The 58,758-nt window shown below is 41.3% G+C and overlaps 8 protein-coding genes and 1 long non-coding RNA gene across 10 annotated transcripts in view; 4 read left to right on the forward strand and 5 right to left on the reverse strand.

Moving 5' to 3' along the window:
- Nucleotides 1-1,796, forward strand: part of LOC119491132 — an 8,047-nt gene extending 6,251 nt beyond the window's left edge. The window contains exons 2-3 of the long non-coding RNA XR_005207544.1: nt 473-1,082; nt 1,256-1,796. This is a non-coding gene — a long non-coding RNA (uncharacterized LOC119491132). The remainder of the gene's footprint in view (nt 1-472; nt 1,083-1,255) is intronic.
- Nucleotides 1-12,741, reverse strand: part of LOC119491115 (olfactory receptor 52E8-like) — a 21,330-nt gene extending 8,589 nt beyond the window's left edge. The window contains exons 1-2 of one of the 2 annotated variants that reach the window (XM_037774788.1): nt 12,603-12,741; nt 11,117-11,183 (exon numbers count right to left, since the gene is read on the reverse strand). The gene's annotated coding sequence lies outside the window, so the exon portion shown is untranslated. Of the gene's footprint in view, nt 1-11,111; nt 11,184-12,602 lie in introns of both variants that reach the window. The other variant, XM_037774789.1, reaches the window with a different exon arrangement.
- Nucleotides 12,742-15,483: 2,742 nt separating this feature from the next.
- On the reverse strand, nt 15,484-17,103 carry LOC119491116 (olfactory receptor 52E4-like). Its single transcript, XM_037774790.1, has 2 exons — nt 16,865-17,103; nt 15,484-16,783 (listed from the first exon to the last, which is right to left on the reverse strand). Exon 2 carries the CDS (start codon nt 16,734-16,736, stop codon nt 15,789-15,791), a length of 948 nt encoding a protein of 315 aa, XP_037630718.1. The 5' UTR covers nt 16,737-16,783; nt 16,865-17,103; the 3' UTR covers nt 15,484-15,788.
- A 12,607-nt stretch (nt 17,104-29,710) lies between these two features.
- LOC119490970 (olfactory receptor 11A1-like) lies at nt 29,711-30,646 on the reverse strand. The gene has a single exon (XM_037774522.1). The coding sequence runs from the start codon at nt 30,644-30,646 to the stop codon at nt 29,711-29,713; it is 936 nt and encodes a 311-aa protein (XP_037630450.1).
- Nucleotides 30,647-33,842: 3,196 nt separating this feature from the next.
- Nucleotides 33,843-34,775, forward strand: LOC119490971 (olfactory receptor 11A1-like). Its single transcript, XM_037774523.1, has one exon. It carries the CDS (start codon nt 33,843-33,845, stop codon nt 34,773-34,775), a length of 933 nt encoding a protein of 310 aa, XP_037630451.1.
- Nucleotides 34,776-40,552: 5,777 nt separating this feature from the next.
- Nucleotides 40,553-41,485, forward strand: LOC119490972 (olfactory receptor 6N1-like). Its single transcript, XM_037774524.1, has one exon. The coding sequence runs from the start codon at nt 40,553-40,555 to the stop codon at nt 41,483-41,485; it is 933 nt and encodes a 310-aa protein (XP_037630452.1).
- Nucleotides 41,486-49,043: 7,558 nt separating this feature from the next.
- LOC119490973 (olfactory receptor 6N1-like) lies at nt 49,044-50,123 on the reverse strand. Its single transcript, XM_037774526.1, has one exon. It carries the CDS (start codon nt 49,968-49,970, stop codon nt 49,044-49,046), a length of 927 nt encoding a protein of 308 aa, XP_037630454.1. The 5' UTR covers nt 49,971-50,123.
- Nucleotides 50,124-54,153: 4,030 nt separating this feature from the next.
- Nucleotides 54,154-55,080, forward strand: LOC119490974 (olfactory receptor 10A6-like). The gene has a single exon (XM_037774527.1). It carries the CDS (start codon nt 54,154-54,156, stop codon nt 55,078-55,080), a length of 927 nt encoding a protein of 308 aa, XP_037630455.1.
- Nucleotides 55,081-57,548: 2,468 nt separating this feature from the next.
- On the reverse strand, nt 57,549-58,478 carry LOC119490975 (olfactory receptor 10A6-like). Its single transcript, XM_037774528.1, has one exon. It carries the CDS (start codon nt 58,476-58,478, stop codon nt 57,549-57,551), a length of 930 nt encoding a protein of 309 aa, XP_037630456.1.
- Between the last annotated feature and the right edge of the window lie 280 nt (nt 58,479-58,758).

Raw genomic sequence — 58,758 nt, forward strand, 5'->3', positions numbered from 1 at the left:
TGGCAGCTTTCCATTTTCAATACCGACGTCATCCATTTTCACCGCGGATACAGCCAATTGGAGCTCTGGATTCCATTTTCAGGCAACGAATTGTGTGGCTGATCTCCGCCACGTCATCCATTTTTGAATAGCCAATCACAGCCGTCCCAGCGGACGCGATGCGGAGGAGGGACTTTTGAACTATTCACTGCCTATTCAGGTAAAGACAGGTAAATGTCATTATTAACATTATATTCAGGTAAAGACAGGTAAATGTCATTATTAACATTTCGTAACATTGATATTGGGTTCTCTTAGACAATACGGATTAAACGTGTTTTAGCTTTCTGGCGTTTTTTAATGTGGGCTGATTGATTCGCTGTGAAATCAATGAATAGGTTTGTAATGTTACTCTGTCTGAGCTAGCCTGGCTTTAATTATGTTAGCTCGATTTGGTGAATAAGTTACCAATCACTTTATCATCTGTTCAGAGCTCTAATTAGAGCTCTGATTATTATGCTGAGGCTACGTTACAGTTACAGTTACAGTTACATAGCGGTAACGTTACTCCTACTGTATGAGCTCCTCAGCGTTGTTAAACTAACACTACCACAGTCACTTCTTTTAGCTCAGACAGGTAACTGTAAGATAACTGTGGTGTTATATTAATGATTATATGATCATAAACGTTATGTTAATACTAAAGCTATATATACATATACAGTATGACTGCTACTGTTTAGCTTCTTAACGTTGTGAAACAAAGTTTACTATCACAGTCACTGTTTTTAGCTCAGGCAGGTAACTGTCAGATAACTGCTGTGTTATATTAATGTTCATGATTCATGATTATATGATCATAAACATTATGTTAAATGTTCATACTAAAGTTATATAAACATGACTGTAGTTTGCAAGGTTTTTCAAGGTAAAAGAAACATAATTATCATATGTGTGAAATTGTTTCTACATATAAGTTTTATTTCAATGTCTGTTTAGACTTCTCCAGGCTGTCAGTCATCCTGCATCCTCTGCCCCAGAAGCTCAGCCTGCAGTCCAGTCTGAATCCTCACCTGGTGTCTCAGGTGGCAGAAATACAGTTGGTAAGTAATGTTTACATAAACCTCACAATAAAGCAATAGTAACAGTTGGGTTGAATCTATTGAACATACAACAGACAGCATACGGACATTAAGACATTATATGTTACATGTAGTGTAATTTCACAGCAGTTTATCCTGTTTATTTGCTTACTGATGACAAATTGTATGTTTAGGGGACGGGCATGGTATGCCAGGTATGGATCGTGTTGACAGCCTTGCAGAGCACCTGGTAGAACTGAGGACACAGACCTCCATGACTCTCAGCAACCAGCAGGTTAGTAATATCTGTAATTTGGAATACCATGCTTAGTCCAAAAAGAATAAGACAATGTTGTTGTTTTCATTTCATTAATTACTCACATAAGCCTGTTGTGTGAATAAATATTCAGTCTCTGTTGTTCTTTTCATGTTTCTTTATAAGGGCAGCACAATTGTGGCCCTGTAGCAAAACCTGCTGGACGTTGACAGAGGGCCCAGCAATCTACAGTGGGCTGGTCACTGCCGGAGGCCCCGCTGGAGTCTGAGCTGAAGGAGTTTCTGGTGAATCTGTGTGCTGGAAATCATTCTGTCTGATGTTGCAGGGAATCAGACCCAATGACAAACATTAAGAATAGTATTATCTTCTTCAAATTATTTCTTCTTGTTGTTTCACGTGTTCCAGGCCCAAAGACAATAAAGTTAAAGCTTTAATATCATTACTGTCTCAATTCATGTGTATTCCTATGGTTATTTTTTTTATTAATTACACACAGCAAGTCCATCCCAATATTGCTCAACTATTCTCCAGTACATTATAATTTATTCTACTAACATTTTGACCTATCTTGCCTAACAGTTCATTAATCAGTCATAAGGAGGATGTATGCAATAATAATAATGCAAAACATCATCACAGATGATGATAATGTTTTGTATATTTCTTATCTGTAGTAATCTACCAGTTATATGACTGTATAAGGAAACCTGAACGATTTTCAATATTAATGTATTAGTTGCAGTGCACAAGTCTTGCATTAAAATTATATCTTGAGTCAATTCAAGTTTACACGAGCAACACAAACTGTTTTTTACTGCATATTAGAAACTTCGACCCTGCCGGAGACGAGATTCCAACTGCCTCTCAAGTGGACATGTATTGTTCCCCCCGAAAAGCACAAAAAATAATGTTTTTATTCTTTAACAAAAATACTATGGTGTATAAAGACTTCAAAACACCATGTGGGTGAAAATAAGAGAGTTGTGTTTTCTTCTCTTTTTCTCTCTTTTTCTTTCTTTTCCTCTCTTTTCCTCCTCTTTTCCTCTCCCCCCTTTCTCCCCCTTTTTCCACCTTCTTCCCCCGCCCATCCAGACTATCGTTCCCCAGCTTTTGCGGAGTGTGGTAGATACCTGTTTGGAATACTGGAGGTTGTGGGTTCGATCCTTATGTGACACAGTCTGTTTTCAGGTCTAACTCCTAATGATCAAGTCAAATATACCAAGAGAACAGTCCTCAGTGTGGCATTGTGTGGTTGCTAAGTTCCCGGTTCTGGCTGAAGCAGAGCGGGGTTCCATCCCCATCCTCACATCGATGCCCGGTGCCCGACAGTGGAGTGAGACGAGTGTCTCCACCCAGGGTTTACCAGAGATAACACTGGAGGGTTACGCAACAGAAAACACGAATTATAACAAATTTTACTTCGCGAAACGGGATGGTTTCCTTCCCGGTGAGTTATATTTTACATAGGGTTAGGGTTATGGTTATATTTTATAGAGGTTAGGGTTAGGGTTATATTTTATATAGGGTTATGGTTAGGGTTATATTTTATAAAGGGTTAGGGTTAGGGTTATATTTTATAGAGGTTAGGGTTAGGGTTATATTTTATATAGGGTTAGGGTTAGGGTTATATTTTATAAAGGGTTATGGTTAGGGTTATATTTTATAAAGGGTTAGGGTTAGGGTTATATTTTATATAGGGTTAGGGTTAGGGTTATATTTTATAGAGGTTAGGGTTAGGGTTATATTTTATATAGGGTTAGGGTTATATTTTATATAGGGTTAGGGTTATATTTTATATAGGGTTAGGGTTAGGGTTATATTTTATATAGGGTTAGGGTTATATTTTATAAAGGGTTAGGGTTAGGGTTATATTTTATATAGGGTTAGGGTTAGGGTTATATTTTATATAGGGTTAGGGTTATATTTTATATAGGGTTAGGGTTAGGGTTATATTTTATATAGGGTTAGGGTTAGGGTTATATTTTATAAAGGGTTAGGGTTAGGGTTATATTTTATATAGGGTTAGGGTTAGGGTTATATTTTATAAAGGGTTAGGGTTATATTTTATATAGGGTTAGGGTTAGGGTTAGGGTTATATTTTATAAAGGGTTAGGGTTAGGATTATATTTTATATAGGGTTAGGGTTATATTTTATATAGGGTTAGGGTTATATTTTATATAGGGTTAGGGTTAGGGTTAGGGTTATATTTTATATAGGGTTAGGGTTATATTTTACATAGGGTTAGGGTTAGAGTTAGGGTTATATTTTATAGAGGTTAGGGTTAGGGTTATATTTTATATAGGGTTAGGGTTAGGGTTATATTTTATAAAGGGTTAGGGTTAGGGTTATATTTTACATAGGGTTAGGGTTATATTTTATAAAGGGTTATGGTTAGGGTTATATTTTATAAAGGGTTAGGGTTAGGGTTATATTTTATAAAGGGTTAGGGTTATATTTTATATAGGGTTATGGTTAGGGTTATATTTTATAAAGGGTTAGGGTTATATTTTATATAGGGTTAGGGTTAGGGTTATATTTTATATAGGGTTAGGGTTATATTTTATAAAGGGTTATGGTTAGGGTTATATTTTATAAAGGGTTAGGGTTATATTTTATATAGGGTTATGGTTAGGGTTATATTTTATAAAGGGTTAGGGTTATATTTTATATAGGGTTAGGGTTATATTTTATAAAGGGTTATGGTTAGGGTTATATTTTACATAGGGTTAGGGTTATATTTTATAAAGGGTTATGGTTAGGGTTATATTTTATGTAGGGTTAGGGTTATATTTGATATAGGGTTAGGGTTAGGGTTATATTTTATATAGGGTTAGGGTTATATTTTATATAGGGTTAGGGTTAGAGTTATATTTTATATAGGGTTAGGGTTATATTTGATATAGGGTTAGGGTTAGGGTTATATTTTACATAGGGTTAGGGTTAGGGTTATATTTTATATAGGGTTAGGGTTAGGGTTATATTTTATATAGGGTTATAGGGTTATATTATATTATGGGTTAGGATTCTACCAGCAAACATTTTATTATATCTATTTTGTAAGTGTGGTAGATACCTGTTTGGAATACTGGAGGTTGTGGGTTCGATCCTTATGTGACACAGTCTGTTTTCAGGTCTAACTCCTAATGATCAAGTCAAATATACCAAGAGAACAGTCCTCAGTGTGGCATTGTGTGGTTGCTAAGTTCCCGGTTCTGGCTGAAGCAGAGCGGGGTTCCATCCCCACCTCACATCGATGCCCGGTGCCCGACAGTGGAGTGAGACCAGCGTCTCCTCCCAGGGTTTACCAGAGATAACACTGGAGGGTTACGCAACAGAAAACAGACATTTAACTGAATTGTTACAAAATAGATATAATAAAATGTTTGCTGGTAGAATCCTAACCCATAATATAATATAACCCTATAACCCTATATAAAATATAACCCTAACCCTATATAAAATATAACCCTAACCCTAACCCTATATAAAATATAACCCTAACCCTATATAAAATATAACCCTAACCCTAACCCTATATAAAATATAACCCTAACCCTTTATAAAATATAACCCTAACCATAACCCTATATAAAATATAACCCTAACCCTAACCCTATATAAAATATAACCCTAACCCTATATAAAATATAACCCTAACCCTAACCCTATATAAAATATAACCCTAACCCTTTATAAAATATAACCCTAACCATAACCCTATATAAAATATAACCCTAACCCTAACCCTATATAAAATATAACCCTAACCCTATATAAAATATAACCCTAACCCTAACCCTATATAAAATATAACCCTAACCCTAACCTCTATAAAATATAACCCTAACCCTAACCCTTTATAAAATATAACCCTAACCCTTTATAAAATATAACCCTAACCCTAACCCTAACCTATATAAAATATAACCCTAACCCTATATAAAATATAACCCTAACCCTAACCCTATATAAAATATAACCCTAACCCTAACCTCTATAAAATATAACCCTAACCCTAACCCTTTATAAAATATAACCCTAACCCTTTATAAAATATAACCCTAACCCTAACCCTAACCTATATAAAATATAACCCTAACCCTAACCCTAACCTATATAAAATATAACCCTAACCCTATATAAAATATAACCCTAACCCTATATAAAATATAACCCTAACCCTAACCTCTATAAAATATAACCATAACCCTAACCTCTATAAAATATAACCATAACCCTAACCCTATGTAAAATATAACTCACCGGGAAGGAAACCATCCCGTTTCGCGAAGTAAAATTTGTTATAATTCGTGTTTTCTGTTGCGTAACCCTCCAGTGTTATCTCTGGTAAACCCTGGGTGGAGACACTCGTCTCACTCCACTGTCGGGCACCGGGCATCGATGTGAGGGTGGGGATGGAACCCCGCTCTGCTTCAGCCAGAACCGGGAACTTAGCAACCACACAATGCCACACTGAGGACTGTTCTCTTGGTATATTTGACTTGATCATTAGGAGTTAGACCTGAAAACAGACTGTGTCACATAAGGATCGAACCCACAACCTCCAGTATTCCAACCAGGTATTCCAACCAGGTATTCCAACCAGGTATCTACACACTTAAGCTATACGACCAGATACACTGAGGACTGTTTCTTTTTCTATTTCATTTCTTGATTTGAAGTTATCCCTCAAAATCTCACTATGTCACATAAGGATTAAACTCCCAACCTCCACATATTCCAACCAGATATCTACCGCTTGGAGCTATTTCACAAGTCATACTATGGCATGTAAAAAAAAGTCTACAAAAAAGTATTTTTTTTTGTCATGAAATTTTTTGACATGCTACACTATGACTTTTTTTGTGAATTCTTTCGACATACGACGTTTATTTTCATGAAATCATTCGTCATACTATACTATGACTTTTTTTCGTGATTTTTTTTGACAAAGTATACTATTTTTTTTTTGTCATGAAACTTTTCGACATACTATACTATGATGTTTTTTTAAGAAATTTCTTGACATAGTATACTGTGATTTTTTTTCATGAAATTTTTCAAGATGCTATGCTGTGATTTTTTTTCATGAAATGATTCGACATACTATACTATGACGTTTCTTGTCATGAATTTTTTGACATACCATACTATGACTTTTTTTCATGAAATTTCTTGACATACTATACCATGACGTTTCTTTTAATGAAAGTTTTAGACATACTTTACTATGACGTTTTTTTCATAACATTTTTCAACATACTATACTATTACGTTTAAAAAAAAATAAAAAAATGTCGACATACTATACTATGATGTTTTTTTAATAAAATTTATAGACTTACTATACTATGACTTTCTTTTCATGAAATTTTTTCGACATACTATACTTTGATGTTTTTTTAATAAAATTTATAGACTTACTATACTATGACTTTTTTTCATAACATTTTTCAACATACTATACTGTGACATTTTTTTCATGAAGTTTTTCGACATACTATACTATGATTAAAACATTTTTTTTTCGATATACTATACAATGATTTTTTTGTCCTGAAATTTTTGCAACATAATATACTATTACGTTTAAAAAAAAAAAAAAAAAAATTCAACATACGACTGTTTTTTCATAAAATTTTTCGACATATTATACTATGACTTTTTTTCCACTAAATTTTTTGACATACTATACTATGATTTTTTTGTCATGAAATCTTTCGACATACTATACTTTGATGTTTTTTTAATAAAATGTATAGACATACTATGCTATGACTTTTTTTCAGAAAAGTTTTCAACATACTATACTGTGACATTTTTTCATGAAGCTTTTCGATATACTATACTATGATTTTTTTGTCCTGAAATTTTTCAACATAATATACTATTACGTTTTAAAAAAAGAAAAAAAAAAAGTCAAAATACTATACCATAGGTCACTAACAGGTGGACCGCGGTCCGGATCCGGACCCAGAAGCCGTCCCATATGGACCCGGACCTACAGCCAAAACAGAAGGTTATGATTTAAAACCTGACGGGGCGCGTTTATTTTAACCGGCGCAGCTTTTGTAGTCTTTACGGTAGTGGTTAAGTGGATGAGGAAACGCACAGACCAATTGCATGCGAGTTAAGCCATCCCACGTGATACCACTCAGCCAATCAAGTCTGTGCATTCCAGGCGGTAAACATTGCGACTCTACAGTGCAGACAGATGAGAGAGTTAGAGGCAAGTTACACATGAAAAGACGAAGAAAAAGAAAGATAGCGATACATGTAGAGAAAACAAAGGGAGAGAAACAGACGAGTGAGACGGAGAAAGGGAGAGAAAAAGACGAGTGAGACGGAGAAAGGGAGAGAAAAATAAGGAACAAATGGCGCTCTCCAAAAAAAGAAAAGTGGACAGCGAAAATAGAGCATTTAATCCGGAATGGACAGACTCATTTCTGTTCATACTTCCCACTGGGAGCACTAAACCAATGTGTCTCAGAAACCGTGGCACTTATTAAAAGTGCCAATGTGAAACGCCATTATGAGACAAAACAAACATACCCACTGAAATCTGAAGTGAGATCACAGAAAAGAAGTAGTCTCAGAGCCCAATATGACCAGTCCACCAGGATCCTCAGCCACACATTCACTGCCCAACAACGTGCTCATGAGTGTTCCCTCAGAGTTGCTTGGATTTTGGGTCAACACAAAAAGCCATTTACTGATGGAGGGGTTGTCAAAGAATGCATGAGTGCAGTAGCTGAAACACTACTTGAGGGAAAACAAAAACAAGAGCTTTGTGATCAAATAAAGCAAATACCCATGTCAGCATCATCTGCCACAAAGAAAAGTGAAATATGAACTCAGGACGTGCTAACCCAGCTAGATGAAGCCATGCATAAGGCACCATGTGTAGGCTTAGCTGTGGATGAGTCCACTGACATGTGTGACAATGCTCAGCTGTTACTGTGTGTCACGTTTTTCAACACAGACCAGAAAGCATTCTGTGAAGACCTGTTAGGTGTCATTCCCCTTCAGACCAGTACAAGAGGAGAAGACATCTACCTGGCTATTAAGGAGATGTTAACGAAGAGAGGAATAGAGCCAAAACAAGTGGTTTCAATAACCACAGATGGAGCCCCTGCTATGATAGGGAGAGAGAAAAGAGCTGTAGCAAGACTGAAAGAGGACAATCCTGAGCTCATAACTTACCATTGCATCATTCATCAATCTGTCCTCTGCGCCTCCCTGTCAGATGAGCATGCTGAGGTGATGAATACAATGATGAAAATGATCAATTTTCTCAGGGCATCCTCTTCCTACCAGCATCACATGCTTAAGGAATTCCTCAGAGAAGTTGATGCCAATGCTGATGATCTTTTGCTGCACAACAGTGTGAGAAGGCTCAGCAAAGGAAGGGTGTTAGCGTGCTTTTGGTCCATCAGGAGGGAAGTAGCATCTTTTTTTGGCAGAGCTAAGAAGTCAGAAGGCAACACAGTTTTCTCTCTTTTTAGAAAATGAGAACCAGATGGATAATGTGGCCTTTTTGGTTGATATCACTTCACATCTGAAGGAACTGAATTTGAGGCTACAGGGCAAGGACAATTCAATTTGTGAACTGATGACAGCTGTCCACTCCTTTCAGAGGAAACTCAAGGTGTTCAAGGGAGACCTGCAGGGAGACTGTGCACACTTCCAGCAGTGCAGGAACAGGAACAGGAACAGGGACAGGGACAGGGACAGGGACAGGGACAGGAACAGGGACAGGGACAGGGACAGGGACAGGGACAGGAACAGGAACAGGAACAGGGACAGGGACAGGAACAGGATCAGGGACAGGAACAGGGACAGGGACAGGGACAGGGACAGGAACAGGGACAGGGACAGGGACAGGGACAGGGACAGGAACAGGGACAGGAACAGGAACAGGGACAGGGACAGGGACAGGAACAGGGACAGGGACAGGGACAGGGACAGGGACAGGGACAGGGACAGGACAGGAACAGGGACAGGGACAGGGACAGGGACAGGAACAGGAACAGGGACAGGGACAGGGACAGGAACAGGAACAGGGACAGGAACAGGAACAGGAACAGGTTCAGGGACGGAGACATGTGTCTTCTTTTGTTGACTTTCTTGATAAGCTGATTTAAACTTCAGCAGCCGTTTTGACAGCTTCAGCTTTGGACAGCAGCTCACCATGTTCAGAACCCTTTTCTCATCACAGATGTCAGAGGGTTCTCAAAGGAAGTCACACAGCACTTGAAATGGGTAAATGCTGGGCCTCTCCAGATGCAATTGGTTGATCTCCAAGCAGATGTGGCCCTGAAAGAGCAGTTTGTAAGAACTGACCCTTCCACTTTCTGGCTCCAAATGGTCCCTGAGACAGCTTGCCCAGGTCTGAGGAAAGTAGCCCTGTACATCTTGACCATGTTTGGCTCCACATACAACTGCGAGGCAGCTTTCTCCACAATGAACATAATCAAAACTAAATACCATTCCAGGCTCACCAGTGAGCACCTCCACATGTGTATGAGAATGCCCTGACTCCATTCAAGCCCAGGTTTAAAATCCTGGCAGGACAAGCTAGAGCTCAATTCTCTCACTGAGCAAAACCGTGGGGGAGTGGGATATAAGAGGGGAGAAAGTCATACTCTAAAACTGTTCACTTGTTAAGATGTGTTGAGATTGTAAAGATTGTTGAGACTGTAAAATTGGTTGAGACTGTTGAGTCAAGATGTGAAACCGAAAAGGGGAAATTCAAGCTTTTCCTCCCTTTATTTTATTTTTCTGAAGTTAAGCACTTTATTTGAACATGCACAAGTTTCACATTTTATTTACTTTCTCTTATTTTGAAATGCAGCCCTACTTTTATTTAGTTAATGAGAGAACATTATACATATCTGCAGTCATACGTATATGCTCAGTTCTATGTTACGTGACAATAAATATTGTCAAAAAGGTTTTGAATCGTACTGAATTCATTTGATTTGACAGTCAGGTATTGATTACATGCAGATGTTGATACAACTACTAGGCTACTTAAATATATATCACACTAAATAGTTAACATTATGATCTTCCGGACCTTTGCTTCAAGACATTTTCTCTAACTGGACCTCTTTAAATTTTAGTTGAATACCCCTCTACTATACTATGACTGTTTTTTCATAACATTTTTCGAGATACTATACTATGATTTAAAAAAAAAAAAAAAATGTAGACATACTATACTCTGACGTTTTTTTTAAATAAATTTCGACATACTCTAATATGACTTTATTTCATGAAATTTTTCGACATATGATTTTTTAATAAAATTTATAGACATACTATACTTTGACTTTATTCACAACATTTTTCGACATACTGTACTATGACTTTTTTTCATAAAATTTTCATTATACTCCTCTATGAAATTGTTTTCACTAATTTTATACATTTATTCTACGATTTGTTCCAAAAAATAGTAAAAATAAACTTTTTTTTTTACCATCTTAAAACATTTCCTACCAAACGGCTGAACTGTCATTTACTGGTAAATGTAATGATGCTAAGTTAGTAAATTTACAATTTGTATGAAATAATTATACCTATAAACATTATTGTCATTAATATAATTAGTTAATATCATACATTTGATGTTATACCATTATATATTTGATGAAAAATTAAATCAGTATGTTTTTTTCAGATCTTTTCAAAGTATCCTCCTCAAACATATGGTAGATATGTAGAATAAATACATGGAAATAATACTAGTGCTGGTAATACTACTAACCTTACCTTGAGCGGCAGCTGGACTCTGGCGATGTCACGAGATCACACGAAAATCAATCTTGTCCTTAATAAACTGAAACAAACATTAACAGTTTGTGTTCGTGGTTTTCTTCACACATTAACATCATCAGCTCTTTTAGCTCGGTAGCATTTAGCACAAGTTTGGTAACGTTGGAAAGATATCGACAGATTCAAACTTCATAGTAAGGTAGACAACAAGCTACAACCTCATTTTAATCAAATATTATACATATAATATATATTAGACAAGTGGTCAGGGACCGTCTACAAATTAAATATTCAATAGTTTCACTGTTATTCAGTGTAGTACCTCCAAAATCACTTCACACATCAGTGGTCTCTTCCTGCTGATACTACAACATTTATTTGGGAAAAACATGCTTTTACATAATGTTGGTGATTTCTTTTAATGGGAAAAATATTCAATAACTTCACTGTTATACAGTAGTGCTTTCATAGAATTAGAATAGGAGTAGAACGGACATCCCCGTTCAGATCAACATGGCAGGACGGTCACAGCGGCGGCCATTTTTATGTGTACCGTTGCCATAGAGACCGTCGTAACGGGCGGACTTCCCTATAAATTAGACCGACTGTAATATAACCAGAAAGAGACCATTGATGTGTGAAGACATTTTGGGATCACTGCACTATAGAACTGTGAAGTTATTGAACATTTTTCCCAATAAAAATTCATCAGAAATTATTACAAAGTACATTTTTCGAAAATAAATGCTGTTGCATCACCAACAGGAGACCTCTGGTGGTTGAACTGAATTTAACGGTACTAATCTGCATGAGACTGAAATTATTGAATATCTGTCCCAATAAAAAAATAACTAAAATTATTCAAAATCACATTTTTCCAACATATGTGTTGTAGTACAACCAGGAAGTGATTTTAGTGGTACTATACTGTAAAAAACTGAAGTTATTGAACATTTTTCCCAATAAAAACACACCAAAAATGATGCAAAAGTACATTTTTCCAAACTATGTAGTACAACCAGGACGAGGCCATCGATGTGTAAAGTGATTTGGGAGGCAGTACACCGTCTACAAAGTTCAACGATGAAAAGTGATGCTACAAAAATATTCAATACCTTCAGTATTATGCAGTGTAGTAACAACAAAATGTCTTCACACATCAATGGTCTCTTCCTGATTAGACTTAGTAAACTGATTAAGACATTTTGGTGACACGAGACAGTTATAAAGGTGAAATTATTGAATATTTTTCTCTTTTCGGCATTGCACTGTAGACGGTCCCAAACCACTCGTCTCACCGCCGGCTGCAAACAGCTGGTTGTGATATAAATGAGTTTGTAGCTGGTAGTCTACCTCACTACGGTTAGAAAGAGCCCTCGTTGGTGTTCTAACAACGTTTCTCTGATCAGTTATTGATCCAGGAAGTTTACCAAACTTTATCAAACTTTTAGAGTTTGTGTGAACAAAACAAGTTAAAACTCACCAGAAAGCCGCCGTTCTTTATTTAGAAACGTTCTCCGTGAATCAGCAGCCAGGAAGGACTCATCTCCAGCTTCTAGAACAGCTCTGAATTAAAGTATTTCTACCTTCACACCTCAACTCTCTACATTACATCCACCTGCTTCTGTTCCTGCAGTCTGTAGCCCCTCCCACCTGGAGATCAGTCCCTCCCACCTGGAGATCAGTCCCTCCCACCTGGAGATCAGTCCCTCCCACCTGGAGACCAGCCCCTCCCACCTGGAAACCAGTCCCTCCCACCTGAAGACCAGTCCCTCCCACCTGAAGACCAGCCCCTCCCACCTGGAGACCAGTCCCTCCCAGCTGGAGACCAGTCCCTCCCACCTGAAGACCAGCCCCTCCCACCTGGAGACCAGTCCCTCCCAGCTGGAGATCAGTCCCTCCCAGCTGGGTGATTAACAAACAGTGAGGTTCCTTACGGAGGACTGAAGATGCAAAAAAAAAAAAATATGAAAGAATAAATAAATAAATAATTCGATGAATAAAAATGTCATTAAATGCAGCAACATAAATATTTAAAATAGATGTAGCAATTAATTAATTAATAAAATATGACATTAATTTATATTTCCGTTTTAATTTGCTTCATTATTTTTTTTAATCTTTGTATTATTTCTGTTTAATTTTCCCTTTTGTTTATTTATTTATGTTTTTCTTTATTAATTTTTAAATGTATTTATTTATTTATTTATATATTATTTTTTAATTTATTTAATATTTATTTTTAAAAGTGTGTATTTATTTATTAATGCACAATTTTCCCTTATTTATTTCCCCAAACTTATGTATTTCTGTATTAATTTCTTTACACATTTCTGCCATTTAAAAATATTTAAAATAACTGTAGCCATGAATTAATGATATTTCTGTTTTAATTTGCTTCTTCATTTATTTATCTTTGTATTAATTCCCTTATTTATTTACTCTTCTATTTAATTTTCCCCTTTGTTTATTTATGTATTTTTTTTTAATTAATTTTTAAATGTATTTATTTATGTTTGCATTTATCTTTTATTTATGTATTTATTTTTATTTATTTTATATGTATTTATAAATGTGTGTATTTATTTATTTATTCATTTAATTATTAATGCATGACATTCCCTTTGCATTTCAGCTCTTATTTATTTCTGTATTAATTTCTTTAAACATTTCAGCCTCATTATGCAAATGAGGGGTCTGTCACTCAACATGTGTCATCATGGGGTCTATTATGTCACATTTTAACAATTAATTAATAGCTACTAGTTTTGCTACATTTAATGACATATTTATTTATTTATTTATTGTGTAAAAATGCAATATGCAATATATATATATGTATACACCTGCTTCATCAGTTCCACCGTCAGCAGCAACGATGCAGCTCGACGTAAACGTCTTGTTTTCTAACGTTAGTCTTTTATACTGATGACTGTTGTAAGTCAGAGTAGCTGAAATCCACCAGCTGATGAGGTCTAATGGCTAATGTTAGTACGACCGCCGAGTCAGCGCGCCTCGGCAACGGATACCGACACGCGGAGGCGCCTTTTAGCGACAGTATGCGACGCACCGGGCTTTCAACTAACTCAACTAACTAACCGTTAAGGGAAGGGTGGACAGGTCAAACAAACAGAAGACTTTCAACCAGGAGACGGCTGTTCGTGTCCCGTGTGAAACTAAAAGTAACGTTGACTTTTCACGTTAGTTGGTCACTAGTAGTCAGTGACGTTAACGTCAACCACGACCGTTTCCTAACCCCTAACTAAGTGGTTGTGTTGTCTAAACCTGACTTCCTGTGAAAACTGAAGTTTATTTTGAAAGGACACTGAGCATGTAACTAGCGTATATTTACACGCTGTCTCTGGTCCGTCCAAAAATAACACAAGAGGGAAGGGGCTGAAATTAGCACACGCCACCCGCTAAATGCGGGTAAATTGTTGGCAGTGTCATCAGGACATAAGCCACTTTGGCAGGCAGGGAAAACGCTAGAGATGGAATAGAGAACCACCGCTTTCCTGGCATCCCATGCGTCCGTGACTATCGATTGCTATTATTGATGCTTACCGACAGTTACGCTGCACAATGATGCATATACACGCTGTATCATGTTTCAGTTTGTTTTGGATTGTGAACAACTAACCTGTGTTTGAAATCAGCAGGAGGAGAGTTAGTATCGTTAGCTGTTAGCAGCCGTTAGCAGCACAGTCCTGACTGGATAAATAACGGAGCTACTAACGTTAAAGGAGGTGCCATTGAGTTATTATTATGAGGCGTTCAAAGTCAGCTCAGAAAAAGGACTATTGGGTGATGGTAAATTACAACGTTATCATGATGTGTTCAAATGTAATCTCGTAAAATGTAGTTTTTGGAGAGAAACTTGAATAAATCCAGTTGTTCGAAGGAGATGTTTTCACATCAATATAAAATAGATATTAGAGAGAGAATTATGACCTGTTGAACTTCATAACAACTTTCCAAGTAATTTCAACACTGTAATTTATCGTGTATATAATGTTTTTTATGTTAAATATATTGAACACTGAATGACATCAGATCTAAAATGTTATTCCTTCAGGGGGTGCCGACCAAGCGGCGGTATGTGACGAGTAGGGAGTGAGAAAAGGTTGGCGTGGGAGGAAATCACTTCACACGACAAGGAATCTTCCAGTTCTGAATTTTACTTAACAAAATAAAAGGAACTAGGGATGCACCGATACCACTTTATTCAGACCGAGTACAAGTACTTACATTTGGGTACTCTCCGATACCGAGTACCGATACCAGTACTTCTCTGTGCCAAAAGACCCTCGTTAACAGCCAGCTGGAGGGTGCAAGCAAAACCCCGTGGTGCAATGAAAGTGAGGGTCGGTGCGCGCCGGCTGAGGTGGGATCCCGGCCCCGCGGGGTCGGCTGCACCATCAGCCCGTCTCGCCAGCCCCGTCGGGGAGGTGAAGCGTGAGCGCGTGCAATAGGACCTGAAAGATGCTGACAAGAGGCTAACGTCACATTGCTGTAAAGTGTTATCGTTGCCGTTTTGCAAGTACGAGTACATGAGCACAGTATCGAACCCGGGTATTGGTGCATCCCTAAAAGGAACACCTCTGACACACCATAGAAATGAGCTTCCATACAATGGAGACAGTTTATATCGGAGTTCTTTAATCGTTTTTTAAGAACGGGGCTCAGTCCGGACAAAGCGACCGCCCGTCAGTGTCTTCAGGATGTGCTGTCGGATCTCGGCGGTTCTGATGCCGTAGACGATCGGGTTGAAACAACTCGGGAACAGCAGGTACAGGGTGCTGATGAAAACCCGGACCGCGGCGGGAAGTCCGTTTCTGATCCGATACGAAAGGAAAGCGACGAGCGCGATGGTCAGGCTGACGGTGATGACCACGATGTGGGTGACGCAGGTGTGGAGCGCTTTGACGCCCGACTTGCCGGAACTCAGCACAGAGCTGAATATGACCACGTAGGAGGCGGCGATGAAGATGAAGTCGGCCACCGGGTTGAGGAATATGGTCAGTAACCCGACCACGTTGTTGACGGCGGTGCTTCCACAGGCCAGCTGCACCAACGCCATGTGCTCACAGAAACAGTGGTTCATCACGTTAGTGTTGCAGAAGGACAAAGATCCTGCAAGACCCACAAACAGCGTGATCAGGAGGAAGTTTCTGACCACGAGCGGGACGATGAACTTGAGGAAGCTCGGTAAAGACATGCGTTCGTGGTAGTAGAGAGGCGTGCAGATGGCGAAGTAGCGGTCCAGCGCCATCCACACCAGCAGCGTGGACTGAAAAGCCGCTACGAAATGAATGAAGTACATCTGAGTCAGGCAGCCGCTCAGAGAGATCCCCCTCCAGTCCAACAGGAAGCTCAGCAGCATGTGGGGAACGCAGAACAACGGGAGGCTCAGGTCCACGCACGCCATGCCGGCGATGAGGACGCACATCGGAGAGTGGAGGCTCCTCTGTGAGACGACGACGTACAGCAGCAGGGAGTTGGCCGACAGCGACACCACGAACATGATGGAGAACGGGAGGAAGAGGACGGGCCTCAGCGCTCCCAGTTCACTGAAGCCATCGAGGACGAAGTGTTTGTGCGAGGAGACGTTCTCCATCCTCTCTCCTTAGAAACCTCCTCGTTCAGGGCAGACGTTGGATCAGCCTGAAAACAGAGAAACATCTTTTAAAAGTCCGATCATATCTTCATAAAGACAATCTGTAACATACGACGGTTTCTTCATACGTTAGCTCCTCTTGATGGATGCAGCCGCCAGACACTTTTTCCTCAGCGATTCCTCAACAGGTGTAACGTTAATATAAAACTGGAGACTTTGATTTTGGTCTCAGTCGGAAACCTGACGCCAAAAGTCGATACGGTAATGCTGATATATCCGATTCAAATTTAAACAAACGTTAGCTAACATTAGCAGTTAGCCTTCAGTTGAAAACGAAACGCAAAAAGTCAATACAGTATTGCTGATATGTCCGATTCAAGCCGTTAGGATTTCTGTCCATTTGTGATGTCACAAATATACAATATATACTGTAGACCATTAAACACGGTTTTAAATGTAAACATACTAAATGGGTCCTAGTTTATATCCTGTTGCAGTGGATGTGAATCACATCAGCTGACAGGAAGTAAACATGGACCCAAACTGTTGCCCAGCAATGCAATTCCGCAGGTCAACAGTAGATGTCACATAGAAGTGGTGAACATCATCTGAAAGCTGGGAACCTGGAGATTAATTAGAGATGCTGCTCAGCACTCTGTGTCAAGTTGTTCTAGTCATAAATCAGAAATAAACATGAATTAATTATTTGAAATGAATCGTAGAAGTGTATAAGGGTTCAGAACATGATGATAGAAGTATATGATGGTCATCCTCATGCTCTATTATGTCTCATAAGTTGTTGCAGTAATTTTTGGGGTTGAACCATTTGTTCCACAGATTTGGTGCTAAATTTAACCATTTTTTTAACACTGGAGAATTGATAAAAATGATCAATAATCCCTCCAAAATACCACATTAAGACACCAAGATCTTGAGGAACACCATAGAAAAAGACATGCTGTGATTTGGGATCAAAAACTTTTGACATTTGGAGATTTCTGCATTTTTCGTTGATTGGATGGCGAGCAGAAACCCCCTTATTGTCAATCTAGCTAGGAAAGCCAATGGTCAATAAAATGTCTCCTATGGTGACTAACATCGTCACACATGAATCCAGTTGGGCTCATTGGATCCACCAGAGTCTCAGCTTTACAGTGAGACATAATTTATGGAATTCAATGGAGGTCAGAGGTCAAGGGACCCCTTTGAACATGGACCTGACAGTTTGGAGCGTTAGAGACTCTGAAGACAGTGAAGTCAGTCGGGATCGCCCGCTGACTTATCGCCCGTTAACAAGGAAAAGGGGGAGACTTTTTGTTAATCCAGGATCTAAGGTGAGACGATGCTGAATGTTAGACTCTGTGAGGACGTCTGAAGAAAACAACAGGTGAGCTGTAGAAACCAACCAGACACACAGCAACAGGTACCACATTGTTAAACATCCAACAGGTCCAGTAGATGTCCTCATATGTCCTCCAGCTGCAGAGGAACCATGAGAGGGCTCAACAGCAGATATAGAACACAGAAACAACATCCAGGAAACAATTCTGTCAAACAAATGTCACCAAAAGCAGCGCCGGCTCATCATCATCATCATCATCATCAATCATCGCTCACATTGAGGAGAGAACACACTGAAAACATCAACAGATTCAGCTGGTGGAGTCAGAGAGTTTAACTGGTTCCCAGTTCAGTGTAGAGGTCACTATAGATCAGTCAGTAGATGGTGATATAGAACATGAAGTAGATGGTGATATAGAACATGAAGTAGATGGTGATATAGAACATGAAGTAGATGGTGATATACAGTAGAACATGAAGTAGATGTGATATACAGTAGAACATGAAGTAGATGTGATATACAGTAGAACATGAAGTAGATGATGATATACAGTAGAACATGAAGTAGATGTGATATACAGTAGAACATGAAGTAGATGTGATATACAGTAGAACATGAAGTAGATGATGATATACAGTAGAACATGAAGTAGATGTGATATACAATAGAACATGAAGTAGATGTAGATATACAGTAGAACAAAGTAGATGGTGATATACAGTCAAACATGAAGTAGATGATGATATACAGTAGAACATGAAGTAGATGTGATATACAGTAGAACATGAAGTAGATGGTGATATACAGTCAAACATGAAGTAGATGATGATATACAGTAGAACATGAAGTAGATGTGATATACAGTAGAACATGAAGTAGATGTAGATATACAGTAGAACAAAGTAGATGGTGATAAACAGTAGAACATGAAGTAGATGTGGTATACAGTAGAACATGAAGTAGATGTGGTATACAGTAGAACATGAAGTAGATGTAGATATACAGTAGAACAAAGTAGATGGTGATATACAGTAGAACATGAAGTAGATGTGATATACAGTAGAACATGAAGTAGATGTGGTATACAGTAGAACATGAAGTGTCGTGACAGAAGAAGAGAAATGAGCAGGTTTTACTTGTTCTCGGTGTGTTCGGGAGTCCGTCTGCAGGTTGATGAAGTCAGCTGCTGACTGTCCTCCGTCCGTCCCTTCATCCACCTGTCCCCGCTGAACGCTGACTCAGCTCTTTAATACCCTACGTCTGACGAGATAAAGGTCCCAGAGAGCGTCAGCGTCACGCAAGCAAAACGATGTGAAACTAAATGTTGAAAACTCATTAAAGGTCCCGTATCAGCTCATTCTCAGGTTCATACTGACGTCTTTTATGTTTCTACTAGAACAAAAAAAAACTGTAATGTCCTCATCCTGTCTGCCTGCAGAGCCTCCTATGAAGCATCGCAGGTTCCCCCTCCCCGTCTGCAGTGTTGGACGACCTCGCGTCACCACTGAACACAACGCACATATCCCACGTCCTTGTAGGCCGTGAACGCACCCCCACACATCGCCCACTAAGCTATTAAATCCAGGCCAACACTGCAGGCTGGTTGGAGATGAGAAAGGCCTGCACAGAATCCATCACCGGCGATCGCCGCTCAATGCATGTCGGTTAGATTTGTGTCCGACTTGATGCCGACTCGCTCTGACGTCGTGACCACGTGGGCAACGATGACCTCACGAGATCGAGGCAGACGCAATTTTTAGAGCCAGGCGTAACTGTAATAAACTGGGAAAAGAAACTTCGTAAACTTGTGTTTGGTCGATTATTTCTCTGTTGTTCCAATGCTAATGGTCATTGTATTTGACATGGTTGGAAAGCCTGTTTATTGACCTTCATAATGAGGTCACACTTGTAAGGATCATGTATTTGTGGGATGAGCAGCACAGCTGATTATGTGGGTAGCCCCGGTGCCGATGGTAAACAGTGTATTGTCCTGTTGGTGTTGCCTCTTGTTTTGAGTTGTTTGGTGGATGATTGAACTCTCTATCAGTAACAAGGAACAAACAAGACATATTGATTGATTGAATCCACCGTCAGGAGCCTCAGTAGCGGTGGAAGATCCATACGCAGCCACAACAGCCTGGCACCTCCTCCTCATGCTGGTCACCAACCTGGTCACACGTTGCTGTGGGATGGCGTTCCATTCCTCAACCAGGATTGGTTGCAGGTCAGCCAGCGTGGTTGTGTTGGTCACTCTAACACGTACAGCACGCCCAAGCTGATCCTACAAGTGTTGAATTGGGTTGAGGTGTGGACTCTTGGCAGGCCGTTCCATTCTCTCTCCTCCCACATTGTGGAGGTAGTCTGTGATAACCCTGGCTCTGTGGGGGGGGGCGTTGTTTCTTGGAGGATGAAGTTAGGTGCCAGATTGTGGAGATATGGGATCACCACTGGCTGCAGAATCTCACCCTGATATCTCCCTGCATTGAGATGGCCTTCAATGATGACAAGCCTTGTTTTGCCAGTGAGGGAGATGCCCCCCCGCCCCACACCATGACACTGCCCCCACCAAAAGCTGTTACTCCATCGGTTCAACAGTCAGCATAGCGTTCTCCACGTCGTCTCCATACTTTGACCCTGCCATCCAACTTTGGCAGACAGAACCTGGACTCATCACTGAACATGACATTCCCCCACATGTTCAGGTTCCATTGTCTGTGTTGTCGATACCAGCGCCAACGGGCCTGACGGTGAAGGGTAGTCATTGCAGGCTTCCTGGTCGCCTTATAAGAATACACTGTTTACCATTGGAAGAGCATTTTGGAACATTGTTCTTGGGTGCTCCCCACATAATCAGCTGTGCTGCTCATCCCACAAATGCATGATCCTTACAAGTTGGACATCATTGTGAAGGTACATAAACAGGCTTTCAACCATGTAGAATACAATGACCATTAACATTGATACAATAGAGAAATAATCCACCAAACACAAGTTTACTAACTTTTTTCCCCAGTATATCTATAGCTATATCTATGTCTATATCTATATTTATATCTATAACTATATCTATATCTATATCTATATCTATATTTATGTCTATATCTATATTTATATCTAAAACTATACCTATATATATATCTATATCTATATTTATGTCTATATCTATATTTATATCTATATTTATATTTATGTCTATATCTATATCTATATTTATATCTATAACTATAACTATATATATATATATATTTATGTCTATATCTATATTTATATCTATATCTATATCTATATCTATATTTATATTTATGTCTATATCTATATCTATATCTATATTTATGTCTATATCTATATTTATATCTATAACTATATCTATATCTATATCTATATCTATATCTATATTTATGTCTATATCTATATTTATATCTAAAACTATATCTATATCTATATTTATGTCTATATCTATATTTATATCTATATCTATATCTATTTTCAATTCAATTCAATTCAATTTATTTTTGTATAGCGTCAAATCACAACAGAAGTTATCTCAAGACGCTTTATATATAGAGCAGGTCTATGACCGTACACCAGAGTTTAGAGACCCAACAAGATCCACCAAGCGCACTGTGGCCAGGAACAACTCCCCGATTACTGGGAAGAGACCTGGAGCAGAACCGGACGCAGGGCGGGAGGAGAGAGAGAGAGAGAGAGAGAGAGAGAGAGAGAGAGAGAGAGAGAGAGAGAGAGAAGCAGCCACAATAGTAGCCTAGCAGCTGTAATAGCTAATACAAGTAGGACTGATAACACAAAACCAATAGTAGTGGATGGAAAGAGTGATAATACAACTATCGGAGTTGATGTCATTGGGTCGTCCTCAGACGGGCTTTCAAGTGGAGCTTCCAGCTGTCTCAGTCCACCATACATCTGGCTAGCTCGCCAGCACTGTCCAGCATCTGTCCTCAGTACGTCCATGTGTGTTGGTGTGGGACGTCCCTGTGATCGATGCCCGTGCGTTGGTTACTGCAGCATCAGCATGCTTGCTGGGAGTTCTTGATGTCTTTGGCAGTGACCAAGAAGTCTCATTCTCCAGGCTGCCACTTTGTCACTATATCTATATCTATATCTATATTTATGTCTATATCTATATTTATATCTATATCTATATCTATATCTATATCTATGTCTATGTCTATATATATGTCTATGTCTACATCTACATCTATATCTATATTTATATCTATGTCTATGTCTAAGTCTACATCTACATCTATATCTATATCAATATCTATATCTATATCTATGTCTATGTCTATATCTATATCTATGTCTACGTCTACATCTATATCTATGTCTACGTCTATATCTATATCTATATATCTATATCTATATCTATATCTATATCTATATTTATATCTATATCTATATATCTATATCTATGTCTATATCTATATCTATGTCTATGTCTAAGTCTACATCTACATCTACATCTATATCTATATCTATGTCTATGTCTATATCTATGTCTACATCTACATCTATATCTATATCTATGTCTACGTCTACATCTATATCTATATATCTATATCTATATCTATATCTATATTTATATCTATATCTATATATCTATATCTATATCTTTATATCTATATCTATATCTATATCTATGTCTATGTCTCTGTCTATGTCTATATCTATATCTATGTCTATGTCTATGTCTATATCTATATCTATTCATAACATATAAAGCTCCATCTGGGACCAACGTGTTGCTTTTATCACTAAATACACATTTGTTGTGAATATTTCAGCTTCTCCGTGTCTCCGTGTCTCTGTGTCTCTGTGTCTCTGTCTCCGTGTCTCTGTGTCTCCGTGTCTCCGTGTCTCCGTGTCTCCGTGTCTCCGTGTCTCTGTGTCTCCGTGTCTCCGTGTCTCTGTGTCTCTGTCTCCGTGTCTCTGTGTCTCTGTGTCTCTGTGTCTCTGTCTCCGTGTCTCTGTGTCTCCGTGTCAAGAAACAAACTCAACACCAGCTGGACCTCAGCGGGACGACATTACATCAGCTCAGAGACGTGTTAGTGGTGGACAGAGAGGACAGAGAGGACAGAGAGGACAGAGAGAGGACAGAGAGAGGACAGAGAGAGAACAGAGAGAGGACAGAGAGAGGACAGTGGGGACTCTGAGGTGGGACTTCTGGATCATTAGCCGGTAACGAGTCCCGGCGGAGCTCCGGCAGCTATTTCCATCTAGAACAACACCAGGCCGGAGACCCCAGAGGGACACTGTGGACACTTGGACACTCTGGAGGATCTAACCAGCTACACTAACAGCCCAATTAGCGCTCACCCACTGCATGATGGGAGGATGCCGTGGGGCTGTTTGTGCTCCTGTGTAGTGACCACAGTAGTAGTGTTGTTTCTCCGGCGCCGCCGAGACGAAGCTGTCCCTCAGAGGTTAGAAAGTTCAGACGGTCACAGCAAACTAATGTGAGACATCTGCAGCTGTTACAGAGTTTATGTTTCATATCTAATAACTGGATTTGTTGAGTCCGGATATCTCAAGCCTTGGGCCTGGAATGGCTGAGACCTCAGTTCAATGTTCTTCAATGTTCAATTTTAACGGTGTCAGAAAGTCAACAGGTTACTCAGATGAATCTCTTGATGCTGTACAAGTATGATGCAAGAAGCAGAGTTTTATTGTGTTTCAAATCAGCAGACAAAAACACAACCAAACCCGAGCCGTTCCGGACGCGACTGTTCGCGGGCTCCACATCACAGCCCTATATACTAGATCAAAGAACTCATCCCACCTCTACGCCATCTTCGTATTCTCCTTTTTTACTTGTCTCTGTCAAAATATCCACTAATCAACATATACCATAGATCTGATCTAGGTGCCTCCCCGACATCCATTACGTCAGAGACAGATTCCCTGTTCTGGGCTCTTCAGTGGCAGCCTTGTCCACGCAGCTGAGAGGTGATCTGGAGTTTGTTTGCATTACATCACTTAGAGCTGTGAGTTACAGCACTGGGGGCCGCTGGTCTAAATAATCCATCACATTAAACATTTACTCTCCTTCATGTTTAGTCTACTGCTGCTTTCAACATCTACTAATCATCAATATGTACCGTATACTGCATATACCAGGGGTCAGGGGTCAGAGGTCAGCAACCTTCACTATCTAAAGAGCCATTTTAGGCCAAAAAAACACAAATAAATGTGTCTGGAGCCGCAAAACATGTTATCATGGTGATGAAGGTAACACAGTTCATAGTCTAACAATATAGTATATCAGTCTAATGCAGTGAGGGCCAAAGAGACAATGTACTACGGAGTATTAGGACCACATTGAGGGAGAAAACATCTGAGATTTACAGAATAAAGTCAGAATATTACGAGAATAAATCATAACTTTACGAGAAAGAAAGTCGTAATATTACGAGAATAAAAGAAAAAATAACGTAAAATTACTACTTTATAAACTGATGACTTTATTCTCTAAATCTCAGATTTATCTTTTGTCCTCAATGTGGCCCTAATACTCCGTACTACCGTCGTACCATAGACCTACAACAATGATCGAATGAATACAAATAAAAATGTAAACAAAGAACAGTTATTCATTTCCGTGTTTAAACCTCCACAGGGAGCCGCTGGAGAGGAGCTGAAGAGACGCAGGTTGCTGACCGCTGGTCTATACGTACACCGATCAGCCATACCATGATGACCAGCTGCCTAATATTGAGCAGGTCCTCCTGACCCGTGGAGGTCTGCTCCTCACTGTGTGTTCTGACACCGTTCTATCAGAACCAGCATTAACTTGACCATGGCGGATCTTGGAGGATCTTGGCGGATCATGGAGGATCTTGGCGGATCATGGCGGATCTTGGCGGATCATGGCGGATCATGGCGGATCATGGCGGACCTTGGCGGATCATGGAGGATCTTGGCGGATCATGGAGGATCTTGGCGGATCATGGCGGATCTTGGCGGATCATGGCGGATCATGGCGGACCTTGGCGGATCATGGCGGAATTTGGCGGATCATGGCGGATCATGGCGGATCATGGCGGACCTTGGCGGATCTTGGCGGATCATGGCGGAATTTGGCGGATCTTGGCGGATCATGGCGGATCATGGCGGACCTTGGCGGATCATGGCGGACCTTGGCGGACCTTGGAGGATCATGGTGGATCTTGGTGGATCATGGAGGATCATGGCGGATCATGGAGGATCATGGTGGATCTTGGAGGATCATGGCAGATCTTCGCGGATCATGGTGGATCTTAGCGGATCATGGTGGATCTTGGCGGATCATGGCGTATCTTGGCGGATCATGGCGGATCATGGTGGACCTTGGCGGATCATGGCGAGTCTTGGCGGATCATGGCGGACCATGGCGGATCATGGCGGACCTTGGCGGATCATGGCGGACCTTGGCGGACCTTGGCGGATCATGGCGGATCTTGGCGGACCTTGGCGGATCATGGCGAGTCTTGGCGGATCATGGCGGATCATGGCAGACCATGGCGGACCATGGTGGATCTTAGCGGATCATGGAGGATCATGGCGGATCATGGAGGATCATGGTGGATCTTGGAGGATCATGGCAGATCTTCGCGGATCATGGTGGATCATGGAGGATCATGGTGGATCTTGGCGGATCTTGGAGGATCATGGCGGATCATGGCAGATCTTCGCGGATCATGGCGGATCATGGAGGATCATGGTGGATCTTGGCGGATCATGGCGAGTCTTGGCGGATCATGGCGGATCATGGCGGACCTTGGCGGATCTTGGCGGATCATGGCGGAATTTGGCGGATCTTGGCGGATCATGGCGGATCATGGCGGACCTTGGCGGATCTTGGCGGATCATGGCGAGTCTTGGCGGATCATGGTGGATCATGGCGGACCATGGCGGATCATGGCGGACCTTGGCGGATCATGGCGGACCTTGGCGGACCTTGGAGGATCATGGTGGATCTTGGTGGATCATGGAGGATCATGGCGGATCATGGAGGATCATGGTGGATCTTGGAGGATCATGGCAGATCTTCGCGGATCATGGTGGATCTTGGCGGATCATGGTGGATCTTGGCGGATCATGGCGTATCTTGGCGGATCATGGCGGATCATGGTGGACCTTGGCGGATCATGGTGAGTCTTGGCGGATCATGGCGGACCATGGCGGATCATGGCGGACCTTGGCGGATCATGGCGGACCTTGGCGGACCTTGGCGGATCATGGCGGATCTTGGCGGACCTTGGCGGATCATGGCGAGTCTTGGCGGATCATGGCGGATCATGGCAGACCATGGCGGACCATGGTGGATCTTAGCGGATCATGGAGGATCATGGCGGATCATGGAGGATCATGGTGGATCTTGGAGGATCATGGCAGATCTTCGCGGATCATGGTGGATCATGGAGGATCATGGTGGATCTTGGCGGATCTTGGAGGATCATGGCGGATCATGGCAGATCTTCGCGGATCATGGCGGATCATGGAGGATCATGGTGGATCTTGGCGGATCATGGCGAGTCTTGGCGGATCATGGCGGATCATGGCGGACCATGGCGGATCATGGCGGACCTTGGCGGATCATGGCGGACCTTGGCGGACCTTGGCGGATCATGGCGGATCTTGGCGGACCTTGGCGGATCATGGCGAGTCTTGGCAGATCATGGCGGATCATGGTGAACCTTGGCGGATCATGGCGAGTCTTGGCGGATCATGGCGGATCATGGCGGACCATGGCGGATCATGGCGGACCTTGGCGGACCTTGGCGGATCATGGCGGATCTTGGCGGACCTTGGCGGATCATGGCGAGTCTTGGCGGATCATGGCGGATCATGGCAGACCATGGCGGACCATGGTGGATCATGGCGGATCTTGGAGGATCATGGCAGATCTTGGAGGATCATGGCAGATCTTCGCGGATCATGGCGGATCATGGAGGATCATGGTGGATCTTGGCGGATCATGGCGAGTCTTGGCGGATCATGGCGGATCATGGCGGACCATGGCGGATCATGGCGGACCTTGGCGGATCATGGCGAGTCTTGGCGGATCATGGCGAGTCTTGGCGGACCATGGCGGATCATGGCGGACCTTGGCGGATCATGGCGGATCTTGGCGGACCTTGGCGGATCATGGCGGATCTTGGCGGACCTTGGCGGATCATGGCGAGTCTTGGCGGATCATGGCGGATCATGGCGGACCATGGCGGATCATGGCGGACCTTGGCGGACCTTGGCGGATCATGGCGGATCTTGGCGGACCTTGGCGGATCATGGCGAGTCTTGGCGGATCATGGCGGATCATGGCAGACCATGGCGGACCATGGTGGATCATGGCGGATCTTGGAGGATCATGGCAGATCTTGGAGGATCATGGTGGATCTTGGCGGATCATGGAGGATCATGGCGGATCATGGAGGATCATGGCGGATCATGGAGGATCATGGTGGATCTTGGAGGATCATGGCAGATCTTCGCGGATCATGGCGGATCATGGAGGATCATGGCGGATCATGGAGGATCATGGTGGATCTTGGCGGATCATGGCGGATCATGGAGGATCATGGCAGATCATGGAGGATCATGGCGGATCTTGGAGGATCATGGCAGATCTTCGCGGATCATGGCGGATCATGGAGGATCATGGCGGATCTTGGAGGATCATGGCGGATCATGGCAGATCTTCGCGGATCATGGCGGATCATGGAGGATCATGGTGGATCTTGGAGGATCATGGCAGATCTTCGCGGATCATGGTGGCTCATGGTGGATCATGGAGGATCATGGTGGATCTTGGCGGATCATGGTGGATCATGGTGGATCATGGAGGATCATGGAGGATCATGGCGGATCATGGTGGATCATGGAGGATCATGGTGGATCTTGGCGGATCATGGTGGATCTTGGCGGATCATGGTGGATCTTGGCGGATCATGGCGTATCTTGGAGAATCATGGCGGATCTTGGCGGATCATGGAGGATCTTGGCGGATCGTGGTGGATCTTGGCGGATCATGGCGTATCTTGGAGAATCATGGCGGATCATACCCCGTACCCCAAGACCCATGTCCGCCCGTGACCCAGCCTCCTTTCCATAGGCCTTGCTGGTAGCTAGCAGTCCGGTAGACCGATACTGCTGTAGTAGCATAGCCTGCTAACTGCAGCAGCTAGTGTTTGTTTAGGAGACAGCGGCGCTGCGATGGTAATTTAATAATCAACCGTTAGCTTGTTTGTGAACGGAGATGTTAATTAACGTACGTTACATTAACTTTTTTTACCGTGCACTTTAACCTTTGGCTGCATTATTTGTTTTATGATATCGCACATGCGGACTGACTATATCTATTTATTATGCATTTACTTATTTTTATAATCATTGTCTTTTATATTGTTTTAGATTGTCTCCTTACTTTTACTGCCCTTTAAGAACAGTTTGCACATACGACACGACACTGGTCACTAACCTAATAGCTGTCGCTTGTATAGTACCCTATATATATATTTATAGACCGTCTTTTAAAGCATCGGGGATGTGACGGGGAGTTGCAAACTCAAATTTGTTGTACCTGTACAATGACAATAAAGGAAATCTTATCTAATCTAATCTAAATAGAATGCATGAATACATTCACGGTAGGGGCCTACCGCATACAGCCCATGGGCGTATTATAAGACAATGAAAGGGATGAATTACAGCAATATCTCCATTATTACAGCCGCATACAGCTAGCAGGAAGCTGGCTGAACCAGAGATGTCACATGAGCGTGCAGGGCGGTGCGGTACCGTGGGTCTGATGATGGAAAATTCAGCTATTAGTGCGTTTTACTACTTTAAAAACGTAATGATTTAAATCAGGACTATCAGAGTGTTCGTACTGGGGAGTTGATTCACCTCAGAATAAATGATCCTCTGAGTTACAGACGTCTCTTTCCCAATGGAAGTCTATGGGAAAAGTCTTGTTGGGCCCAAGTGCATCACGTGACGGACATGGAGGTTGTAGTACCGTCGTTTGGCCACTACGGAAGTCGGGATCAACGACCGGCGCTCTTCCTGGAGGCTTGGGCCAAACTTACAGCGTCCTGACATCTATATCTATATCTATATATTTATATCTATATCTATATATCTATATTTATATCTATATCTATATCTATTCATAACATATAAACCTACAACTTTGACTAATGTGTTGCTTTTATCACTAAATGCACAGTTGTTATGCTGAACTGCGGCGCTTCTGATGGACATCATGTCCTTGTATACTGATGGACGGCATGTCCCTGTATTCTAATGGACATCATGTCCCTGTATTCTAATGGACATCATGTCCATGTATTCTGATGGACAACATGTCCCTGTATTCTGATGGACATCATGTCCCTGTATTCTGATGGAGAGCATGTCCCTGTATTCTGATGGACAGCATGTCCCTGTATTCTGATGGACATCGTGTCCCTGTATTCTGATGGACATCATGTCCCTGTATTCTGATGGACATCATGTCCCTGTATTCACACAAAGCAAAGCAGGTTGTAAATAGAGTAAATGTGTTTTATTTCTTCCCATTGAATCTATATCAGAAACCACAGAGGTATGATTACATTAAATGTAATTTGTGTCAGAGACGTATTAACGTGATTAATTTCACACGTTTACATGCGACACGTATTTTGGCCAGTTTGAGGCCGTACATTACAGGGTTGAACAGCGGCGGGCATGTTAGAAAGTATAAAGATAAAAACATCCTCAACATGTTGGGGAGATTGTTCATATTAAATCTGCTCTGTAATATCTCAAAAGAAGCTCCAAAGGAGAAGTTGAGCAGAGAAGCCAGGTGAGGTGTGCAGGTACTGACAGCTTTCTGTCTGGTCTGTTTACTACCAGAATAACACACTTTAAGGATCTTTATATACGAGTACAAGATCAGAATCAGAGGACAAAAGATGGCGAGTGAAGAAACAATGAGTCCATAAATGTTATTAACTGTAGTGTCATAACAGGCCAGTTTAACTATGGAGTGGTTATCACAGTAGACTTTGTTAATGACGTTCCCACACAGCTGTAAAGGGACTATCAAAGTCAGTGTAACAAAATTCACAAGAAATGTGAGCAACCATATTACAGCAATAAGCACAACCACCTTGTTCCAGGTCATACATGTGTTATACTGTAGAGGATAACAGATGGCCAGATATCGGTCATAAGACATGATGATCAAGTTTAAAAACTCTATATTTCCATAAGAATATACGAAGAAGATCTGTGTGAAGCAGAGCGGAGCAGCAACAGTGTGAATGTCAGAGAGGATCTGAACCAGAAGGAATGGAAACAACCCTGTACTACCATACAGTTCATTTACAAACAGGCTGCACAGGAAAAGGTACATAGGTTCATGTAAGCTTCTGTTACTACCGATAACCACGATGAGCAACACATTAGCACTAACTATGAAAACATATAAAGACATAACAACCATGAAATATAAGTATTTAAACCCCCCCGTATCGAAATAGGCAGCCAGTGTGAAATGCGAAACCTGTGTAGAGTTTAACATGAGTCTCCTTTTTGTTCATAAAAACCACCAAAGATTACATTTTGTTATAGCTATCTATATCTAGATATTTAGCACACACAAACAGAAGTCAAGGTGATGGTAACGTAATAATCAGTGTTAAATTAATTATCCTGTAAACTGTCTAACACATATCCCGACTGTACTGTTTCCTAGCTGATGACATCGGCTGAGTCGCTCTCAATGGAGATAAAACTCTGCTACTTCCTCTTTTAAGCCTTTCATGGTGGACGCCCTCACCTCCTTATCTGAGGTCACTGATTCATACTGATGTTGAACTAATGTCAGGAAAAAGGAAAACTTTGTAGACCACCTATTGTTTCAGGATTTACAAACATCCCGACCGACTTTACTGTCTTTCTAGAGTCTCTAGTAGGTTCAGTTTTAGGGCTAGAGACACAGATATGATGTTGAACTAGAAAAGCGAAGGAATCCATCGGTACCAACCTGGTCATGCTAGCGTGGGTTTGCTCCAGGTGCTCCGGTTTCCTCCCACAGTTAGCGTGGGTTTGCTCCAGTAAACCCACGTTGTCTTTGGACTGTCAGAGGAAACCGGAGCCCCCGGAGTAAACCCACGCTAACCTGCATGTCTTTGGACTGTCGGAGGAAACCGGAGCACCCGGAGAAAACCCCCACGCTGACACAGGGAGAAGATGCAACCTCCTCACAGAAGGAACTTGCGACCCACTTGCTGTGAGGTGACCGATCTAACCACTGCACCACGTGCCGCCCCCTAAAAGAATGTGTTTCATTGAATTGCGTTAGTTTCTTTAAGCCATCTATACCCGTTTAGACCAGACTAATCCATCACAGAGCTGACATATCACCAGACCAAAACCATTCACACTCATATTCACACCTATGGGCTATTAGAGTAATCAATTTACCAAACCTGCTTGTCTTTGATTCATAGGAGGAGACACATGCAGACACTGACACTGCTCTCTGCTGGTTTAGATCATACTTATCTGACAGATCCCACTTTGTTTCACACAATAACTATTTCCTTGAACCACAAGAAGGTCCGTAATGGTGTGCATCAGGGATCTGTGCTCGGTCCTATTCTTTTCTCAATTTACATGTAGCCCTCTTGGCACATTAATCAATAGTTACAAACTAGGTTCCCCGTTTCTATGCAGATGATACTCGACTTTACATCTCCATTAAGCCTGACGCCAGTCATCAGCTGTCATCAAACTTTCTTCTTTTAAATGCTGGAAAAAATTAAATTGGTCAAAAGCGGATTAGAAATAAATTCTGTGATATCACTCTAAAAAAGCGTTATTCAATCTCCTTCCCTACAAAAGAAGAGGAAACATTTATTTGCCATATACATACAGGTACATACATGAAAGTGGACATCTGCTTTTAACCAGCATTTAGGAGCAGTGGGCACCCGTGGAGCAACTTTGGGTTTAGTGTCTCGCTCAAGGACACTTCGACATGCAGTCTGTAGGAGCCGGGGATCGAACCGCCAACCTTGTGATTAAAGGACGGCCCGTTCTACAAACTGAGCTACAGCCGCCCGGCTAACTGTGGGAGGAAACCGGAGCACCTGGAGTAAACCCACGCTAACTGTGGGAGGAAACCAGAGCACCCGGAGCAAACCCACGCTAACTGTGGTAGGAAACCGTAGCACCCGGAGTAAAGCCACGCCAACCTGCATGTCTTTGGACAGTGGGAAGAAACCGGAACAGCCGGAGCAAACCCACGCTAACTGTGGGAGGAAACCGGAGCACCTGGAGTAAACCCTTGCTAAACTGCATATCTTTGGACAGTGGGAGGAAACCGGAGCACTCGGAGCAAACCCACGCTAACTGTGGGAGGAAACCAGAGCACCCGGAGCAAACCCACACTAACTGTGGTAGGAAACCGTAGCACCCGGAGTAAAGCCACGCCAACCTGCATGTCTTTGGACAGTGGGAAGAAACCGGAACACCCGGAGCAAACCCACGCTAACTGTGGGAGGAAACCGGAGCACCCGGAGCAAATCCACGCTAACTGTGGTAGGAAACCGTAACACCCGGAGCGAACCCACTCTAACTGTGGGAGGAAACCGGAGCACCCGGAGCAAACCCACGCTAACTGTGGTAGGAAACCGGAGCACCCAGAGTAAACCCACGCTAACCTGCAAGTCTTTGGACTGTGGGAGGAAACCGGAGCATCCCGAGCAAACCCACGCTAACTGTGGGAGCAAACCGGTGCACCTGGAGCAAACCCACACTAGCATGACCTGGTTGGTACCGATGGATTCCTTCGTTTTTCTAGTTTAACATCATATCTGTGTCTCTAGCCCTAAAACTGAACCTACTAGAGACTCTAAAAAGACAGTAAAGTTGGTCGGGATGTTTGTAAATCCTGAAACAATAGGTGGTCTACAAAGTTTTCCTTTTTCTTGCCATTAGTTCAACATCAGTATGAATCAGTGACCTCAGATAAGGAGGTGAGGGCGTCCACCATGAAAGGCTTAAAAGACGAGGTAGCAGAGTTTTATCTCCGTTGAGAGCGACTCAGCCGATGTCATCAGCTATGTGTCGTTATAACTAACTAACCATCATACAAGCAAACGGTACAGTCGGGATATGTGTTAGACAGTTTACAGGATAATGAATTTAACACTGATTATTACGTTACCATCACCTTGACTTCTGTTTGAGTGTGCTAAATATCTAGATATCTATACCAAAATGTAATCTTTGGTGCTTTTTATGAACAAAAAGGAGACTCATGTTAAACTCTACTCAGGTTTCATATTTCTGCCTACGTTGACACAGAGCGCTTTAAATACTTATACTTCATTATTGTTATGTCTTTATATATGTTAATCATTAGTGCCAATGTGTTGCTGGTTGTGGTTATCTGTATGAGCAGAGTTTCAGTTCAGTTAGGAGGACTCACAGTATGACTGTAGCAGGATAACAGGTGAATGCTTAATAACGCCACACAATGTCACATATGTTTTATTAGTAATATGTAACGTGCATTATATTGAACATAATGGTACATTTGGGGCGGTTTGTTAAAACATTTTCCATGACAATGAATCAGTTCAGTATTACTACACTGACTTATAGTCCAGTTGAATAACCCATTCCTAGTTTAACTATTATGCAAATGCATAACAAAAGTGAATTATTTGTTGGTGTGCACAATGAAATAGTTATAAACCAAAGTCAGGATGAATTCTACTCAGGTTTCATATTTCACACTGGCTGCCTATTTTGATACGGGGGGGTTTAAATACTTATATTTCATGGTTGTTATGTCTTTATATGTTTTCATAGTTAGTGCTAATGTGTTGCTCATCGTGGTTATCTGTAGTAACAGAAGCTTACATGAACCTATGTACCTTTTCCTGTGCAGCCTGTTTGTAAATGAACTGTATGGTAGTACAGGGTTGTTTCCATTCCTTCTGGTTCAGATCCTCTCTGACATTCACACTGTTGCTGCTCCGCTCTGCTTCACACAGATCTTCTTTGTGTATTCTTATGGAAGTATAGAGTTTTTAAACTTGACCATCATGTCTTATGACCGATATCTGGCCATCTGTTATCCTCTACAGTATAACACACGTATGACCTGGAACAAGGTGGTTGTGCTTATTGCTGTAATATGGTTGCTCATATTTCTTGTGAATTTTGCTACGCTGCCTCTGATAGTCCCTTTACAGCTGTGTGGGAATGTCATTAACAAAGTCTACTGTGATAACCACTCCATAGTTAAACTGGCCTGTTATGACACTACAGTTAATAACATTTATGGACTCATTGTTTCTTCACTCGCCATCTTTTGTCCTCTGATTCTGATCTTGTACTCGTATATAAAGATCCTTAAAGTGTGTTATTCTGGTAGTAAACAGACCAGACAGAAAGCTGTCAGTACCTGCACACCTCACCTGGCTTCTCTGCTCAACTTCTCCTTCGGAGCTTCTTTTGAGATATTACAGAGCAGATTTAATATGAACAATCTCCCCAACATGTTGAGGATGTTTTTATCTTTATACTTTCTAACATGCCCGCCGCTGTTCAACCCTGTAATGTACGGCCTCAAACTGGCCAAAATACGTGTCGCATGTAAACGTGTGAAATTAATCACGTTAATACGTCTCTGACATAAATTACATTTAATGTAATCATACCTCTGTGGTTTCTGATATAGATTCAATGGGAAGAAATAAAACACATTTACTCTATTTACAACCTGCTTTGCTTTGTGTGAATACAGGGACATGATGTCCATCAGAATACAGGGACATGATGTCCATCAGAATACAGGGACACGATGTCCATCAGAATACAGGGACATGATGTCCATCAGAATACAGGGACATGCTGTCCATCAGAATACAGGGACATGATGTAGCGCCGCAGTTCAGCATAACAACTGTTCATTTAGTGCTAAAAGCAACACATTATTCAAAGTTGTAGGTTTATATGTTATGAATAGATATAGATATAGATATAAATATCAGGACGCTGTAAGTTAGGCCCAAGCCTCCAGGAAGAGTGCCCGTCGTTGATCCCGACTTTCGTAGTGGCCAAACGGCGTTACTACAATCTCCGTGTCCGTCACGTGATGCCATTTGGCCCAACAAGACTTTTCCCATAGAGAGGGTCTGTAACTCAGAGGATCATTTATTTTGAGGTGAATCAACTCCCCAGTATGAACACTCTGATAGTCCTGATTTAAACAAGACTCGGTCCAAACCCAGTATATGTCTGGACCGTTTCTGGTCACTATGTTATTTTGTGGTCATGTCTGTTATGTTTTGTGAAAAGTTTTTTTCCACTTATATTTTAATATTTTATTGAAAGACAACTTATAATGAAGCAAATGACATTCAGTAATAGTAAATGGTAACATTTACTAGTCAGTATATTATACATTTTATACAGGTGAAAATGTATTAGAATGACATACAGTATGCAGGTTAAAAGTATTTCATTTTTTTATTAAAGCATGTGTATTATTTATTTCCTTTATTGTCATTGTACAGGTACAACGAATTTGAGTTTGCAACTCCCCGTCACATCCCCGATGCTTTAAAAGACGGTCTATAAATATATATATAGGGTATTATACAAGCGACAGCTATAAGGTTAGTGACCAGTGTCGTGTCGTATGTGCAAACTGTTCTTAAAGGGCAGTAAAAGTAAGGAGACAATCTAAAACAATATAAAAGACAATGATTATAAAAATAAGTAAATGCATAATAAATAGATATAGTCAGTCCACATGTGCGATATCATAAAACAAATAATGCAGCCAAAGGTTAAAGTGCACGGTAAAAAAAGTTAATGTAATGTACGTTAATTAACATCTCCGTTCACAAACAAGCTAACGGTTGATTATTAAATTACCATCGCAGCGCCGCTGTCTCCTGAACAAACACTAGCTGCTGCAGTTAGCAGGCTAGGCTACTAAAGCAGTATCGGTCTACAGGACTGCTAGCTACCAGTTAGCTACCAGCTGGCTACCAGCTGGCTACCAGCTGGCTACGAGCAAGCAAGCTCATGAACGCGCGGTAAACTCCATCCATCCATCTTCATCCATCCATCTTCAACCGCTTATCCGGGATCGGGTCGCGGGGGCAACAGCTCCAGCAGGGGACCCCAAACTTCTCTTTCCTGGTCCACGTTAACCAGCTCTGACTGGGGGATCCCGAGGCGTTCCCAGGCCAGAGTAGAGATATAATCTCTCCACCTAGTCCTGGGTCTTCCCCGTGGTCTCCTCCCAGCTGGTCGTGCCTGGAACACCTCCCAAGGGAGGCGCCCAGGAGGCATCCGTACTAGATGCCCGAACCACCTCAACTAGCTCCTTTCGACGCAAAGGAGCAAGGACTCTACTCCGAGTCCCTCACGGATGACTGAGCTTCTTACCCTATCTCTAAGGGAGACGCCAGCCACCCTCCTGAGGAAACACATTTCGGCCGCTTGCACCCGCGACCTCGTTCTTTCGGTCATGACCTAACCCTCATGACCACAGGTGAGAGTAGGAACGAAGATTGAACGGTAGATCGAGAGCTTTGCCTTCCGGCTCAGCTCTCTTTTCGTCACAACGGTGCGGTAAAGCAAATGCAAGACCCCGAGATACTTGAACTCCTTCACTTGGGGTAAGGACTCATTCCCTACCCGGAGTAGGCAATCCATCGGTTTCCTGCTGAGAACCATGGCCTCAGATTTAGAGGTGCTGATTCTCATCCCGACTGCATCACACTCGGCTGCGAACCGATCCAGTGAGTGCTGGAGGTCGCAGACCGATGATGCCAACAGGACCACATCATCTGCAAAAAGCAGCGATGAGATCCTCAGCCCACCGAACTGCAAACCCTCCTCCCCCCCCGACTACGCCTCGATATCCTGTCCATGAATATCACGAACAGGATTGGTGACAAAGCGCAGCCCTGGTGGAGGCCAACCCCCACCGGAAATGAGTCCGACTTGTTGCCGAGGATCCAAACACAGCTCTCGCTTTGGGCGTACAGGGATTGGATGGCCCTGAGAAGTGCCCCCCTCACCCTATACTCCCGCAACACCCCCCACAATATCTCCCGGGGGACCCGGTCATACGCCTTCTCCAAGTCCACAAAACACATGTAGACTGGATGGGCATACTCCCAGGCCCCCTCCAGGATCCTTGCGAGAGTGAAGAGCTGGTCCGTTGTTCTACGGCCAAGACGGAATCCGCATTGTCCCTCTTCGATCTGAGGTTCGACTATCGGCCGAACCCTCCTTTCCAGCACCTTGGAGTAGACTTTACCAGGGAGGCTGAGCAGTGTGATACCCCTGTAATTGGCACACACTCTCTGGTCCCCCTTTTTGAAAAGGGGAACCACCACCCCGGTCTGCCACTCCTTAGGCACTGTCACCGACTTCCACGCAGTGTTGAAGAGACATGTCATCCAAGACAGCCCCTCCCCACCCAGAGCCTTCAGCATTTCTGGGCGGATCTCATCAACCCCCGGGGCTTTGCCACTGTGGAGTTGTTTGACTACCTTCGAGGGTTGCCGCCCCTTGAGGCACCTAAGACCTTAAAACCACAGCTCACCGCTGCAGCTTCAGCAATGGAAGCTTTGAACATCGCCCACTCAGGTTCAATGCCCCCAACCTCCACAGGGATGCCAGAAAAGCTCCGCCGGAGGTGGGAGTTGAAGATCTCTTGGACAGGGGCCTCCTCCAGACGTTCCCAGTTCACCCTCACTACGCGTTTGGGCTTACCAGGTCTGTCCAGAGTCTTCCCCCACCCTCTGACCCAACTCATCACCAGATGGTGATCAGTTGACAGCTCCGCCCCTCTCTTCACCCGAGTGTCCAAAACATGCGGCCTCAGATCAGACGATACGATTACAAAATCGATCATCGACCTTCGGCCTAGGGTGCTCTGGTACCACGTACACTTATGAGCATCCTTATGTTGGAACATGGTGTTCGTTATGGACAGTCCATGACTAGCACAGAAGTCCAATAACAAACGACCACTCGGGTTTAGATCAGGGAGGCCATTCCTCCCAATCACGCCACTCCCAGTGTCTCCATCGTTGCCCACGTGCACGTTGAAGTCTCCCAGCAGAACTATGGAGTCCCCTACTGGAGCCCCATACAGGACTCCATTCAGGGTCTCCAAGAAGGCCGAATACTCCGAACTGCTGTTTGGTGCATACGCACAAACAACAGTCAGAGTTTTCCCCCCCATAACCCGAAGGCGTAGGGAGGCGACCCTCTCGTCCACCGGGGTAAACTCCAACATAGCGGCACTCAGCCGGGGATTTGTGAGTATCCCCACACCCGCCCAGCGCCTCACACCATGGGCAACTCCAGAAAAGAATAGAGTCCAACCCCTATCCAAGAGTACGGTTCCAGAACTGAGGCTGTGCGTAGAGGTAAGCCCTACCAGATCCAACTGATAACGCTCCACCTCCCGCACAAGCTCCGGCTCCTTCCCCCACAGAGAGGTGACGTTCCACGTCCCCAGAGCCAGCCTCTGCCGCCCGGGTCCAGTCCGTCGAGGTCCCTGGCCTTCACTGCCACCCGCGTGGCAGCGCACCCGACCCAAGCGGTTCTTCCCGCAGGTGGTGAGCCCACAGGATGGAGAGGAGGGGGGTGCCACGTTGCTTCTTCGGGGTATCCCCGGCCGGGCTCCGTGGCAAGCCCGGCCAGCAGGCGCTCGCTGACGGGCCCTCCGTCTGGACCTGGCTCCAGACGTGGGCCCCGGGCTTCCTCCGGGCCGGGTAACTCCTCCTCTGCCTCGTGTCGTCATTGGGTTTTTTTGTGAACCATTCTTAGTCCGGCCCCTCACCTAAGTCCAATTTGCCATGGGAGACCCGACCAGGAGCACGAGGCTCCAGACAACACAGCCCTCAGGGTCATAGGGACACACAAACCTCTCCACCACGTTAAGGTGATGGTTCCCGGAGAGGAAAACTCGTGTACGCTACATTAATGTGAACAAGCCGTGACGACAGCATGATGCAGCCTGACCCCGTGACCGAGTCATGTGACCGAGCAGACACTACTGCGCATGACAACACAGTCCAAAGACATGCAAGTTAGTGTGGGTTTGCTCCGGGTTCTCAGGTTTCCTCCCACAGTCCAAAGACATGCAGGTTAGTGTGGGTTTGCTCCAGGTTCTCAGGTTTCCTCCCACAGTCCAAAGACATGCAGGTTAGCGTGGGTTTACTCCGGGTTCTCAGGTTTCCTCCCACAGTCCAAAGACATGCAGGTTAGCGTGGGTTTACTCCAGGTACTCCAGTTTCCTCCCACTGTCCAAAGACATGCAGGTTAGCGTGGGTTTACTCCGGGTGCTCTGGTTTCCTCCCACTGTCCAAAGACATGCAGGTTAGCGTGGGTTTATTCCGGGTGCTCTGGTTTCCTCCCACAGTCCAAAGAAATGCAGGCTAGTATGGGTTTGCTCCGGGTGCTCCGGTTTCCTCCCACTGTCCAAAGACATGCAGGTTAGCGTGGGTTTACTCCAGGTGCTCCGGTTTCCTCCGACAGTCCAAACACATGCAGGTTAGCGTGGGTTTATTTCGGGTGCTCTGGTTTCCTCCCACTGTCCAAAGACCTGAAGGTTAGAGTGGGTTTACTCCGTGTGTTCCGGTTTCCTCCCACAGTCCAAAGACATGCAGGTTAGAGTGGGTTTACTCCGGGTGCTCCAGTTTCCTCCCACAGTCCAAAGACATGCAGGTTATAGTGGGTTTACTCCGGGTGCTCCAGGTCCTTCCACAGTCCAAAGACATGCAGGTTAGCGTGGGTTTACTCCGTGTGCTCCGGTTTCCTCCCGCTGTCCAAAGACATGCAGGTTAGCGTGGGTTTACCCCGGGTGCTCAGGTTTCCTCCCACAGTACAAAGAAATGCAGGTTCATTGTTGACTCTGAATGTCCCGTAGGTGTGAATGTGAGTGTGAATGGTTTGTCTGTCTCTATGTGTCAGTCCTGTGATAGTCTGGAGACCTGTCAAGGGTGTACCCCCCCCCGCCTCAATTAAATTTTGGTATTGAGTTCACATAGCTGCTGTGGGTGTTCTCTGTCTTTAAACGTTTTATAAGAGGTGGAAGCAGGGCTTCAGCTCAGTACGGAGGGACTCTGTATGAATACAACGGGGCAGCAGGTGAATGCTCAAATTCACACAATGTCACCGACTTTGTTTTGTAGATTAATAACATTACTCTGACTTTGAAAAGAAAATGTAGGAATGTTTTTGACAATTGTTTCCATTATAATGAATCTGTTTAGCATAACTACACTGACTTCTATTCACGTGTGCTTTGAGTTTAAGTTGCAAATTGTGCCAAACGAGTCCAAGTTGAAGCCACTTAAATTTGTACAGATCTATAACAAAAGTTAGTTATAGCTTGACGTGCGCAGTAGAATAGTTGTGAACCTAAAGAAGGATGATGATAAACTCTACTCAGGTTTCATATTTCACTCTTGATGCTTACTTTCACACCGGAACTTTTAAGTACTTTTACTTCATGATTGTCGTGTGTTTGTATGTTTTTATTGTCTGTGCCAATGTGTTGCTCATCGTGGTTATCTGTAGTAACAGAAGCTTACATGAACCTATGTACCTTTTCCTGTGCAGCCTGTTTGTAAATGAACTGTATGGTAGTACAGGGTTGTTTCCATTCCTTCTGGTTCAGATCCTCTCTGACATTCACACTGTTGCTGCTCCGCTCTGCTTCCTGCAGATGTATTCTTTACACACTTACGGAGCTGTTGAGTATCTAAACTTAGCGGTCATGTCTTATGACCGATATCTGGCTATCTGTTGTCCTCTACAGTATAACACACGTATGACTCATAACAAGATTGCCACTTTTATTGCTCTAACATGGCTGTACCCTTTGCTTGCATGTATTTTCATCATATATTTGAATTCCCATTCGCAGCTGTGCGGGAACATCATTTACAAAGTTTACTGTGATAGTCACTCTGTTGTGAAGCTGGCCTGCTCAGAGGCCCACGTAGTTAATGCATACGGGCTCATTGCATCTTTCGGCACAATCTTCGGAGCTTTAATGTTTATTATTTATACGTATATAAAGATCCTGATCGTGTGTTTCTCTGGCTGTAAACAGACCAGACAGAAAGCTGTCAGTACCTGCACACCTCACCTCGCTTCCCTCTTCAACTTTTCTGTCGGAGCTAGCTTTGAATTGTTACAGAGCAGGTTCGATATGAATAATGTACCCAACATGGTGCGAATATTTCTATCGTTATACTTTCTTACATGCCCGCCTCTTTTCAACCCTGTACTCTACGGCCTGAAAATGTCCAAAATCCGTGTAGTAGGTAAAAGTCTGATGTCAAATGTAGGCTATTAACCCTCTGAGAGCCACAACAGAGCCGTTTTAGTGTTTTTTAGGGGGGTCCAGGGGGTCTTTAGGGGGAGATAGCAGGTTAACAGTAGATGTCACATAGAAATAGTGTACATCATCTGAAAGCTGTGAACCTGAAGATTAATTTGAGATGCAGTTCAAATCGGTACCAGCTGAGGGAAGGAGGTGATTTATTTAGACTCTAATAGTTAGGATTTTATCATTAACCCTCGGGGGTCAACACTGTCGTACACATCAGAAAAGTACTTTAGTTACTCTTTTTAGAGTATCTCTGGAACGCTGCGGTGTAGAGACTAACTTTAACTTGCAGCTGCTTCGTCAACACCGTAACTTTCTAATGAGGTTTCGGGGTCGATCGAATTATTTTCAGACAGTTTGTAATCAAGCTTGGAACAACAGTGTTTTTTTCAGAGACTTAATAAAAGTTATAAATCCAACTATGAAAGTCTTCTGTGAGCTAACTTTTAGTAGAGAAATGGACAGAAAAACGCCAGGACTTCTCTGTAAAAGAATTTAAATATCTTTTGATGTGTGTTGGTTAGAATGATGAAATGAAAAAATGGCGTAGACCCCTTAAAGAAGCTCATGAAGTCTCTATTACTGAGGGTTGTAGGAATACATGACTCCATAGAGCTGTGGCTCTCTGCTACACTGCTGAAAGCAAACCTGGGATTGTTCTGATGTTTCTCTATTAATGATGAGTAATAAGCTGCTGTGGCATCACGGAGAGCCTTCCGTTATGTTTTAAGACTATCTTGCCAGACTAAACGAGATTCTTCCTGTTTGGTGGAACGCCATATCCTTAAAAGTTCTGCTTTAATTTGCAGGTTTGTGTGTTTTACCACGGAGCTGACTTCCTTTTTTTTATATATCTAATGATCATTGTTGGAGGGAGTCTGAGATCTCAGATTTTCATTGTCAATGACTGCTTCTCTGTAATTAGGGTTCAAGCCCCGATATAATCCTCATGAATTAAATAAAACCATTCTGAGTCAGAAAAAAACTTTCAGTCACCAGGTAGGAGCTGCAATCAGTTTTTGGCAGGTGAAAACTGTATTTTATGGGTTGTAATGGTCCTTTAAAGGAATTTCAGCAGGTAAAAAGGACTGAGTGGGCTATAATCTGTCAGATATAATCCTCGTGAATTAAATCGAACCTTTCTGAGTCAGAAACAAAACTTCCAGTCACAAGGTAGGAGCTGCAATCAGTTTTTGGCAGGTGAAAACTGTATTTAGGGTTCAAGCCCCGACCCCCCAGAACCCTACAAGTAAGACTAAACTTCATAAATTATTTGTCCAATCAATACCAAACCCACAGGATGTTTCATAACAATTTTGAACCACGTGTGTAAAACTATTTAGAAATTACTCCATAGGGGGCGCCACCAGTTCCAAAGATTTGCATGGGCCTGGCGCAAATTTCGCCACAAATCAATGTGAGTTCGTCCCAGCATCACCAAACTTGATGGATATTTTTAATTAACCTGATGAAACGTCCCCAAAATGCCAAGAAATATGACTGGTGGGACGTTGAGTGTACCAGTACAGAAAGGCTGCATACACTGTAATGATGAAACAAGGTAGTGATTGGTCTCACTCCTTCTTTATACAGAATTAAACCAGGTGAAATGACTTTGCTTTGCTTTGTGAAGCCCAGAACCCGATCACTGCTGCTCGCGGCTTGGATTTTGGCAATTCAGCTGCTTCCCTCTGTTGAGCGAAAAAAGGCTTGAACACACGAACTGCCGCTTGCAGCTGTAATCTTTTCTTGTTATTATAATTCTGTGACTAGTAGTTTAGTTCCTTGTCTGAGGTGGTGGAATCAGCTGATCAGCACCCTTTTTATTACGAACCTAAACAACCTCGAATCTGCCGGCTACTAATTTTCGTTTTTAGTTAGTGGTGAAGTGGAGAGACGAAAACACGCAGAGGTTAATGAGGCTTTTCTTCATACAGTAGTAGTATACTAGTATACTAGTATAGTATAGTAGTATTAGTATAGTAGTATAGTATAGTAGTATTAGTATAGTAGTATAGTATAGTAGTATAGTATAGTAGGATAGTATAGTAGTATTAGTATGGTAATATAGTATAGTAGTATTAGTATGGTAGTATAGTATAGTAGTATAGTATAGTAGTATTAATATAGTAGTATAGTATAGTAGTATTAGTATAGTAGTATAAGTATAGTAGTATAGTATAGTAATATTAGTATAGTAGTATAGTATAGTAATATTAGTATAGTAGTATTGAAGAGCCTACAATGACTATGTCTCAGGCTAATGCTCATGTTGTGTTATAATTGAAGTGACCAGCTAATTAGCAGTTTACCTTTAGGTGATGTTAGGTGATGTTAGGTTATGTTAGGTGATGCTAGGTGATGTTAGGTTATGTTAGATGATGTTAGGTGATGTTAGGTGATGTTAGGTGATGCTAGGTGATGCTAGGTGATGTTAGGTGATGCTAGGTGATGCTAGGTGATGTTAGGTTATGTTAGGTGATGTTAGGTGATGTTAGGTGATGTTAGATGATGTTAGGTGATGTTAGGTTATGTTAGATGATGTTAGGTGATGTTAGGTGATGTTAGGTGATGCTAGGTGATGCTAGGTGATGTTAGGTGATGTTAGGTTATGTTAGTGATGTTAGGTGATGTTAGGTTATGTTAGTGATGTTAGGTGATGTTAGGTGATGTTAGGTGATGTTAGTGATGTTAGGTGATGTTAGGTTATGTTAGGTGATGTTAGGTGATGTTAGGTTATGTTAGGTGATGTTAGATGATGTTAGGTGATGTTAGGTGACGTTAGGTGATGCTAGGTGATGTTGGGTGATGTTGGGTGATGTTAGGTGATGCTAGGTGACGCTAGGTGATGTTAGGTAATGTTAGTTTATGTTAGGTGATGTTAGGTGATGTTAGTGATGTTAGGTGATGTTAGGTTATGTTAGGTGATGTTAGGTGGTGTTAGGTGGTGTTAGGTGATGTTAGTGATGTTAGGTGATGTTAGGTTATGTTAGGTTATGTTAGGTGATGTTAAGTGATGCTAGGTGATGTTAGATGATTTTAGGTGATGTTGGGTGATGTTGGGTGATGTTAGGTGATGTAAGGTGATTTTAGGTGATGTTGGGTGATGTTGGGTGATGTAAGGTGATGTTAGATGATGTTAGGTTATGTTAAGTGATGTTAGGTGATGTTAGGTGATGTTAAGTGATGTTAGGTGATGCTAGGTGACGCTAGGTGATGTTAGGTAATGTTAGTTTATGTTAGGTGATGTTAGGTGATGTTAGTGATGTTAGGTGATGTTAGGTTATGTTAGGTGATGTTAGGTGGTGTTAGGTGGTGTTAGGTGATGTTAGTGATGTTAGGTGATGTTAGGTTATGTTAGGTTATGTTAGGTGATGTTAAGTGATGCTAGGTGATGTTAGATGATTTTAGGTGATGTTGGGTGATGTTGGGTGATGTTAGGTGATGTTAGGTGATGTTGGGTGATGTTAGGTGATGTTAGGTGATGTTAAGTGATTTTAGGTGATGCTAGGTGATGTTAGGTTATGTTAGGTGATGTTAGGTGATGTTAGGTGATGTTAGGTGATGTTAGGTGATGTTAGGTTACGTTAGGTGATGTTAGGTGATGTTAGATGATTTTAGGTAATGTTGGGTGATGTTAGGTGATGTTAGGTGATGTTAGGTGATGTTAGGTGATGTTGGGTGATGTTAGGTGATGTTAGGTGATGTTAGGTGATGTTAAGTGATGTTAGGTGATGTTAGGTGATGTTAGGTGATGTTGGGTGATGTTGGGTGATGTTAGGTGATGTTAGGTGATGTTAGGGTGACCATATTTACAAACCCTCAAACCAGGACCCTTAAGTGTAGCGCACGTTTACACACAGCCACGTTCATGCACGCGTGGTAGTTTGAAATCAGATGGTAACTAACAGACCGGTGTAAACAGAACCTAAGCAACACATCCAACCTGGTGGATTGTCAGTACTAAACTATCTCTAAACTAGAAAAAGGGACAAATTAAAGGGGCAGTGAGCTCAACTTACTGTATTGACGATTGCGACCAAATTTTCTGTGGATCATTATTGGACCAAGCTCATCAAAAGTTGCATAAAGCTTGTTGATATCTTATTGCGTTTTGAAGCTGTTGACCAACAAACTTTGCAATGGGCGGAGCTTAGCAAGAAATTGGCCTTAATTCATTGACCATTAGTCCAATCATCATGAATCTTGGTAGATATCTTCAGTACGTGTTTGGGAATAGGCGTACCAAAGCTGTTTTAGCTCAACCCATATAGGGGGCGCCACAAATACCAAAACCTGGTCAACAGAATTTCACCAAATTTGGTGCACATGCTCTGGGGGCAAGTATTCATCAAGATCTGAAGAGTCATTTTGATCGGTGCACGTGGGCGTGGCCTATTTAGCATTTTATGCTATATTATGACTTTGCTCTATTTGCTTTGTGCTGTAACAAGCTAGAGTCATGAAACTTGGTACCATAAATGGCCATGATGTCCTAATGCTTCACATAAAATATGATATCAATTGGCCACATGGTGGCGCTATAACTGACAGCCAAAGGAGTGAAAAGTTTAAAGGCCGGCCCCTCAATCCTAAAGTCTGATTGATTTGAAATTTGATACACTTGTCCAGCTGAATGTGCTCTACAAAAAAGCCCTGTGGACCGCTGACGTCTGCCAACTACATTTTCCACCATTTCGAATTTTTTGAATTACACATTTTTGATTTCTCCTCCTAAACCATGAATCCAATTTCTACCAAATTTTCTGTGGATCATTATTGGACCAAGCTTTTTAAAAGTTGCAGAAAGCTTGTTGCAAGCCTGAACCAGCGAACTGCCGCTTGCGGCTGTAATTATTATTTTGCATGTGACAATAAAGAACTTGAACGTGTTGCACATGTTGTCCGGTCATCATATTTATAAGTAAATTGGTAAATTCGAATGTTACACCAGCAAAAGAAACAGGCTGAAGAGGTAGGAAACATCAAAAAAGGTTTAAAATTAAATAACAACAGAATACTTTTTTCTTTTAAATGACATTCAACAGCTATATACACTGTATACATTATATGAGCTTAGGTCACATGGTTGTGATTTGTGCAAACATTGGAGCAAATTAGGCCTGCAAATCGATTAAAATATTTAATCGCGAATAATTCGCAAATTAATCGCACATTTTTATCAGTTCTAAATGAACCTCAAAGGGAGATTTTTCAAGTATTTAATCCTCTTATCAACATGGGAGTGGACGTATGCTGCTTTATGCAAATTAATGTATATATTTATTATTGTATATCAATTAACAACACAAAACAATGACAACTATTGTATGACTCGCCCCAAACTGCACCAGTTTGCACAACCCATTTCCATTCACATATCTAGAGGTCAGAGGTCAAGGGGACCCCTTTGAAAATGGACATGACCGTTTTTCCTCACCAAAATTTAGTGTAAGTTTGGGGCGTTATTTAACCTCCTCATGACCAGCTAGTCTGACATGGTTGGTACCGATGGATTCATCAGGTTTTATAGTTTACTGTGATACCAGTATCTTCACTCTAGCTTTAAAACTGAGGCCACTAATATGTTACTACTATTTTACAAATTTTTTGGGGATATTTTAACTGTTTTTTCGGAAATATTTCACTAACTTTTTTTAAATTATTATTTACTTATATTTTTTGGGATATTTTACAAATATTTGATACTCATATGATACCAGTATCTTCACTATAGCTTTAAAACTGAGCCCGCTACAACCTAAATCACAAGTTGCGTTAAAGAAATTAGTGACGTTAAAACTGGACGCAGTGACACTTCTCAGTCACTGCCAAAGACATCAAGAGCTCCCAGCAAGCATGCTAATGCTGCGGGAACCAACGCACGGGCATCGATCGCAGGGACGTCCCACACCAACACACATGGACGTACTGAGGAGAGATGCTGGACAGTGCTGGCGAGCTAGCCAGATGTATGGTGGACTGAGACAGCTGGAAGCTCCACTTGAAAGCCCGTCTGGGGACGACCCAATGACATCAATTCTGATAGTTGTATTATCACTCTTTCCATCCACCACTATTGGTTTTGTGTTATCAGTCCTACTTGTTATCTATTACAGCTGCTAGGCTACTATTGTGGCTGCTTCTCTATCTCTCTCTCTCTCTCTCTCTCTCTCTCTCTCTCTCTATCTATCCCCCCAGCCGGTCTCGGCAGATAGCCGCCCGCCCTGCGCCCGGTTCTGCTCCAGGTTTCTTCCCAGTAATCGGGGAGTTGTTCCTGGCCTCAGTGCGCTTGGTGGATCCTGTTGGGTCTCTAAACTCTGGTGTACGGTCATAGACCTGCTCTATATATAAAGCGTCTTGAGATAACTTCTGTTGTGATTTGACGCTATACAAAAATAAATTGATTTGATTTGATTTGAAAACAAATTTGCCTTTTTTTTACAATTTACGTTTGGAGCTTTATTTCACCTCCTTCACTACGAGCTAGTGTGACATGGTTGGTACCAACGGATTGGACTATGGATGAGCTCGCTACAACCTCTTGAACAACACAACATGTAATGTGTGAAAGAAATTAGTTGCGTCAAAATGAATTTGCATTAATGCGATATTATCACCTTAACTTTGTCATCCCTAGTGCAAATATATATGTGTGTGCAGACAAACGAGTCTAGTCGTGCAAAACCAAAGGCCTTAGTATCGTACTGGATTGTTAACTGCCTAAAACACTTAAGTTTTGTTTTTGTTTTTAAGTTTCTGACAGATTTGTATCTGTCGTTTATGTAATATACATAATGTAGTATGATATGGGTATAATTGTAAATTTAATTTGACGTCTGAATTTCTCAATCTGACATGACATGGTGCACATACTGGTTTCAAAAAACGTTGTAAGACTTCATCAACAGATTTGTGGATGTTACGTTCCTGTATTCAAGGAGGAAGAACAGGTTGAAAAGTTGAGTTAATGTACTTTATTTGTCACATTATACAAAAGTGGGTAACACTTCATTTTACAGGTCCGCAAATTTCATGGTAATTAGGTGATAATTAGCAAGTAACCTCTTTGAAATTTCTTTGGAATTACTGCTAAATTACACCAGTATTTACCTCAACATTTATCAAACATTACTTTATTATAAACATGATTTAATAATAAAATTCCACTATTTCCCAATACTTGGTCATTTATTTAATACCTTTTCAGGAAAAGAATACAAAGTTAATTGATCTGCTTTATTTCCATGTCTGCTGATAAATAGATGATGATTAATGTCTTAATAAACTCCCTGAATCATGACATCAGCTACCAGGTTACATTTGATAGATGTTGAGGTAAATATTGGTGTAATTTGGCAGTAATTCCAAAAAAAATTCAAATAGGTTACTTGCTAATTATCACCTGATTACCATGACAGTTGCGGACCTGTAAAATGGAGTGTTACCAAAAAGTGCACAGTTCTACAATAAAATAAACTGATTAAATTGATTCAAATAAGAAACCCGGTTAGACAACTTAATATTAATAGTCTGCATTTGATATCAGACTTTTACATATGGCACGGATTTTGGACATTTTCAGGCCGTAGAGTACAGGGTTAAAGAGAGGCTGGCAGGTAAAAAAGTACAATGATAGAAAAATTCGCAATACATTGGGTACACTGCTCATATTGAACCTGCTCTGTATTATTTCAAAGCTAACTCCAATAGAAAAGTTCAAGAGGGAAGCGAGGTGAGGTGTGCAGGTACTGACAGCTTTCTGTCTGGTCTGTTTACAACCAGAAAAACACACTTTAAGGATCTTTATATACGTGTAAAGGATTACAAGTAAAGAAACAGAGATTGTGCTAAAAGTGGCAATGAGTCCATAGATGTTGATTACATTGGTATCAGAACAGGCCAGCTTCAAAACAGAGTGGGTATCACAGTAAACTTTGTGGATGATGTTCCCACAGAGCTGCAAAGGAGAACTCAAAGACAGCGAAACCACCATCGCACAACAAGGATATAACCACGTTACGGCAATAAGAGCTGCAATCTTGTCCCGTGTCATACGGGTGTTATATTGTAGAGGATAACAGATAGCCAGATATCGGTCATAAGACATGACGGCTAAGTTTAAATATTCAACAGCTCCGTAAGAATGCACACAATAAACCTGCAGGAAGCAGAGCGGAGCAGCAACAGTGTGAATGTCAGAGAGGATCTGAGCCAGAAGGAATGGAAACAACCCTGTACTACCATACAGTTCATTTACAAACAGGCTGCACAGGAAAAGGTACATAGGTTCATGTAAGCTTCTGTTACTACAGATAACCACAATGAGCAACACATTAGCACTAACTATTAACAAATATAAAGACATAAGAACTATGAAATATAAGTATTTAAACCCCCCCGTATCAAAATAGGCAGCAAGTGTGAAATATGAAACCTGAGTAGAATTCATCCTCTCTTTGGTTTATAATTATTTCATTGTGCACACCAACAAATAATTATGTTAACTTTTGTTATACATTTATAAAAAATAATAGTTAAACTAGGACTGGGTTGTTCAACTGGACTATAAGTCAGTGTAGTAATACTGAACAGATTCATTGTCATGGAAAACGTTTTAACAAACCGCCCCAAATGCACCATTATGTTCAATATAATGCACGTTACATATTACTAATAAAACATATGTGACATTGTGTGGCGTTATTAAGCATTCACCTGTTGTCCTGCTGTAGTCATACTGTGAGTCCTCCTAACTGAACTGAAACTCTGCTTCCATTATTTTATAGTTTCAAGACAGAGGAGGGCCGCAGCAGCAGAACACCCGATTCGACTGTCATCAGGCTATTAAGTAGGCGTTATCAGTCGCTAGAAGCACCATAATCGCTATAAGACCTCTTGAGTCCTTAAACAAACAAACTCTAAAAACTCTGGACAAAAAACAACTGCATTTTCATCACTGTACAAAACTGGAGAAATATAATTTACTGAGCTTTGAGAATTTTAGATTATTTTCAAATTTGTGCCTCGTTTATAAAATGCTAAATGGTTTGGCCCCTCCTCCACTGTGTGATTTTGTGCATTCTCGCTCAGTAGATTCTATTAGATCAATAAGAAGATCTTCTATGCAAGATTGTAATGTACCATTTCGCCGCACTGCATTTGGGCAATCAGCTTTTTCTGTTAAGGCCACAAATCAGAGGAACACCAGTGGAGAAACACCAGTGGAGGAACGCCAGTGGAGGAACGCCAGTGGAGGAACACCAGTGGAGGAACACCCTGCCTGACGATGTGAGGAGCTGCAGCTCTATCAGCATTTTCAAAACCAACTTAAAACGTCTGTTGAAAGCTGCTCAGCTCTGTACTCACTGATCTTTATTCCATGGTCTTCATGACTCGCTTTTACTTGACAAGCATACTTTGTGATGTGCTATCTTGTGTAGCTGTGTATTGTGCGTTTTGTATGTTCTTTCTTGTATGACTGTAGTATGTTCCTTTGTTTTGACCTGCCAAGGGACAACAGATGTGAATTAGCTTAAAGCTATAATCTGGTACGGTGCATCAAATGGTGACATTTATGTTTTAAACTGTACATGGTCCCTTTTAAATAAAATAAAATAAAAAAATAAAAAAGATGTGGGTGATTAGGTGCCTATCTGCACCTACCTGCGCCTCCAGACACCAATCTGTCAAGCTCCTTAAGTTTGAAGACGACACCACCCTCATCGGCCTCATCTCTGAGGGTGATGAGTCTGCCTACAGATGGGAGGTTGACCATCTGGCATCCTGGTGCAGCCAGAACCACATGGAGCTGAACGCTCTGAAGACAGTGGAGATGGCAGTGGACTTCAGGAGGAACTCAGCCCCGCTCCCCCCCCTCATCCTGCGCGGCTCCCCAGTTAACACGGTGGAGTCGTTCCGTTTCCTGGGCACGACCATCGCCCGGGACCTCAAGTGGGAGCTAAACATTAGCTCCCTCACCAGTAAGGCCCAGCAGAGGATGTACTTCCTGAGGCAGTTGAAGAAATTCAACCTGCCACAGACCATGATGGTGCACCTTTACTCGGCCATCATCGAGTCCATCCTCACCTCGTCCATCACCGTCTGGTTCGTCGCTGCCACCGCCAGGGACAAGGCCAGGCTGCAGCGGGTCATCCGTGCTGCAGAGAATGCGATCGGCTGCAACCTTCCCTCCCTCCAGGAGCTGTACACCTCCAGGACCTTAAGGAGGGCAGGAAAGATTGTGGCCGACCCCTCCCATCCTGGACACCATCTCTTTCAGACTCTGCCATCTGGCAGGAGGTTAAGGTCTATCAGGACCAAAACCTCACGCCATAAAAACAGTTTTTTCCCCATGGCAGTGGGGCTCTCCAACAGCCCCTTCGTCCCCCTGTGACTGTCTCTCCCTCACACACACACTACTGCCCCCTCTCCCCCGCCTCCCCCGACACTGACTCTCCCCCCCTCTCATACACTCTCAATACCACCCCCTACAGTATCCCTCTCTCTCCCTCTCTCTCCCTCTGATACCTGATTGTTTTGTTTGCACACCGGCAATATTTGCACTATCTGTTTATATCATGTTTATTTTTGTTTATAGCTTATTTTGTAAATTGTACATTTTTATTCTTATTTTATTCTAACGTTTTATCTATTCTTTTGTTATTATACTGTCTGACTTGCACCAACAAAACCAAAGAAAATTCCTAGTGTATACCTCTTACACCTGGCAATAAACACTATTCTGATTCTGATTCTGATTCTGATTCTGATTACTACACCTACTACATTGTAAAAGTGAAACTTACGAGCAAAACGTTCGAACATGTTAAACTGAATGAAACTTCACGTTTTGAACACAAACAAAAAGCTTTCTTTAGGTTTAGACAACAAAACTATAACTTCTTTAGGTTTAGGCAACAAAACTACAACTTCTTTAGTTTTAGGCAACAAAACTACAAGTTATTTAGGTTTAGGCAACAAAACTACAAGTTATTTAGGTTTAGACAACAAAACTACAGCTTCTTTAGTTTTAGGCAACAAAACTACAACTTATATAGGTTTAGACAACAAAACTACAACTTCTTTAGTTTTAGGCAACACAACTACAACTTTTTTAGGTTTAAACAACAAAACTACAACTTCTTTTTTTTTTTTTTTTTTTAAGTTATTTTTTTGGGGGCATTTTCCATTTTTATTGAGAGGACAGTGGATAGAGTCTTGGAAAGGGGGAAGAGAGAGAGTGGATGCGGAAAGGGCCACAGGCCGGATTCGAACCCGGGCCGCCGCGGTCAGGACCAAGCCTTGTTACATGGGCGCCCGCTCTACCAACTGAGCTAACCCAGGCGCCCAAAACTACAACTTCTTTAGTTTTAGGCAACGAAACTACAACTTATATAGGTTTAGACAACACAACTACAACTTCTTTAGGTTTAGACAACACAACTACAACTTCTTTAGGTTTAAACAACAAAACTACAACGTCTTTAGGTTTAGGCAACACAACTACAACTTCTTTAGGTTTAGGCAACAAAACTCCAACTTTAGGCAACAAAACTAGAACTTCTTTAGGTTTAGACAACAAAACTTCAACTTCTTTAGGTTTAGACAACAAAACTATAACTTATTTAGGTTTAGACAACAAAACTACAACTTCTTTATGTTTAGGCTGCAAAACTACAACTTCTTTAGGTTCAAGTAACAAAACTACAACTTCATTAGGTTAAGGCAACAAAACTACAACTTCTTTAGGTTTAGGAAACAAAACTACAACTTCTTTAGGTCTAGGAAACAAAACTACAACTTCTTTAGATTTAGGCAACAAAACTTACTTAGTTAAGTTTGGGAAATACATTGTGTTTTTTTGTTAAAATAACTATGAACACAACAACAACTACACATTGTTGGTTTCACATGAGATGTGAACTCCGGTCTCCAGGGTGAAAACCTTTTGTCCAGTGTTGTTGTCCTTGTCCCTATCTGTTATTTCTATTTTAAGTACATAAAATGATGCATAAAAACCAGAGTGATTACAAGTAATTCCTTGTATGTATGTACTCAACAAATAAAACTGATCCTGACTCAAATCTGTTAATCCATTAAAATATGCGATCGTGATTAATCTCACATTTTTGGACTGAAAATAACCAAAATCTGTCCAGAGTTTTTAGAGTTTGTTTGTTTAAGGACTCAAGAGGTCTTATAGCGAGTATGGTGCTTCTAGCGACTGATAACGCCTACTTAATAGCCTGATGACAGTCGAATCGAGTGTTCTGCTGCTGCGGCCCTCCTCTGTCTTGAAACTATAAAATAATGGAAGCAGAGTTTCAGTTCAGTTAGGAGGACTCACAGTATGACTACAGCAGGACAACAGGTGAATGCTTAATAAAGCCACACAATGTCACATATGTTTTATTAGTAATATGTAACATGTGCATTATATTGAACATAATGGTACATTTGGGGCGGTTTGTTAAAACGTTTTCAATGACAATGAATCTGTTCAGTATTACTACACTGACTTATAGTCCAGTTGAACAACCCAGTCCTAGTTTAACTATTATTGTTACAAATGTATAACAAAAGTTAATTATTTGTGGGTGTGCACAATGAAATAGTTATAAACCAAAGTGAGGATGAACTCTACTCAGGTTTCATATTTCACACTTGCTGCCTATTTTGATACGGGGGGGTTTAAATACTTATATTTCATAGTTCTTATGTCTTTATATTTGTTAATAGTTAGTGCTAATGTGTTGCTCATTGTGGTTATCTGTAGTAACAGAAGCTTACATGAACCTATGTACCTTTTCCTGTGCAGCCTGTTTGTAAATGAACTGTATGGTAGTACAGGGTTGTTTCCATTCCTTCTGGTTCAGATCCTCTCTGACATTCACACTGTTGCTGCTCCGCTCTGCTTCCTGCAGGTTTATTGTGTGCATTCTTACGGAGCTGTTGAATATTTAAACTTAGCCGTCATGTCTTATGACCGATATCTGGCTATCTGTTATCCTCTACAATATAACACCCGTATGACACGGGACAAGATTGCAGCTCTTATTGCCGTAACGTGGTTATATCCTTGTTGTGCGATGGTGGTTTCGCTGTCTTTGAGTTCTCCTTTGCAGCTCTGTGGGAACATCATCCACAAAGTTTACTGTGATACCCACTCTGTTTTGAAGCTGGCCTGTTCTGATACCAATGTAATCAACATCTATGGACTCATTGCCACTTTTAGCACAATCTCTGTTTCTTTACTTGTAATTCTTTACACGTATATAAAGATCCTTAAAGTGTGTTTTTCTGGTTGTAAACAGACCAGACAAAAAGCTGTCAGTACCTGCACACCTCACCTCGCTTCCCTCTTGAACTTTTCTATTGGAGCTAGCTTTGAAATAATACAGAGCAGGTTCAATATGAGCAGTGTACCCAATGTATTGCGAATTTTTCTATCATTGTACTTTCTTACATGCCAGCCTCTCTTTAACCCTGTACTCTACGGCCTGAAAATGTCCAAAATCCGTGCCATATGTAAAAGTCTGATATCAAATGCAGACTATTAATATTAAGTTAACCGGGTTTCTTATTTGAATCAATTTAATCAGTTTATTTTATTGTAGAACTGTGCACTTTTTGGTAACACTCCATTTTACAGGTCCGCAACTGTCATGGTAATCAGGTGATAATTAGCAAGTAACCTATTTGAATTTTTTTTGGAATTACTGCCAAATTACACCAATATTTACCTCAACATCTATCAAATGTAACCTGGTAGCTGATGTCATGATTCAGGGAGTTTATTAAGACATTAATTATCATCTATTTATCAGCAGACATGGAAATAAAGCATTTCAATTAACTTTGTATTCTTTTCCTGAAAAGGTATTAAATAAATGACCAAGTATTGGGAAATAGTGGAATTTTATTATTAAATCATGTTTATAATAAAGTAATGTTTGATAAATGTTGAGGTAAATACTGGTGTAATTTAGCAGTAATTCCAAAGAAATTTCAAAGAGGTTACTTGCTAATTATCACCTAATTACCATGAAATTTGCGGACCTGTAAAATGAAGTGTTACCCACTTTTGTATAATGTGACAAATAAAGTACATTAACTCAACTTTTCAACCTGTTCTTCCTCCTTAAATACAGGAATACCCATATCATACTACATTATGTATATTACATAAACGACAGATACAAATCTGTCAGAAACTTAAAAACAAAAACAAAACTTAAGTGTTTTAGACAGTTAACGATCCAGTACACTACTAAGGCCTTTGGATTTGCACGACTAGACTCGTTTGTCTGCACACACATATATATTTGCACTATGGATGACAAAGTTAAGGTGATAATATCGCGTTAATGCAAATTCATATTAACGCAACTAATTTCTTTCACACATTACATGTTGTGTTGTTCAAGAGGTTTTAGCAAGCTCATCCATTGTCCAATCCATCGGTACCAACCATGTCACACTAGCTCGTAGTGAAGGAGGTGAAATAAAGCTCCAAACGTAAATTGTAAAAAAAGGCAAATTTGTTTTAACGTCACTAATTTCTTTAACGCACCTTGTGATTTTTTAGGATGTAGTGGGCTCAGTTTTAAAGCTATAGTGAAGATACTGGTATCATATGAGTATTAAATATTAGTTAAAATATAGTTTATATATATAGTTATATAAGTTATCTAATCTGTTAAACTACAACTTCTTTAGGTTTAGACAACAAAACTACAACTTCTTTAGGATAAGGCGACAAAACTACAACTTCTTTGGGTTTAGGTAAAAAAAACGTAGTTAGTTACTTTCGGGGAAAACATTGTGTTTTTGCATTAAAATAACTACGAACACAAAGACAACTACACATTGTTAGGTTCACATGGGATGTGAACTCTGGTCTCCTGGGTGAAAACCTTTTGTCCAGTTGTCCTTGCCCGATCTGTCATTTCTATTTCTGTGTAAGTACGTTTAAAAAGATGCATAAAAACCAGAGTGAAATTCCTTGTATGTATGTACTCGACAAATAAAACTGATCCTGACTGTAATCTGTTAATACATTCAAATATGTTATCATGATTAATCTCACATTTTTGGACTGAAAAAAAACCAAAATCCGCATTACATGTAAAAGTGTTATGTTTGGTAGAATATAACTTGTTACACTGTGCCTGAAATGCTTTAACTTTTCACATTTTATGTTTGCATAAAATTATATGTTTGGTAGGGCTGTCAACCGATTAAAATATTTAGTCATGATTAATCTCACATTTTTTTATCTGTTCAAAATTAACCTTAAAGGGAGATTTGTCAAGTATTTAATAATCGGATCAACATGGGAGTGGACAAATACGCTGCTTTATGCAAATGTATGTATATATTTATTATTGGAAATCAATTAACAACACAAAACAATGACAGATATTGATCAGAAACCCTCACAGGTACTGCATTTAGCATAAAATATTTATTTTTATTTATTTTGTTTTTTATTTTTTATTTATCTTTATAAAACTTTATATTTATAACTTTACCAAAATTATTTTGCCAAACAGTATTACGAGTCCACACTTTCTTCCACAGGCCTTTGGAGAACCTTACGATCTGTGCATCTAACTGTCTTATGATAGAGATCTGAGTTCTTTCCCAACCTGGACCATTTGCATCAGTATTTTCTGATTTGACTTGATTTGGATTAATGGCTACTGGTCTGTGATAATTACTACTACAACTAGTCCGACACTTTTTTATGTTACAAATGCTGTTTATTGATTATGAATGACTCTTGATTTCCCTTCTGCTTTTAAATACATTCAGTTTATTTCTTAATCTGCCAGAACACGGTGCACACTACTGTTTCTGCAGAGCTTTATCATGTCTCTGTGTTTACAAAAGCAAAACAGATTGGAAAACAAAGTATTATTAAATGTACTTTATTTTCAATTAATAACACAATGCACAGTTCATCATTTAAATGTTACAGGTCTGGTTAGGTGAAAGAAAACAGACTGTTGGATAATTGTTAATATTAACGCCGCAAATTTGAAATCAGACTTTTACATGTGACACGGATTTTGGACAGATTCAGGCCGTACATTACAGGATTGAAAAGAGGCTGGCATGTAAGAAAGTATAATGATAAAAAAATGCGGAACATATTGGGTACACCGTTCATGTTGAACCTGTTCTGTAATATTTCAAAACCAGCTCCAAAAGAAAAGTTAAAGATGGAAGCAAGGTGAGGTGTGCAGGTACTGACAGCTTTCTGTCTGGTCTGTTTAGATCCAGAAAAACACACTTTAAAAATCTTCATGTAAGTGTAAAGAATTAAAATTAGAGGAACAAAGATTGTACCAAATGATGCAATGAGCCCATATGTATTAACAACATGGGCATCAGAGCATGCCAGCTTTACAAGAGAGTAGTTGACACAGTAAACTTTGTTAATGATGTTCCCACACAGCTGTAAAGAGGAGCTCAAAAGTATCATGACAACACATGTAAGGAAAGGGTATAGCCATGCTACAGCAATAAGCATGGCAATCTTGTTAGATGTCATACGCATGTTATATTGTAGAGGATAACAGATAGCAAGATATCTGTCATAAGACATGACGGCTAAGTTTAACAACTCTACACCTCCATAAAAAAATAAAAGGAAATTCTGCAGGAAACAAAGTGGAGCAGAAACAGTGTGAACTTCAGAGAGGATCTGAACAAGAAGGAATGGAAACAACCCTGTACTACCATACAGTTCATTTACAAACAGGCTGCACAGGAAAAGGTACATAGGTTCATGTAAGCTTCTGTTACTACAGATAACCACGATGAGCAAAAGATTAGCACTAATAATAAAAACATATAGAGACATAATAATTATAAAATGTAAGTATTTGAAAAGCCCTGTGTTAAAGTAGGCACTAAGTGTGAAATGTAAAACCTGTGTAGTGTTTATCATAATCTACCTTTTGGATCACCACAACAATTATTGCATTCTCTTCTGTTCGATCTGTAAAAATTGAACTGGTTTAAACTTGCATTTTGGCACAATGTACAACTGAAATATCAAACACACAAAAACAGAAGTCAGAGTAGTAACACTAAACAGATTCATTATCATGGACACAACCGTAAAATACACCCCTAAATGGACCATTTACTCTTCAAAATGAATATGTTTTGACAAATAGCGACGCTTTCGACGAGTGAATTTGTCATGAGCCCCTCCTTACTGAGCA

Source organism: Sebastes umbrosus, chromosome 7, assembly GCF_015220745.1.
Source record: "Sebastes umbrosus isolate fSebUmb1 chromosome 7, fSebUmb1.pri, whole genome shotgun sequence".
Classification (NCBI taxonomy): Eukaryota; Metazoa; Chordata; class Actinopteri; order Perciformes; family Sebastidae; genus Sebastes; species Sebastes umbrosus.

Bases quoted from the DNA above. Each gene is read 5' to 3' on its own strand.
- LOC119491116 (XM_037774790.1), bottom strand. From the start codon at position 16,736: ATGGAGAACGTCTCCTCGCACAAACACTTCGTCCTCGATGGCTTCAGT.
- LOC119490970 (XM_037774522.1), bottom strand. From the start codon at position 30,646: ATGTTAAACTCTACACAGGTTTCGCATTTCACACTGGCTGCCTATTTC.
- LOC119490971 (XM_037774523.1), top strand. From the start codon at position 33,843: ATGAATTCTACTCAGGTTTCATATTTCACACTGGCTGCCTATTTTGAT.
- LOC119490972 (XM_037774524.1), top strand. From the start codon at position 40,553: ATGATGATAAACTCTACTCAGGTTTCATATTTCACTCTTGATGCTTAC.
- LOC119490973 (XM_037774526.1), bottom strand. From the start codon at position 49,970: ATGAATTCTACTCAGGTTTCATATTTCACACTTGCTGCCTATTTTGAT.
- LOC119490974 (XM_037774527.1), top strand. From the start codon at position 54,154: ATGAACTCTACTCAGGTTTCATATTTCACACTTGCTGCCTATTTTGAT.
- LOC119490975 (XM_037774528.1), bottom strand. From the start codon at position 58,478: ATGATAAACACTACACAGGTTTTACATTTCACACTTAGTGCCTACTTT.